This window comes from Phascolarctos cinereus, unplaced genomic scaffold (assembly GCF_003287225.1).
Source record: "Phascolarctos cinereus isolate Bilbo 61053 unplaced genomic scaffold, phaCin_HiC Scaffold_726;HRSCAF=1367, whole genome shotgun sequence".
Lineage (NCBI taxonomy): Eukaryota > Metazoa > Chordata > Mammalia > Diprotodontia > Phascolarctidae > Phascolarctos > Phascolarctos cinereus.
Genome location: NW_027556098.1, coordinates 123,903,122 through 123,975,210, shown reverse-complemented (window position 1 = coordinate 123,975,210; position 72,089 = coordinate 123,903,122).

Here is a 72,089-nt window from a genome sequence, read left to right as displayed (position 1 = left end):
AGACAGTATCTAGCTGCCCTCAATGAGTTCAAATTCCTAGCCCTGAACAAAGTATATCCTAGGGTATGGAAATAGCTGACTGACAGATATGACTGCTGAAACCCTAGCATAGTCTTCAAAAAATTTAGGAGTGTGGCAGAGGAGCTGTACACCTGGAGAAGAGTTAATTTTCAAAGTAGGGAATGGAGTGGGATCAACCAACTATATGACAAGTAAGTTCAGTTCCCGTTTTTGAAAACCTTCTAGAACCCATTATTAATGGTATGGTTTGTGAACCCTTAGAACTTGAAGCTGTCATCACAAAGAACCAGCATGTCTTCATCCAAATCCAGTCATGCCAGACCATCCTCATTTCTTTTTTTGACTTGGCTCTTAGACCAGTGGGTCAAAGGAATGCCATAGACATAGAACAAACAGACACAGAACAAACAGCTAGATTTAAGCAAGTATCTCAGGCTATCCATGTGAATATGAAGGACAGATGTGGACTAGACAATACAATGGTTAGGTGAACTTGGAAATGATTGAATGACTGAACCTAAACATATTCATAAATAGCTAAATGTTATCCCAGAGGGTAGTCTCTGGTAGAGTGGTCCACAGTCCTGTCCTTGGATCTGTAATGGTCAAAATGTTTATTAATACCTTGGATGAAAACATAGAAGGCATGCTTGTCAAATGTGTAGTTCTCATGAAGCTAGGAGGGATAGCTAATCCACTGGATGCAAGAGGATCTAAAGAAATCTTGGCAACTTAGAATAATTGACTAAACTGAAAAAAAAAAGCACAATAGGCTTAAATATAAAGATCTATATGTGGTTAAAGAATCAACTTCAGATGTGTAGGATGGGAGAGAAGTGGCTATATAACAGTTTATGTGAAAAATGTCTGGGTGTTTTAGTGGCCTGAAGGCTCAAAATGTCAAAAATTAATATGACAGCCCCCAAAAGCTAATGCAGGGGCCGTGGATGAAGTGCTGGGCCTGAAGTCAGGAAGACCCATCTTTCTGAGTTCAAATCTGGCCTCAGACACTTAGTAGCTGTGTGACCCTGTGCAAGTCACCTAACCCTGTTTGCCTCAGTTTCCTCATCTGCAAAATGAGCTGGAGAAGGAAATGGCAAACCACTCTAGTATCTTTGCCAAGAAAACCTTCAATGAGATCATGAAGAGTCAGACATGACTGAACAAGTAAAAACAAACAAAAGAAAATGTTATCCGTTGAGAAAAGTGTAGCATCCAGATCACAGGATGTTATAGCTTTTCTGTATTTTGCCCTTGTCAGACCATATGTGGAATGTTGTCTTCATTTCTGGGTGCCATGTTTTATGAAGGGCATGGAGGAGTTTTTGACATGTCCAAAAGAGGGCAATAGTAGAGACGCACTTGTGGACCCTTCTACCCTCATGTCTGCAAAAGAAGTAGAGGGAAATTTTTTCTCATATGATTTTCTCTGGATAAAAATTTCATACAATTTAATAGGATGATAATACATGCACACAAATAACTACGATATAAAGGAGAATGACATAAGTGCCAGGGAGAGGACCAAGCAAGGTGTACTGAGAAATTTGGATCCCTTTCAGCTAGCGGAATAGAAGTACTAGGGAAGGCTTTATATAGGATGTGGGCGCTCAAATTAGACCTTGAAGGAAGTGAGGAACACCAACAGATTGAGACAGAGGTAAGGGAGGTAGTCTTTCCAGGTACAGTGAATAGTGTGAGCTTGGACATTAGAAAGGGCAGGACAATAATGGGCACTAGAGGATAGTCCAGTTTGGTTGGAATGTCAACTATGTTAAGGAGAGTAGTGTAAGTGTGAAAAGGGATGTTAGAGACATTGTGGAGGGCCTTGGCAGTCAAGTTCAAGAGTTTCTGCTTTATTCTGTAGGCAATAAAGAACTCAGAAGGTTTTTAAGGATAACAATGTGATAGAAGACCTACATTAGAAAGGTATTCAGGCAACCCCATAAGAGATGAATTATGGAGAGAATAGAATAGAAATAGGAAGCCAAATTAGAAAGCTATAACAATAGTCTAGGCATGAAACACGAATTTGAACACGGATGGTCATAATGAGAATGAAAACGAGGGGATGGATATGAGAGAGTGTGCAAGTAAAATCAATAGAACTTGAGAACTGACTGGATATATAGGGTGAAGAAGAGGGAAGAGATAGCAGTAACATTAACAGAAAAAGAAAAGTTAGGAAGAGGGACAGATTTTGGGTAGAAGAAATGAGTTCACTTTTGTACATGTTAGGTTTGTGATAATTGTGGGATAGGTGGGTAGAGCCATCTTGTAGGTAGCTGGAAATATGAAACTGGAGTTTGGGGTAAAGTTTGAGAGTATATTGTAAACATCTGGGAGTCATCCACATAAAGGTGATGAGTTAGGACAGTGTGGTACAGTGGATAGAGTACTGGACTTGGATTCAGGTTTAAACCTACCTCTCTTTGTTCAAAGTTACACGATACTAAGAAAGTCAATCACTCTCTGCCTCAGTTTTTTCATCTCTGAGTTAAGAATTTGTACTTGATGGTTTCTAAAGCCCTTTCAACTCTAAATCTCTGATCCTATGTTCCTATGATGCCAAGGGAGTAGATAACATGATCAAAACCTTTTAATGGTTCCATAACTCTTCCCACATTCTTTGCCTTTCTTTCAATGCCCTCCATAACTTTCTTCTACTTGATTATGTTCTCACTATTCCTCACCTTCTGCCATTCTATAGACAGGTGGTCTTTTTATGTACCCACACTGATTCTAATTAGGTACTATGATTCATATTGTTTCCCTCATCTGTAATGCTTTCCCTTCCCTGCCATGTTGATCCAAATCCTATCCTTCCAAAATGGCCCAGCTCAAGCCCCATTCCTCTATGAAATTTTTCTAGATTACCCCACCCCTCACTGACCTCTTCTCCTCTGAACTCTCCTATAGTAAGCATTTTGGACAACATAATCTGCCATACATATGATTTATTTTTCACTATTGTTCTGTATGCCTATTCTCCTTAACTACACTCTAAGCTTCTTGAAAGGATGACCACGTATTTCCATAGTTCCCACAGAGTTGAGTACATAGTAAATGCTCATAGTAAATTCTCATTGACTCTTTGGGCTCAATGAGGTAACATGATATAAAGTGCTCTAGCTACAGTTATTAATAATTCATCAGTGAGACCGTGCAGCCAGGTGTAGTGGAAGGGGTGCCATTTTTGGAGTCAGAGAACATGGGTTCAAATCATATCTTTTACCTCAATACCTACATGACTGTAAGCAAGCTATTAGCTATTTCCCAAATTTAACATTCCATCTCAGTGCCCCAGATGACTGTCAAAGGCTATGTTATAGTGAAGTTGCTGATATGCATTGGTGAGTGGAGTTTCCACACTGGAAGTTCTCCACACTGATGATATCACATATCTGAATGTTGAATTCTGTCATCTGTACCTTCAATTCTATACCACCTATAGTAAGCTCATTACTATAACAAGAAAGAAGAGTGGTACAAAGTATATGACTATCACTATGGATGACCACAAGTAGGGTACATGATACGAGACAGCTATGTGTTTAGTCAGAGTCCCACAAAAGATACCTAAGACCTCAGATGGTGACAGCAAAGACTGGAAGCTATCACAGAATGATAGAACTGGAAGAGATCTTAAAGATTGTCTAGCACAATCCTTCCATTTTATGGATGAGAAAACTAAGACCTAGAAAATGACTCACTCAGTTCTTCTGATGCCCAGCCTAGTGCTCATTTGGTTCAATTCATTTTATTTTAACAAAGGCATTGTGCTAGTCATTCTTTGGAATATACTGCTCTGTCTTTCTTTTTCTTTCTTTTTTTTTTTTACTGTCACACCTACCCTGAAAACAGTGAAGCAAAAATGGCCCACGTTTGACTTCTTGAGATCATCACTCCCTTGTGAGATCCTCCAGTTATCCTTGTTGTCATCATCATTGGCATCTTCACCAAATGATGATGTCATCATCACCATCCTCTTCTGCAGAGCCCTCCTTCCCCAAATTGCTTTTGATCTTTCTTCCAATGCATTTACTTTCAATAAACCTCAAGGGAACTGATGTTAGCTGAAGCTATTGCTAAGATTCTTGTTTCCTTTATTTAAGCTTTGCTTTAAGAAAAAGCTGGCTTAGATTCCTCAAACAGCCTGTTTCTTAAGAAGGACGTTTCTATAAAGGGCTACCTTTTCTTTTGAATGTAGAATATTTTTAAATAGACAGAACACATCAAAACTCTTTTAAAACAAGAACACGGTTTTCCAACTGTGACACTTTCCAGTCAGCTGAATTCTCTATCCCATATCTTGACATTCCTTTCATACCCCTGGCAGTCAGCTTCCTTTCCAAAGAACACAGAATCTTAACTTGTCTTTTACTTCAATAGAAAATAGATTCCCTATCTTCCCTGTCGTCTCCCTCCCTACCATTTCACACAGAATTTGAAGGTAAATAGGTGGGTGGGTGGGTAGTTCTCTTGGATAGTGGCATGAATCTCAGGAAAGAAGAACAAATCGGATTCGATAACATATTGATTTCAATGCCTTTCCATTTTAGATGTTACGTGGCAGGTTTATCAAGTCTGTGATGCCTTTTGAAAAGGAATCTGGCCACTTTTTAGAACAACAAAGACTAGCTCTTCCAGGCCTATTGCTTTGATTCTAATCCATGTGGAAGTCAATGAAACTGTTTTATGTAATCAGGACAACATGAAAAGGAGGCCTCACACCCAGCATCTGAATTCAGCAGTCAAGCCAATTTGAGGATTTAAGAAGTAAGGGAGAATATTAAAAAAAAATTGTACCACATTAAAATTAATAGGTCAAGTGTCACTTAAGCTTCTTTGTGGTTATAAATTTAACACTTTGGAAAACACATAAGTATAAAACAATTTAGTGGCAAAAGGGGCCTCTCTGCTCAGATGGCCAATAAAGGTGACTTCCATGACTAGAACAATGTTTTTTTTTTTTTTGCTGCCTATATTTGATCACTATAAGGATATGAACCTGGGAATTTCTGTTTCTGGACTCTTGAAGATGTAGAGTGGCATAGGAGGATTTTGGACTTCCCATCTTCTTATCGCTATCCTAACACAGTCCCCAGATCAGCCGATGGCAATGTCTCTATCAGGAGCCAAGGAGAGACTAGATGAGATGAGGAAAACAGATTCAAGGATCTATAAAAAGTCCAGCAGAAAAGCTATACCATACCTAAGGGCAACTCAAGTATGACTCCAGCAAAGTGATTTCCAAAATTACCTCTTGCCGCATATTATAGTTTCTAAGCTTGAGTCCACTTTCCCTTGGACTCTATAGATTTGTGAGGAAGTGTGACATAGACCTTTGGGAGATAATTTATATCAATTGTGTCAGGTATAATACCTCAACAAATATTCCTTTCTTGTGTTTTTCATGACTTGGCCTGTAGGTTACTATGTCAAATTGCTTGCCTTCTCAATGGTGGGGGGAGAGGTGGGAGGGAGAGAATTTGGAAGTTGAAATTTGAAAAAAAAAAGAATGTTTAAATTGTTTTTACATGTAATTAGGAAAAATAAAATGTTAAATAAGAAAAAAAGAAGTAATATCCTTTTCTATAAGCCAATTGTCTGGATGACAAATTGACAAAAAAAAACCCCCAATAACAAAAACCAAACAAACCCATAATCATGGCAGTAAGCACACTAGTGGAGACTCCAACCAATAGCATTAGAAAAACACCCCTAATACTTTAAGGCCTAGCCCTAATGCTTTGAGGGGAAATTATAGCCACCCTCTGAGGACTTGACTTATCAAGAGGAGTGGGAGCTTGTATAGTTTCCCTCAGAGTAAGTGCTATACTTATAATAATGCTTTATAAGCTGCAGCATAGTAGACATGATCAGAGGGGTACTGGGAAAATCAGCCCTGCCTAAAAAAAAATCTCTTTCACTGGCCTGTTCTTAAACTTGAAATACCATATTCACTCCTTGGGGCAAAGATGATGTTTCCTGTTAAAATGCAAATACTCTTGAGGAGGGCAACATATCAAGTTATTATCGGTTAGCAACATTTTATGTAAATTAGTTTGGCCATTTCCAAGGTGATAATTCTCCAAGACTAGGATTTACTTGAGGGGAAGAGGATATAGAGGTCCAGATCATAAAGCGCTGTCTTTAGGGGGCTGATTTGACTGAGGGACTGTAGGCAGCAAGGGGTCAAAAGTGCCCAAAAAGAATGGTGAAGAGTCCAAGCTAAATTTAACCTGCTTCATAATTTTGTCTAAGTGTTGCCATGTCTGTGGGTCTCTGAATGATGGCAATGGTAATGCAAATCAAAGCTTTGGGGTACAGATAACTTTGGAGTATAGATATTCGATATCCTAACATACAGTTATGGGGTTGGAGGGTCTGATATAGGAATGCAGACAGGATAATTTGTAATTCAAGTATAGACATTCCAGCAGTCATGATTGATGCTAGGCAAGAACAGGCAAAGATAAGGATCTAACAATCCTTGCAGCCCAATGCTAACAGAAAAGTTTAGAGACAGGTTTGTTGTTCAGGATACTACTGACAAACTGCTGGAATGGTTGAAAGCTGGTACTTACAGCACAGTGAAGATATAGACAAACCGGAGATTCCAAAATCTTGTGTGAATCAGAATGTTCTTGTTCTCTTCTCTGCCTGGCTCTCCTTCCCTCATTGCTGACATTTTGGATTTTAGGCTTGTTGGTTTTTTTTCCATAAGATTTAAAACTGGAAGAGACCTGAGAGTTCACATAGTTTAACTCTTTCATTTTACCAGTGAAGAAGCTGAGACTGAGAAAGTGGGAAATGACTTGCCTTCAGACTTCCTCTCTGTTCTCATTTGTCAATTTACATCACTGTTGTTCTCCTCTTCTCTGGTGAAGATATGTGATCCTGGACAAATTATTTCACTTCACTCAGCTTCAGTTGCTTCATCTGTAAAATGGGAATAATAATAGCTCCTACCTGCCAAGGTTGCTGTGAAGATAAATAAGTTAACAAATGAAAAGTGCTTTAAAGCTATATTATATAAATGCCAACTTATTACTATCTATGACTTTGAAACTTGCTATCTTGGGAAATTTTCCCTCACTTTCAAGGGATTAGAGACTCAGGTAACTTCAATATATAATTTCCTAATTATATGTCAGGATATATATTTAGGACTTACACTAATATGCTTATGTTATATTTACCACATCTGTGACTCTGGGGCTGGTTATCTCAGTTTGTTATAGCAGTGTGCTAGTGAAGTAAAGGCCATGGATTCCATTGCTGTTTGGGACAGTTAGTTTCTTCTTGCTATCAAGTCATTGGTTGGACCTGTGGACTCTTTCCTACAGGTGTAAAAAATGTATCATTGGTTACAAAGTTGGTGGAAAAAATGTAGATGGATCAGCACAAATCTGTCACCACCATTAGATAAAACAGCTCAAAATTCTTGATCTACTAATGGGTTGAATGAAGGAAAAATGTGAAAAAAAATGCATTTATTAAGTACTTGCTTTATACAAAACTGCTGAGCATAAAGGATATAGGTAAAAAATTAAGACAGTCTCTACTCTTAGAAGAGCTCACAATGGTGGAGACAACACAGATGGAAAGTTTCAGCTTCATTGGATGGAAAGATCTCATGGTCCTTAGGGTATAGGGAAAAAGCAGATGGCAAATCTTCTTTAATGTCATTTCCACTGATAAAACCACATCATGGTTGGAAGCATCATCTCCTATTCGGAGGGTGGTGGTGTACCTATCCTAATGTGTCTTTTTTAGACTTTGAGCCCCTCAAGAACAGGGATTGCTTTGAAGTTATCATTTACAATCTTCTCCTAACTTCGAATACTTTACCATCCACCTGGTCATCAGAATTAAGTTATGAAAACATATTCATGATCTTTCATAGCGACTCAAGCAGTGTGGTGTAATGGAAAGAGTTGAGATCTAGGTTTGATTCAATTTAATTCCACTCAACTCAGCAAATATTTAAGCCTCTCCTATGTATTACCTTGCATCAACTAATGAGCGTCTACTATGTACTAACTAATGCTATTTATGAGGCAATGTGCTAGTCTCTGGGGTTGAAGAGACATGTTAAGAAGCCCCTGTCCTCATGGAGTTTCTATTCTATTGGGGGAATATCAGCATATACCAAGAGAATAAATGTGAAGGATATACAAAACATTATAATGTGTTTTCAGAGGGAAGAGAATGTGTCAGGAAAGGTCTGGTATAAAAAGTGGGGCCCAAGCTGTATTTTGAAGGAATTTAGGGATTCTGCAAGGCAGTGATGAAGAGGGAGTGCATTCCAGACATGGGAAATCACTCTTGCCAAACTTGGAGGGAAGATATAGGACGTTATGTTCAGGGAATGGCTACCAGGCTGGCTTGATCAGAATAGAGGACGTGGGGAGCAGGGTAGAATGAAATAAGACTGCAAAGGTAAATGGAAGATTATAACTTAAATGTCAGGCTGATGAGGAAGCCATCAAATATGTTTGAGAAAGAGGGTTGATATGATCAGAACTATGTTTTAGGAATGTCAATTTAGCATGCATATGGAAGATAGGCTATTTTTTTTTTAAGAATAACTACCCATGTGACTTTGGGCAAAGACATTTTAATGATCCCATCACAGTTTTCTTAGTTAACACCTCTATGCCTCGGTTGACTATTCATTGGAATGGGATGCTGTGGCTGAAAAACTCATTGCCTGGTGGCTAATTCTCTGAGGATGAGACTCCCTGGACTTAGCTAGGCTGATCCTTGGATGACAGACATACATTCACTGGACCATACTCAAAGCTTTCTTAGCTTGGTGGTTCCTAGAAGTACTTGTACTCTATGGGCATGGACTTTGAGAACCTAAGATCACTTCCATGTTGTAATGAGACAAGAGAGTAGATAGAACTCCAGTTGAAGATTCATAAACATGATCAAAATAAAACAAGACAGGATCTATATGAGGAACAAATTACCAGGAAATGATCTTTCTGAGATACCACCACCACCACTACCACTACCACCACCACCACCAGTAGTAGTACTACTTCTAACATTTATATATCACTTTAAGGTTTGCAAAGTGCTTTAAATATATCACTTCATATGATCCTCACAACAATCCTGGGAGATATTATTATTATGCTTATTTTACAGATTAGGAAACTGAGGCACACAGAGATTAAGTAACTTGCCTAGGGTTACACAGCTAGAAAGTTTCTGAGGTAAGATTTGAATTCAAGTCTTCTTGACTGCAAGTGCTGGACTTTATCCCCTTCATTACCTATGAGATACGTGTGTTCCCACCTGAAAGCAGGTAGATGAAATACATGACCTAGCATGTGAATACAGTACTAGATTTGAAGTCATGAAAAGCTGAATTTAAGTCCTTCCTCTGACACTTACTAGCTGTGTTAATATGGATGAATTGCTTAATCTCTGTAAACCTCAGTTCCTTTTGCAAAATGAAGGGGTTGAAATAAAATGACCTCTGAAGTTCCTTTTGTAAAAAATTTTTGAAATTCATTTTAATTTAACATTTAAATATTTAAAAACTTAGCATTTATTTTTAACATTTTTTAACAAATTCTCTCCCTCCGTTTTGTTCTTGCCCCACCCATTGAGAAGGCAAGCAATATGATAACAATTACATGTGAAAACTCATGCAAAACATATTTACGTTAGCCTTGTTGCAAAAAAAGACATAGAACAAGAAAAATAAGGTAACAAAAATATGCTTCAATCTGCACAATTCATGAGTTCTCTCTTTGGAGGTGGACAGCATTTTTCATCATGGGTCCTTTGGAATTGTCTTGGATCATTGTCTTGATCAGAGTAGCTAAGTCTTTCATAATTGATCATCCTTATAATATGGCTATTACTGCATACAATGTTCTCCTGGCTCTACTCACTTCACTCTGCAACATTTCATATGTCTTCCCAGGTTTTTCTGAAACTATCTTGCTTGTCATTTTTTTTTTGTAGCACAGTAGTATTCCACTATAATCACATACCATAACTTGTTCAGCCTTTCTCCAATTGATGAGAATCCCTCAATTTCCAATTCTTTGTCACCACAAAAAGAGGTGCTATAAATATTTATATGAATAAGCCTTTCCCCCTTTTCCTTCATCTCTTTGAGATATAGACTTATCAGTGGTATCACAGAGTCAAAGGGTATGCATAGTTTTATAACCCTCTGGCTGTAGTTCCAAATTGTTCTCCAGAATCGTTGGACTAGCTTACACTCCAAAAAAACTACTAGTTTCCCAATTTTTCCACATCCCCTCCAGTATTTGCCATTTTCTTTTCCTGTCATGTTAGCCAATTTGATAGGTGTGAAGTGGTATCTCAGAGTTGCTTTAATTTGCATTTCTCTACTCAATAGTGATGTAGAGCATTTTTTCATGTGACTATTGATAGCTTTGACATCTTCTTTAGAAAACTGCCTGTTCATAGCCTTTGACCATTAATCAATTAAGGAATGGCTCTTTTTATAAACTTGGCTCACTTCCCTATATATTTGAGAAATGAAGCCTTTATTAGAGAAATTTGCTGTATAATTTCTCTCTCTCTCTTTCTCTCTCTCTCTCTCTCTCTCTCTCTCTCTCTCTTTTTGCCAGTTCCATGTTTTCCTTCTAATTTTAACTGCATTACTTTCATTTGTGCAAAGCCTTTTTAACTTCAGGTAATCAAAACTTTCAATTTTACTTCCCACAATTTTCTATTATCTCTTGTTTGGTCATCAACTCTTCCCTTATCCACAGATCTGACAGGTACATTTTTTCATGCTCCTCTAATTTACTGGTGATATCACTCTCTGTTTTCCATCTTGACTTTATCATGGTATATGGTGGCAGATATTAGTCTATGCTGAGTTTCTTCCAAATTGCTTTGAAGTTTTCCCATCAACTTTTGCCAAATGGTGAGTTTTTACCCCCAAAACTTGGATCTTTGGGTTTATAAAATACTAAATTACTACAGCCATTTATTACTGTGTTTTATGCACCTAATTTATCCCACTGATCCATCACTCTATTTCTTAGCCAGTACCAGATTGTTTATATGATTTACTGATATGATTAGTTGTAATATAGTTTGAAATCTGATATGACTAGGTTGCCTTCCTTCATTTTTTTCATTGATTCCCTTCATATTCTCGACCAGATGAATTTTTTTTTCTAACTCTATGAAGTACTTATTTGGAAGTTTGATCGGTATGGTAGTGAATAAAGTAACTTAGGTAGAATTGTCATTTTATTATGTTGTCTCAGCTCACCCATGAGCAGTTAATATTCTCCAGTTGTTTACAGGTATCTTTATTTGTGTGAAAAGTGTTTTGTAATTGTGTTCATATAGCCCTTGAGTTTGTCTAGGCAGGTGTGACATCCAACTATTTTGTTTTGTTTGCAGTTATGTTAAATGAAATTTCTATCTTTTCCTTTTGTGTTTTGTTGGTAGTGTTTAGAAATGCTGATGACTTATGTGGGTTTACTTTATGTTTTGCAACCTTGCTAAAGTTGTTAATTTCAACTAGTTTTTTTAGTTGACTCTCCAGGGTTCTCTAAGCATACCATCATATAGTCTGTAAAGAGCAATGGTTTTGTTTCCTCATTGCCTATTTTTATTCCTTCATTTCTTTTTCTTGTTTTATTGCTATAGCTGTCATTTCTAATGCAATATTGAATAATAGTGGTGATAACAGACATCCTTGATTCATCTCTGATATTATTGCGAAAGCTTTGCGTTTATCTCCATTACAGACAGTGCTTGCTCTTGGTTTTAGATAGATTCTACTTAACATTTTATGAAAGTCTCCATTGAATCCTATGCTTTCTAGTGTTTTTAAGAAGAATGAGTGTTTCATTTTGTCAAAAAAGTTTTTCTGTATCTATTGATATACTCATATGATTTTGTTGTTTTTATTTTTCATATGGTCAATTATACTTTTATTATGGTCAATTATACTTTTCCTGGTATTGCACCATAGTATTGGGATTAACTGTCCCTTAAATGTTTGGTAAAATTCGCTTGTAAATCCATCTTGGTAGCTCATTTATGGCCTGTCCAATTATTTTTCTAAGTTAGGGTTACTTAATGATCTATTTCCTCTTCTGTTAGTCTGTTAATATTTTTGTAAATATTCATCCATTTCACTTAGATTGTCATTTTTACTGGCATATAATTGGACAAAATTATTCATTGTAATTGCTTTAATTTCATCCTCATTGATGATGTATTCATCCTTTTCATTTTTGATATTAGTAATTTGGTTTTGTTCTTTCTTTTTTAAATCAAAATAAGCAATAGCTTGTCTATTTTATTATTTTTTGAACTATAAATCATCTCTAGTTTAATTTTTTTTAAACCTTCAATTTTATTAATCTCACCTTTAGTTTTTCAGGATTTTCATTTTGGGGTTTAATTAAGGATTTTTAATTTGCTCTTTTTCTAGTTTTTTAGTTCCTGCTCAATTCATTGATCTATTTTTTCTCCTTTTTATTGATGTAAGCATTTAGAGATACAAATTTTCCCCTAAGTACTGTTTTGGCTGCTTCCCATAAATTTTACTATGTCATCTCATTTTTGTCATTCTCTTTAATAAAATTATTGTTTCTATGATTTGTTCTTTCTATGATTTGTTCCACTCATCCTTTATGATTAGATTATTTAGTTTCCAATTACTTTTTAGCCTATGCTTCCACTGCCCTTTACTGAATGTAATTTTTTTTGCATTATGGTCTGAAAAGAGTACATTTAATATTTCTGCTTTCCTGCATTTGGTTGTAAATTTTTAATACCCTAATACACAGTCAATTTTGTGAAAGGCAGTTCTGTTTTTTTAAGGTCTTTTTTTCCCCCAGTAAATTTTGTGCCTCTTTTACCAAGCTGTTAATTATTTTCCCATAATTTTCTTCTTGCTCTCATTTTTTAATCTAATTTTTCCTTTACGACTCTTATTTGAGTTTGAAAATAATTTTTTAATCTTACAGGAATTCTTGTTGGGTTTGTGTACAATTCATACTTTTCTTTGAATATTTGCTTGTAAATGTTTTCACTTCATTATCTTCTTTTGAGTTTGTGTATTTTTATTGTTTCCTCATTTTCTAACCAATTTCTTGATTTTGAACTTTATGTTAAGGTTGGGCTCTGTTCTTGGCATGGGTTGAAGAGGGACTCTGTCTCAAGCTTCAGGCTTTCTTCTTTCTTTCTTTTTCTATCTATCTATCTATCTATCTATCTTTCTTTCTTTCTTTCTTTCTTTCTTTCTTTCTTTCTTTCTTTCTTTCTGTCTGTCTGTCTGTCTGTCTGTCTGTCTTTCTTTCTTTCTTTCTTTCTTTCTTTCTTTCTTTCTTTCTTTCTTTCTTTTTCTTTCTTCACTGCTATTTTCAAAAGTAGTTCTTGTGGTTTGGAAGTTTTCTGTGTTTCCAAAGTGGTGTGCTGGGGAGAGGTGTGGTCACTGTCTTTCTGTTCTGCATTCTGATCCTTACCCAGAAATGGCCCTTGATTCCTTGGGATTGCAATTGATACTGCTCCTCAAGAACCCTGCTCCCTTGGGATCAGAAATGATATTGCTCCTCAGGGCCCCTGTTCCCTCTTAACTTCTCCCTCTTGTTTGAAAGTACTCCTCTCTGACCTTGAACCGTGGCTCATAAGTACACATATATATAATGCAGCTGCTAAAAAGCATCCTGCCCTGTGTACAGTGCTAGCACAGGGTCCCCTGTAATCTCTTTCTGATCAGTTGCCAGGTCCCCTTACCATCTCTGACTTGAGAGCTCCTGATGCTGTTGCTGCTTCTGTTGCCAACAACTAGTCCCACTACTGCTGTTTCATCCATGTGGGTTCCAGGCCAGCCTCCATCCCCATATCACAGATCTCTCCTTCTAATCTCCTAAGTTGTCTTAGGCTGTAAGAATGATCTTTTGTTGGCTTTGCCACTCCAGAATTTGATTTGAGGCATACTTTTGAAGTTATTTGGTGGGGAATGTTGGGAGAAGTTGGCTTAGTGCTTCCTCTACTCCATCATTTTCTTTGAGACTTTCTTTAACTCTAACTCTGTGTTCCTAATATCCTGTGATCTCTTAAGGTCCTTTCCTGTCACAAGATTCTGTGACTCAATTTTACTTTGGGGAACCATTATTTCATTGACTTGGATACTTTCCCTATTGATATGGAAAACAACCCCTCTATGAAGTAGCAAGTGGCCTGAGCGTTGATATGGGTGAAAAATTCATCACTCTGTAGCCAGGCTGGTAAGAGCCTCTCTGAATTTGACTAGAAAGCTCCTTGGACTTCAAACATATTGTCATCACCAGGCAGGCCCACACCCTTTCCAACTGTGTTGGACCTGACAGAACTTGTGCTTTGTGGCATAGTCTTTGGGAAAACAGGTCCCCTCCACATCATTATGATGTACCGAAAGAGGACATCAGTAGAGAATGACTAAATGATGAAAATGCTATTTGGAACTTCCCGAGAATTAATCTAATCATCCAAACTAAAATGTTGCTGAATATTGCACCAATAACAATAGCCCTAAGAACCAGAGCCAAGCTTCTATTGCAAACCACCACCAATCAGTTTGCAGCCAATGTCCATGGAAGATCTAGAGACATTTATGAAAAGACAGAAACAGTTTTTACAGAGAACTTTCAGTGAGAGACATGGAAGACAATGTCTTGGCTGTAAGTTTAAAGAACTTTTCTAACAACTACTAGACCTGGCCAATCAGTTGCATTTGGAAGCAGCGAGTGCTTCATCATTTTAAGTCAAGTTGAGCCTGAATAATCATTTACTTGATGTGCTATAGAAAGTTTTCCTGCATGGGGTGGAAGACTGGACTCAAAGAACTCTGAGCTTCCATTCAGCTTTACAATTCTATAATTCTGACCCCAATGCCTACCATCCACTGGTCTCCTATGTGATTTCATATTGTATAATCTGTGATGACCACATATCTAGTCCTGAAAACATCATTTGAATTGACTATATGAACTGGAGCAAGGATAAGGTGACTTCAATAACTTTTGAAAAGAGCTGTCAAAAATTTAGCTGGGAAGGTGAGTCTACGGATAAAGGCACCCATGGTAAGATGCTTGTGAGGCTCAGGTAGTCCAATGGCCTTGACTGTGGTACTGCAATGCTATCATTCCAGAGACACAGAAGATCCTGCCAGTCTTCAGCTGAGATCTGGCAACTTGAGAGATCACTTGTAAAGCATAAGCTGATGACTTATAACCATGATGTCAGCCTCATGTCACAGATATGTAGCCAAGAGCGGAAGTAATGAAATGGATGAGCCCAGGAAGATGGCAAGAGATCAGGCATTTGGTTACCTCATCTTTGTCTAGAGAGCAGTAGCTGCTGTCGATTTCATATATACAGTACCCAGAACACCTTAAGTCAGCCTGTACTGATGAGGTAGGGGGACAGATAAGCTGTTCTGCAAGATTGGTTCTGGCAAGGTACCTCATCTCTACCACTGTGTGTCATCAAGCAGAGAACCCACACCTTCAGGTTACCCAAGCTGGCATCATCAGTCCCCTGAGTAGCATCCCATAGCTGGTAAGACTGTACCATGGACACATCATTCATTGCTCTTTTGACATCTATGACTTTGGTACTGTGAATGCCTGAGGCAGCCTTTTTGATGTTGGGAGCAGATGTCCAACACAGAATTACCAAACCCTCATGGAGCAGAATTGGAAGGAGGCCCTGGTTGATATTTCCACTTATAGTTTGGTCCACTGCAGAATATATCATTCAAAGCTGTTGTCAGCGACAGGGCTAAGGTTAGGGAACCGCCTAGCTCTCCTCTTCACCTCACATAAGGCAGAAGCACCATGGAGAGTTGTGAGGTACACAAATTCTTTTCTGATTTTGCTCAGGACTCTTGGGGGAGGGCTGTAAACCTGAGCAGAATTCTTACACTTGCTAAATAATTTTGCAAAATGAAGACTAGAATTGAGAAATCCATATTGCCCCAGTGAGCCTCCTCCCTTGATTGCCAACCCAATTCAGAGTTTCAACTTTACTTTTTGGAGGAGCTCTGCCAGTGGCACCAGATGTGGTGCCTGGAGGGGTAAAAGCAAGTAAACATTTTGGAATTTAGCATAGAACCTGAGGGACTGATACCTCACTCCTTCCAGCTCCCGCTTGGTCCTGCTCTGAGTATTTTATGTGAGCTGATGGCCTATGGGTGCTACCAGAATCCCACCTTTTCTTTCTCCTCTGACCATCCCAATGAGAACAAGGTAGCTAAAGTATATTCATTTTGTTCTTGGGCTGGGAGCTGCAAATGACTCATATGTGGTATTGATAGCAACCTTGTAATGAATTCATTAGAACCTATATGTTTAAGGATATTTCAATTCCAACTTTCTTCACATCTATGATAATAACAACCACAATAATGCTAGCTAACATTTATACGATGCTGTATAGTTTATGAGACATTTTCCTTACAACAGTCTTGCAATTACAGCTATTAGTCCCATTTGGCAGATGAAGAATCTCAATTTCAATGAAGTTCAGGGTCCTGTTGCTAGTAAATGGAACCTCAGTGGTACCCATGGCTGCATACTCATGCTCATGCAAAGAAGCATGGGGCTAGTTGGCTAATAATTTATAATAACAACAACAACTATGATAATGATGATGATGACAACATTTATATAATGCTTGAAGGTTTGCAAAGTACTTTATACATGTAACAAGAAGTTGGTGGATCCTTATGTCAGCTGGTGGACAGAATTCTTTGGTGTTTATCTATGTGAGCCCCTGGAGACTGTGACTGAAAGGTTAGCCTCTATCTGATCCTAAGAAAGGGAAGAGATGTCTCAAGAGAAGGGTGATAACTGAGGGAGTACAGCTGGAATGAGGAAGAGAACTGGAAGCAAGATTGTTAGAAGAGATTACATGAGACAGAGGAAAGATAAGGGAGGGGGACAAGTAGGTTGGAGGAGGAGGGAGTCACAAGACTGCTGTTAAATTGTGCTGCCACTGACCCTGCTACTGCTGCCATGATCATGAGTCACTTGGCAGGGCAGAAAATGCTGAGATGCTAAGAAAAAGACTGTAGCAGCCAAAATATGTAGAAGCCACTCACAAAAGATACAGTGTGGCTGGAGCCATTCATGCCTCTGAGATCAGAACTGGAGAATATGTTAGTTCCTGCACTGTACCTCACTCTGACTCTCATCTCTTCTTGAAAAGAGAGAAACAAGCATTTATTAAGTGCCTATGGTACCAGGTGCTGTGCTAAGTAAGCATTTTACAAATATTATCTCATTATCTCCCAAACCTAGGAGATAGGTGCTCTTAGTATCTCCATTTTGCAGATGAGGAAACTGAGGCAAATAGAGGTTAAATGATTTGGCCAGGGTCACACATCTAGTAAGTATCTGAGGTCACATTTGAACTCAGGTTTTCTTAACTCCAGTTCCAGTGCTCTATCTACTGTGCCACCTATTTGCCTCTCTCAAGTGAAAAAAGTCTGTTTCCCAAACTCTGCTTCTTAAGAATTTTGCTTTTTCTGAGTTAAAATCATTAACCATTATAAGATTCAGGACAATGTTACTGATCTGTATGTGTATTCTTGCACAGATGCTGATTAAGGCAAAATTAAGTCAAAGTCAAGACAACAAATATTTATTAAGTGCTTACTATATGATACACACTGGGCTAAGTGCTGGGCTGCAAAGAAATGACAAAACAATCCTTGTTCTCAAGGAGCTCACAATCTAATAGACCTCTTCATGTCCCCATTTTGGGTTTTCTTGGCACTCCAGTATCTAACTGGAGTGATTTGTCTTTTCCTTCTCCAGCTCCTTTCACAGATGAGGAAACTGAGGCAAATGGGGTTAAGTGACTTGTCAGGGTCACACAACTAGTAAGCATCTGAGGTCAGATTTGAACTCAGAAAGTGGAGCCTTCCTGACTTTGGGCTGGGCACCTTGCTACCTAGATGCTCCTATGTACAGAATAACTTAACGGTAATCTCAGAGGGAAGACATTAGCATTAAGACTCCTTGAAGATGAGATTTTATCTGAGACTTGATGAAAGCCAAAGAACTAGGATATGAAAATGAAGAGGTTACTGGGGAAAGTCGATGAAAATATGCAGTTAGGGGCAGCTAGATGGCACAGTGGATAGAGCACCAGCCCTGGAGGCAGGAGGACCTGAGTTGAAATTCAGCCTCAAACACATGATACTCACTAGCTGTGTGACCCTGGGCAAGTCACTTAACCCTATTGCCCAGCCAAAAAAAAAAGCAGTGATGTCTGGGAAAGTGAATGTTAATCTATGTCAATCTTTGGACAGGAAGAGATACCTGAGCTGTTGATCTGAACCAGCCATGTTGCCAGTTGTCCTGACTTTTGTCTTGCCACTGGACTTCAACGATTGGAGGAGAGTGAGGCTGAGGACTTTTCGTATCTCTGCCTCACTTAAATCCAATTCACTGGCAAGTCAAGACATCACCCAACATGTCATTGGTCCTCTTTGAAAAAGAAGGATGAACAACAGTGCCATTATCAAGGAAGCAATCATAAATGAAACCTCACTTCTTTTTAGACCAAATCTTATCTGAAAGAGTAGCTCTTATATGCTCCTTGTCATCATCCTTACATATATTAGGGATTGTAAGAACCTTCACGTGATGGTTCTGCTGTTTTCCCCCCCCCCCACCCCCACTCCTAAGTTTTGGATGTCTCCTTAGGGAGGTGGGAGCAATGGGAGATTCTCCCAATTGCTTCACTTAAGGGGAGGCCAGATAACAAAAGACATTTTCACTGTCTTTGTAGCTCCAATGGAAGACAACATTTTGACTGAAATTCTAAAAGGGTACTTTTCCCAGCTTCCCCATTAGATGGTGGGGGGCTTGGAATTGTTAGGGCTTTAACTCAGCGTTCCTTTTACTTCTCTCCTTTGATGGAAGATGGAAATCAGGTACTTGGGTTCAAATGCTAGCTCTGTTTGCATTGTGTGACCCTGGGCAAATCCCTGAACTTTTCTAGGTCTGTTTACTTTTTTATATGTAAAATGAAAGACTTAGTCTATGTGATTGCTAAGATTTTTTCCAGCTCAAATCCTATGATTCTTAATGGTTTTTTTTTGAATGCCTCCTAGGGAACCCCACTGTAAGAGGAATGGGGGTATGCAGCTTTATATTTCTCTTGCGTTTCAGAGGGTTAACATCCAGGCCTGGGGTGAAGCAAATGAAATAGTGAAGATGCAGCAAAGTCTTGTCATACTTTCACCAAAGTCACTTTGCCTCTTCACTCATATGGCTCCTAGATGCCCATCTAGGTCTTTATTTTGGCTTCAGCATGGACTTATTTTATACCTGGCTATGCCTAAGTAGTGGAATGAACTTGGGGATGGTCAAGTTCACCTCACAGCCACACGAAAATTAGCAAGCAGTTTGCCAACAGCACTAATGTGAGACCCAGCAAAAACTCAGATCCAAGTGAAAAGTACTAACTCTATAAGGTAAAGTCAAATAGAATGCAGTAGTTGATTGTCTAACACTAAATATTTCTTTTTTTTTCTTGTAAGCTAATTGTTACTTTAACATATTTATAGGTCCTTATCATCCTCCCAATTAGTCATCAATTAACTAAGACCTATCTCTTTTGTTGATTTCTCATAAATCGATCTTCCTATTTCCCTAATTATTTGGCTGTTTTTCTTTTGAGCTGCCTTCTATGAACAGAGCTTCCTGGCACTAAAATTTATAGTCCTCCATTATCCCTAGGAGGCTTTCACTTCCCCTTTTCTTCTTTTCCTCTGAATCCAATAAAACCTTTCATGGTAGTTTCGTGAGACTGATTAGAGGCGATCTGACAAGTAGGAAACCACATTAGACGAAGTGCTTCAGAGTTAAAGTTATACTCCTTCCCAGTCACCAGCCTTTGAAACAGTCTTAAGTCTGGGTGAACACAAGGAGGATTTCATTGCATTTGGCTTAGTTTGCATTTTCTAACTTGCCTCATTGTGTTATTTTCTCTTCATATTCATATCTACTTAAGGTTCATTTGCATTCACTTGCTGTCCTTGGTGATGAGAGTAACACCTCCCAAATTAGCATCATTTGCAAGTTTCATTTACATGCTGTTTACTCTCTCTCTTTCAGATCATTAATAAAGATGACCCCAGTCCCACTCCACCTCCCCCAAACTCAATCCATTTCCATTTGTTATCACCCTTTGTTTACAGACTTGGAGCCAGTTTTAAATTCATGTGACAGTGCTCCTTTCTAAACCAATTTGAATTAATATTGCGTGTAAAATTTCATGCCACTATATCAAATGCTTTTCTTATATCCACATACATTACATCCCCAGCTCTCTCGCCTCCTACTCATTTCAAATTCCTATTAGAAAGCTTTGAAGTTTGTCTAGCGGTTAGTTCTTGAAAAACCATACAGTTTATTGATTGTGGCTCCGTTCTCCTCTGGACTTACTAATGTTTTCCTCTTAATATTTGTTATTCTGTGAATGACTGATGTTATTTAATGTAGTGATTTGGGGATCCCTTTGCGTCCTTGTATGAAAATTAATAGCATGCTTCTTTCTTTCCCCTATCTTCTTATTTTCTGTTGCCTTTTAGTATTCCTAAATGTACTCCCTAGTGGGATATGTCATTTTAGCCAGATTCCTTACATTCTAGGATAAATGTAATATGGATGTAATGATGCGATGGCTCCAAGTATTCTAAATATTTCTTCCTATTACTTCTATTCCTTTCACAAATCTGTTTAAACTGCAAACCAATCTCATGAAAAGATTAAGTGTCCCTTACTTACATATTTGTCCAATGAATGAAAAACATTTATTGTCATCAATGAACTTTTCCAGCCTTTGAACATTTTCCTGTCCTTGCAATGACACATCAGATGGCAGTGAGGAGTAAAGACATCAGGGATCGCAAGACACATCATATGTTCTGTTTTTAATTCAATTCTTAACTTCCTGTAATGTAATTTATTATGTTCCTGGTCCTCATCTTTTTCAGGCCCCAAAGCTTGGAATTGGACAGTTGGCATGACTTTTTGGGCTAAAATAGTGGCTAACTCTGTTTTGTAAAAACCATGGATGCCGTGGTAGGCCAATTAACACCAATTGAAATTTACAAGGGAAATAAAGTGGATTAAGCTTTGGTTTTACTTCATTGGGCCCACATTAAAATGTGAGAGAGATGGAAAAAAATGTCTGATTCTCCTAGTGCCTCACCTCTTGAAAGTTCAAATAGGTTTTTTTTTCTAAATATCATTCCATTTTAACTGCATAAGATCCCTATGAAGTGGGCAGATATTGGGTATTATGGTTATTAATTATTATTATTTTACTTTAAAGATGAGAAACTGATACATAGGATCATACATTTAGAAGTAAAAGAGAATTTAAAAATTATCTAGCCCAACTCCTTCATTTTACAACTGGAAAAAACTGAGGCCCAAGGAATTACGTTACTTGCATAAGGTCACATAAGCACTAACTGTCAGAGTCAGGATTTGAACTCAGGTTCTCTACTTTCAAATTCAGCACTATTTCCATTGAAATATGCTGCTGTATGACTTGCTGACCGTTACATAGTGAGTGGAGGAAACCCATTTGTTTTTATTCACTGTAGGTAAGGAACTGAAAGGCTGAATACCAACTGATATTTTTTAACCAATCCAACAGTACAATGAGCATTTATGAAGCACTTATTATATGCAAAGGTCTGTGCTAGGCACTAAGGGTATAAAGACAAAATGCTAAAAATGGCTTCTGCATTCAATGGGTTTACATTTTGTTGGAGGGAAACAACATATAAGTACATAAACATATACTTAAGTATACAATTACAAGCATAATATATATTATACCTGTAGGCATATAAGTATATAAAAATAATGGGAGGAGAGAGAGAACACACTACCACGTAGGAAAAGCTTCATGTAGGAGATAGTACATGAACTGACCCTTGAAGGAAATGAGGGATTTTAAAAGTTGGGGTAAAGAAGGAGGGGTGGCAGATAATCTATGCAAAAGCCTGGGGGTGAGAGACTGATTGGCCATAGCTTGTGAAACCATCCACTAGATGTCCAGAAGTTTTTTTTTAATAGATTTTGATACAGTATTCATATTGATGAAATCACAGCTCTTTTATTTTGAAGCCTATAAGAAAAGAGAGCTAGTGCTTATTCTAATAAACCATATTTTGCCAGGTGCCTAGAATATCTGTTGTTCACTTTTAGCACTTTGTTTGCTCTTGACAACAGAGCCATAATTTTTGTACAAAATGTTTTCTATTTGCAGTTAATGGTGTTGGATAGGTTTCCTAGTACCTGTTACAGTAATTAGATTGCCTACTTTTGTATAGTTCTTTTGTGATATTTTTTACTCCCCCTTTCAGGATAAATAGGATCTGACTTTTATCCCCAAAGTCTCTCAAAATTGAAAATGTTGATTTATGCAGGTTTTTGGTTTGGTTTGTGTTTGGTTCATCTCTTTGATTAAAGGCTTATCTTGTTCTCTCTGTTGCCAAATCTTTTAAATTTAGGTGAATGAATCCAATTATCAGTTCCAGAATGTTCAGTTCCTACTAAATTCCTATTATTCTATTTCCAAGAGCTACAGTTTCTGATTATTTATTTTTTTTTATTCAGTATGTTCCTAGCCATTCCATGTTTCTGACCAGCAAGAGGTTTGACAAAATCTTATGTTACATCCTTGGGGAAGAATTGAAAAAGTGTGAGAATTAAAATGCAGTCAGATTTGTAACACAGAATCAAATCATTACATTGATAGCTGACGAAGGAGTCATACTTAAAGAGTGTTGATTATTGGAGTGATGTGAATCTGGAAGGTATTCTTTAGTCACATGAGCTGGGCTCCAGACTGGACCCTGTCCTGTTAAACATTTTGATCAAGGACCTTGAATGGAGACACAGAAGACACGAATAGGAAGGTTGGAGATACTATTCCTTTTCTCTCTAGGTATTTGAGATACTGTTCTCCTAGTTTTCCTTTTACCTGTCTTCCTGCCAGCCTCACTCATAGTGTCCTTTGCTGGATTTTCATTTAGATTGTACCCACTAACCTTGGGTGTCCCTGAGGGCTCTGTCATGGGCCTTCTTCTCTACTGTCTCTGTACTATGGTAATCTTGCCACTCCCATGGATTCAGTTATTATCTACAGAGATATATTTATACAACATTTACCTTTCACTTGATCTCCAGTCTCACATTCCCAACAGCCTGTTGGACGTCTTGCACTGGATATCTCATGGACATCTTAAGTTCAATGTGTCTAAAACTGAGTTCATTATCTTTCTTCCCAAGGCCTTCCTTCTTCCTGATTTTCCTATTTCTGTAGAGGCCACCACTATTCTGCTAGTCACCAGACTAGCAACCTAGTGTCACCCTTGACTCTTCATTCTCTCTCCCATATCCACTCTGTTGCTAAATACTTTTACAACGTCTTGGGTATTTGTTCCCTTCTCTCCTCTGACACCATTACCACCTTGGTGCAGGTCTTCATTATCTGACACCTGGACTATTGCAATAGCCTATTAGTCAGTCTCCCTGACTCTAGTCTCTTCCCACTCCAGTCTATCCTCCACTCAACTATTAAGATGATCTTCCAGGGGCAGCTAGGTGGTGCAGTGGATAGAGCACCAGCCTTGAAGTCAGGAGAAGCTGAGTTCAAATCTGGCCTCAGACCAAATACTTGACACTAGCTGTGTGACCCTGGGCAAGTCACTTAACCCCAATTGCCTAAAAAAAAAGATGATCTTCCTCAAATGCAGGTATGACCATGTCACCCTTCTACATAATAAGCTTCTGTGACTCTCTATTACCTTCGAGATCAAATATAAATTCCTCTTTTGGCTCTGACAGCCTTTCATAACCTGACCCCACCCTACCTTTCCAGTCTTTGTACTCTTTACACTTTTTGGCTTTGATTAGACTTCTTGCTTTTCCTGGCATGATACCCCATTTTCTGACTGTGGATTTTCACTGGTCACCTCCCATACCTGGTATGGTCTCTCTCTTTTCTGTCCTGTGGTTTGTATGACTTCCTTCAAGTCTCAGCTAAAATTCCACCTTCTGCAAGAAGCCCTTCCTATGCCTCCTCAATCTTAGTGCTTCCCTTCTGAGATTACCCCTAATTTATCCTGGTATATCTTGTTCGGAAATAGTTGTTTGCATATTGACTCCTTCCTTAGACTATAAGCCCCTTGAGGGCATTCTTTTTTTGTCTTTCTTTGTATTCCTAGCACTCAACACAGTGCCTGGCACATAATAAGCATTAATAAATGCTTGATATGACAATGGTTAATAAATCCCAACTTGACATGAAATTAGAAGCTAGAATGTTGGATGAGAGAATCTTGGCTAAAGTACAAAACTAACAAGATTGACTTAAAAAGGGATAAATATAAAGTCCTGTTAGGTTCAGAAAATCAACTATAAAAGTACAGTATTATTGTGTTTTAAGAAATGATGAAACAGACAATTTCAGAGGAAACTAGGAAGACCTCTATGAATTGACACAGAGCAAAATGAGCAGAGCTAGGATACAATAACATTATAGACAAAAATGACTTTGAAAGACTTTATAATTCTAATCAATACAATCACAAACAATGAATCCAAAAGAACGAAGATGAAACATGCCACTCAGTATAGTGCCTGGCACATAGTAGGTATTTAATAAATGTTTGTTGATTGATTTATTACCAGAAATGTGATGAATTTTATTTTATTTTATTTTAATTTTTTAAGGCAATTGGGGTTAAGTGACTTGCCCAGGGTCACACAGCTAGCAAGTGTCAAGTGTTTGTTCTGAGGCCGGATTTGAACTCAGGTACTCCTGACTTCAGTGCCAGTGCAATGTGATGAATTTTAAATGCAGAATGAGATATACATTTTTGGACATGAACTATGTGGAATTTGTTTTGCCAGACTATACATGTCATTTATAGGTCCCTATTTTTAAAAATTTTTTTTGGTTAATGGGGAGAAGGGTTGTATGTTGATGAAATAGACTGTTTAATAGGAGAAAAAAAAGAAACTGATTTTTTTCTTTGGACTTTTGATGCCAATAAGTGTCAGTCTCCATGTTAATTAAAATAAACTTCAATATAAAATATAGGAACGTATGTTCATAGAGAGATGGAAATACTTGTTTCACAGCATGAGTTTTCAATTTATTATTCAGAATTCTCTGTGCATTGAATATGTCATATATATGTTTGTAAATATATTTTAATAAATATATTAATTATACTCATGCACTGTTAAAACAAAACATGAAAATTTAAAAAAACCTCACTTAATAGTGCCTCATTAGAAAAATATTTGGAAGTTTAAATTTTTTGTAAGTGTAAGATGAGCAAATAGTGTTATATATCTGTCAAAAAAGGTGTGATGTAACCTGTGCCCCTTCCTTGCTGTCTTTTAATTATTGTTTTTTTTTTCTGTCCCTTGGAAGATGATAGTTCTGAGGAAGAGGTTGGTAGGGTGATTTCTAATGATACTGGCATATGAGAGGCTAACTTCCTAACCTCTATCATGTGGTGGTCCTGATACTTTTGCTTGTAATGAGGCAAGTGTCCTTTCTTTTTTTTTTTGACTAAGTAAAAGAAGCCATTCTTTGTCTCATTTCTTACCAAGCCTTAATCACTGAATGGGCATTGCCTCAATCAGTTAGATCTGGGAAAGACCTTAGCTTAAGAAGGCCAAGGTCTCTCACTGCATCCTGAGCCATCTTCAGTCATCCTGATCTATAGCTTGCCACTGGACCCAGATGGCTCTGGAGGAGAGAGGGAGGCTGGTGACTTGCACAGCTCTCCCTCACTTCAATCCAAATTCACTTGCAAGTCATGGCCTCACCTTCCTGATGTCATGGTCGTCTTCGAGAATGAAGGATAAACCACAACCACAACAACAATAACTCCACTGGCACTGGTGTGACATGTTTCTGTACAGGAAAGACAAATGCTGCTGCTATGACTATTGCAGGGATATTATCAACAAATGACTGAAATGAGATGAGGAAGGGCAAAGACCATGATCAGCACTGCCTCAGAGTCATGGGAGACCTGAAAGTGAGAAAATTGGAGGCTCGTGCTCCAGAAATTGTCCTGATCCTGGAGCAGAAAAGTAACTGGAACCATGTGAAGATTCAGAGCTGCTGAGACTGACAGCTATTATGTATCTTAATGGACCATTGAGCTTGGAGAGGAGGAGAAACATTTTCATTAGAATCCTTGCTTTCTCTTGTTTCTAGCCCTTGGTCCTAAGAAAATCTTTCCATTATTTCTTTCCACAGGATGGAGTCTGTGTGTGTGATTAGGACTCTGCCTGGCTGAACCTGAAACTCTGAGTTGGCAAACATGAGGAGCTTTAAGAGATGGCTGGAGGTGGATATCTCCAAACAGGAATACACATTCTGTCTCCTTTTCATTTTTTATTATGTATGATAAACTAAGTGATCATAGCATACTGTCTCTGAATTGTGAATATAGGGTCTATGAATTGAGGAAGTAGAGTCCAGACAGGATAGGGATTTATAAGCCTTATTACAGAGAGAAAATTTTATCCTGTGCTTTTTGGAGTAACATTACATTTTACCTCCTACATTAATTTTGAATTTGGCCAGGAGAAGGTAATCCAAACCTCTTGGTGCCATCATGGAAATATGGTTTAGTGATAGGAAGAGCAATAGAAGCATTTGAAGGTCGAGTGACCTCGTATGGCCACTGTCCTCCAAACCATCCAAGTAAAATAACCTAGGTGTTATTTAGGTGACTCCTTGATCTTACTCAACATCCGCATCCAACCTGTTGCCAAATCTCCTTGATTCTGCTTCTGCCACAGTTTTCATAGATCTTCTTTTCTCTTTTGACATAATTGCCACACTGCTGCAGGGCCTCATCACTTCATGCCTGGACTATTACAATAGCCTTCTGGAATATCTTTCTGCCTTAAGTCTCTCCCCATTTCAGTTCATTCTCCACCCAGCTGCCAAAGTGATCTTCTAAAAAGCAGGTCTAGGGGCAGTTAGGTGATGCAGTGGATAGAGCACAGGCCCTGGAGTTAGGAGGACCTGAGCTCAGATCTGACCTCAGACACTTAACACTTATTAGCTCTGTGTGACCTTGGGCAAGTCACTTAACCCTATTGCCTAAAACCCTTCCCCCTCAAAAAAAAAAAAGAGCAGGTCTGATCATATCATCCCCATTCATTAAACTCGAGTATCTCCTTATTACTTCTAGGATCAAATCAAAATCCTCCATTAAATTTTACTTACCTCTTTTCTACCTTTCCAGTTTCATTATATTTCAGTCTCCTTCTATGTACTGTATAAGCTAGCCACTCATTCTTCTTTGCTGTTCCCTTCACAAGACATTCCATCTTCTGACTGTGCATTTTCACTAGCTATCTCCTGTGCCTACAATATGCTCCCTCTTCTTCCTCTCTGGCTCCTGGCCTCCCTGCCTCCTTTCAAAGCTCAGCTCAAATCTCACCTTCTGCAAAAGGCTTTTCCCAGTTTCCCTCCATGCTAGTGCTTTCCCTCAGAGATTATGTCCTTTTTGCACTACATGTATCTTGTATATACATAGTCATTCGCATGTTGTTTCCTTGATTAGAATGTAAGTTCTTTGAGGGCAGGAAGATAGTCCTTTGTAGTCATATAATTCAAGGGCTCCATGTGGAGGATAAGGTTGACAAGTGTAACAGTAATTTTAGGCTTCACAAATAGAATGAGAGTATTCAGGATAAAGGAGCTAATAGTTCCATTCTATTCATAGCTAGGGTCCTGAAGTATTGCTTTTAGCTGTGAGTATTACATTTTCAGAGGGACATTTACAAAATGGAGCTCATATAGAGAAGGATGGTCAGGATGGTGAAGATACTTAAAACCATGTCATGTGAGCAGTGGTTGAATAAATTGGAGATATTTAGACTTAATAGTCACATGAGGATCAAACTTATTCTATACAACTGCAGAGGGTGTAACTAGGGTAAATGGGTATATAGTTGTAGGGTATATAGTTTTTATTTTAGTATCAGGAAGAACTTTTTGGCAAAAATGTCTTGACAACATGAAGAAATTTGGAAATAGATCCAGTCCTTAAATCTTACACCAGGATTTCCATTTCTTTTCTTTTCTTTTCTTTTCTTTTCTTTTCTTTTCTTTTCTTTTCTTTTCTTTTCTTTGGTTAGGCAGTGGGGTTAAGTGACTTGCCCAGGGTCACACAGCTAGAAAGTGTTAAGTGTCTGAGGCTGGATTTGAACTCAGGTCCTCCTGAATCCAGGGCTGGTGCTCTATCCACTGCGCCACATAGCTGCCCCTAGGATTTCCATTTCATATAAGAAAGAACTTTCTATCATTTGGAGCTGGCCATAAGTGGAATGGGACGCTTTTAGAGGTGGTGGGCCCTCCCTTTGTTCTATATCTTCAAGTCTGGGCCAGATGATTGCTTGTTGACAATGATGTAGAGGAATTCTTGAGAGGCTGGAGGTTGGTGATGATATATTCTGAATTGCTTCCCAAACATAAGATTCTATCATTTTAAATTGCTCCTAATACTCAGAATGATGAAGAAGGTAGGAATCCCAGGCGTTTGTGAAATTCTCACGAAGAAATGCTTTTCTTGATAGGTTGACAAGCTTTTAGGTGAGGGGATGACATATATCTCTATGGTCCTCTTCTCTCATGTCTTCACCAATGGATCTTTGAGGTATCTTCCAGCTGGGGTTCTATAATCCTATGCTACCATTGCCCAATTCAATTAACTCCAACTACTCTTACCCCCAACCTCTCATTGAACTGCTGTCACTATTAATATAATAAACTTGTAAGACTAAACCCCCAGGGTGACTCTGTAAGACAGAAGACATTGGTATAGGCAGCAGGGAGTCAATGGTAAGATGAGGTTTTTACCTATTTTTTTTTTTGAATGGATTATAATTTGGACAAGAGCAAGACTAAAGCTTATATTTGCTCTGTCTATGAAAAAGAGGCTTGGGAAATAAATCAATAGTATAAATACTATTAGGAAAGGTGTGTTTACCTGTTTAAGAGAAAAAAATTCAAGTACTTTAGAAGTTGACATTTACACACTGATGAACAGAGGCCAGCATTGTTTAGAATGGCATTTTAATTGGGGTTCAGGGAGGACTAGTACCTGCAGTGTGAGGGCTTGCTAAACGCGTCTTAGGGCTGCTTATCCACCTTTGGTGTCTACCTGGCACTCAACTCTCACTTGTGACTCCAAGAAGCTGTAGCATGCTCAGCAGTACCAGCTTGGCAGATGGGCTAAACCCAGTTGAGATAACTGAAGTGCCAGAATCCTGTCAGTGAGTTAGGTAAATATCTACCCCAAGCACGTGAAGACTTCCCCCGGTAGAATGAGCGAATGAAAACAATATATTCCAATGGGACTATAAAGCGACTAAAGCAGGCACTGTGGAGTGCTTATAGCTTGGTCAGACTTCAAAGATACCAAAGTCATCCCTGCATCCCAGGCCATCACCAGTTATCTTGACTTCTGTCTTGTCATTGGACTTGGATGACTCTGGAAGAGAGTGTGAAGCTGAAGACTTTATGCAATTCTGCCTCACTTAAATCTAGTTCACTTGATATTCAAGCCATCACCCTATGATGTCGTCAGTCCTCTTTGAAATGGACAAACAACAATTTTAAAAGTAAAGTACAGATCACTCTTATCTAGTTATGAAATCAGAGCACAGCTTAGTTAACAAATCTACATCATTTGAAAGTGTTTTTGCCACATAATTCAGATCATCCTTATAATATGAAATGGGAAGGGACCTTAGAAATTGTCTAGTACAGAAGTATCAAACATGTGGTCCATGGGCCATGTTGTCTGCAACACTGCCATATGGCCCAAACCAGATGAAAATGTAATTGAGAAATAGGGAACAAAATAAATAAAAATATGATAGAACAGAAATAATGTTAATATATAGTTATCTAAGTCAACATGTGCTTTTCCAATATGTGGCCTGTAGGGATCCTTATATATGATTTAAAGGCCCCCATTTCTTTTTGAGTTTGACATCACTGATCTAGTACAAGCCCCTCATTTTATAGATGTAGAAATGGAAGTTGAAAAAGGTAAAGTGAGTTGCCTAGGATCACATACTTAGTAAACATCAGAGTAAAGATTAAAATTTAGGTTTTCTTGACTTTAAATCCCCAGCTTTATCTACTTTGCCATTATACTACCTGCATTATTAGGGTTGATATGAGAGAAAGTGCCTTATAAACCTGAAAGTGTTCTATTAATGTGCTAGATCCTGCCCTCTGGATTGGTGAACACTTGACTGGGATGACAATTTCTCTAGGGGTCCCTAACTAGGATATTCACTTCACTCCACCTCTAGTCAATTGCCTTGCTCCCTTTCCCCAACAGTCCAACTTCCCTTAAAGTTTTTTCTTCTTTTATTAGATCCTTGAGAGTGGAGACCATCTTGTTATTTTATTTTTTATTTTTTGGTAATCTCTGGCTTAAAGGGTCAATTGTATGGGACCCTCTCCTCACTGGTCCTTGGAGTGTGGAGTAGGCAGAGCTGGCGAGAGGAGAGGAGAGAAGACAGATCTGGGCTCTTCTGGCTTCCAGCTTTGAGAGAGAATACGTGCCATTTAATCTCTTTTCAAATCCCTGAAAAGCAAAAGAAGACTGGGTAGAAGCTGACATGTAGAAGATATGCTGAAAGTCTCTATCACGGCCTTATCCTCAGCTTGCTACACTAGAGACTTCAAGAATTTTCCTTTCGGTGAGATGTGAGACTCAGTTTCTCTCTTTCTCTCTCTCTCTTTTTTTCTCTCTCTCTCCTCCCCTTACCCCCCACACTGAGTTTTCTCATTCCAAACAGAAGAGTTCACTCACTATGTATTATAAGGTATTTATTCTCCTATGTATACTTTGTTTGACTTCTGTTTTGCTATCAACTTGGATAAATGGGCTTATTTGTTATTTGTTATGTGTGCTCCTTGTGGAATTGGCATCTGGTAGAAAGGGAGTCAAGCCGTGGATATTTAGCTTGGGGCCCTCCTTTCCCATTAAGGGATAGCAATCAGGAACGTAGTTTGAATGTAAACATTACTTCCCTTAGACTAGCAGTATTTAAGGGAGCAGATAGATATAATTCTAGCCTGGTACCCTTCTCTTTGAAGAGAGTAGAGTGGTCAACCTCTGGCCCCAAACTCCTGCTTCCCTTTGAAGCAGAAATCAAAGTTTCCTTTGGAGAAAGGTGGAGAGAGGAGATGCTAGAAATACCTATTCTTGCTTCCTTGCAAGCCAAATCTAAACAGACGCATGTAGACATACATAAGCTACATGGGCAAAAACAAAACCATATCTATACACACCAACCCCTTACATTTTATTTTTTGTATTTGCTATCCTCAGTGTTTAGTACAACACCTGGCACATATTAAGCACTTAATAAATGCTCACTCTTTCATCTTCTGGCTCTCCCCTTCTCTACCCCCCTTCCTGCCTCTCTCCTCTCTCTGTAACTATCTTAATAAGTGTTTCATTTATCTATATACAAATGTATATATGTATACCTATACACATATATGTATATCATTAAATAATATTTCTAGACAGATGATTTGGCCTACATATGTATATGTTTATGTACACATTTAGGTGTATCTCTTCATATTCTTATATTCCCTCCCTCTCTCCCTCTCTCTCTCTCTCTCTCTCTCTCTCTCTCTCTCTCTCTCTCTCTCTCTCTCTCTCTCTCTCTCTCTCTCTTTCTCTATCTTTTCCCCCATCTACTTGAACTTGTAGATATACCATATTCCTAGGGAGAAAATGCATGGGTGACTCTACTACTAATGACATGTAGTGTTGAAGCCTAGTTAACTAGTATTTTTCACCTTTATTTCCCCATTTTCTATAGCACTTTGGTTTCTGTTCCCTTTTTATGCAGTGCCCACATCCTCCATCCTGCAGGCTTTTATCTGTATTACTGAAGAGGGAAACAGAATGCTATGCTCCCCACCAGCAAGCTCTCAGCCAGCCTTGTACATTATGTAGTCTACTATAATGTTGCCAAGGAGGAAATTATTAAAAGGATGAGGCTGATTTTGTAATTCACACCTGGAAAGCAAATTTGATGGAGCTTGCACGGATCTTTAATGAAATCATATTGTTTAAAAAGTTTCCAGAGAAATTCATCATTAATTGATTTCTAAACTGTGGGGGGGAGGGAGAAATCTGAGAGAGATGAGATATTAGTTTAACTCCGGTTTGATGACTTCCCAAAATACTTTTTCCCCCTTTGTTTCCTTTCCCTCCATAGAAAATCAATAGGAATCTCCCAAATCAGCATGGAAAATAAAACTAAAACCATAAGTAATATTTACATAAAATCTCCCATATTGAATAGTAATACATTTTCTTTATGGTTCATTTTCCTAGGTCCTGCTGCTAAGCCATGATGAAAGCCATGGGATGCCATTACTTGAGGCTGCAAAGAGTGTGCAGCCCAATTCTCCTTTTGTAAACTCGGCAGGAAGCAGAGCAAGAACCCACTGGCAGAAGGTGGGTGTTCCACTTAGTGGTGGTCTAGTACTGTTGATATGTCTGAGCCCCAGGTGTTTCAAAAACATGTCACTGCCTTGTCATCTTCTTGTTAAGGAAGCCCATACTTCTCATGATTTTAGAGGATGCAAGTGTTGACATGAGGAATCGCCCATGAATGTTGAAAAAGGGCCTTGTATTGAAATGGCCTTTTTTCTCTCTGGTTTTGACCTGGTAAGTATATTGCCATTGAAGATCCCCTGAAAACCTAGTATTTTGTCTGGGATGCCCTCTCATTTTTCCTTTCTGCCCTACTACCCCCATCATTGCCTAGTGTACACATGCTGTTCCCCTCCTCCCATGGTGACAGTCTCACTCAGGGCTGCCATTTTTAAATAATGCTCCAAAATTATATTCTCTTTTCTACCCAAATTAAAACTCTTGCTTCCTCGGTGTCCTGAGTGGTAGGGGGGGTGCCCTTAATAAGCTAACTTATACCAAGGTATTCATGACTGATAACAGATTAAATGTATTTCTTCTTCAGGTGGCTATTTTAAAAATTTGATTTAATATGGCAAGCATTTATTGCGGATTTATATAATGATAAAAAGGATGTGTTGCTGGTCTTAAGCAATTTAAAATCTAGTAGTAGAGAAAGAGACATGTACAAAGAGCTGTGGCTAGTGATGGGCAAGATGGACTTCTGTCTAGGATATGACATTTAGAAGGCTACAGTGAGGGGCAGTTTTCAATATAATATTTTTTAAAAATGAGATTGTTGTTAATGTCAAAATATTTTGCTTCCCATGACATAGAAATACTCATTTCGTCATGTGAAGTTGATTCTATTTCAGGAAAGTGTCTGGTTCCTGTAACACAGGGAGCTGACTTTTCAAACCTTACCTATCATACAGAGTCACGTAATCTCAGAGTTAGAAGAAGCTTCACGGAATATCTAGTAGGGGTTCTTAACCTCTTTTGTATCATAGACCTCTTTGGCAGTGTGGGGAAGTCTGGGGTCTCCCACCAACCTCATCAGCTTTGTGTACATGATTTCTTTGTTTTTGTATGTCATCTTTCCTCATATTAGTGGAATAAGTATTCCTAAATGGAAATATCCAGGGGAATCACCCTTCTTCTACCTGGCCTTGTAGGAGGTAATTCAAAGTAGTCTTGATTCATTTGAAGCCCCAAAGGAAAGGGAGTGATGTAAGGGTGGGCAGCTTCTTTGGCATGCCCACTAGATTCTGGCTCAGCAAGCCTTAAGGCATCAGATCTTTCAGTTATGCAGCCAGTGAGACTTTTTGTCATCATACAATATAAGCCCCTCTAGGAACTGTCTCATCAAGATGCCACATGACGGAGTACAAAGACACAGGGAATCAATGCATGTTCTGTGGACCTCATGAAGGAGGATGAAGCAAGAATGCTCCCTTTGTAACAAATATGATCTAGAACAAGGTTTTTAACCTAGGGTCTGAAACCTTGTTTTTAAAAATAATTTAACTGTATTTCAATGTAATTGGTTTCATTTGTAATCTTATGTATTTTATTTCAAGCATCTAAAAACATTCTCTTGAGAAAGAACCCAAAGGCTTTACCAGACTGCCAGAGGGATTGCCATGATACAAAAAGAGTTAAGGAAGGAAGGAAAGAAACATTTAATAAGCATCTACCATGTGCCAGGCACTGTGCTAAGTATATTACAAACATTATCTCATTTAATCCTCACAACAGCTCTGGGAAGAATACATTCTTATTTCCACTTTTACCTCAGTTGAGGAAACTCAGGCAGCCAGGGGTTAAATGATTTGCTCAGGGTTATATAGGTAGCATGTAAGGCTAGATTTGAATTCAAGTCTTCCTGACTCCAGAGAACACATGACAAATTCATTTTGGAAGCACTTTTCTCCCCTTTGAGGAGTTATCCACTGAGTCACCTAGCTGCCTCTAGAACTCCCTTCTAGAATTTTACTAGGAGTTCTAGTAAAATTCACTGGCATAGAGATTTTAGACTCCATTCTCTTTCCCTTTTTGAAAACTGATACATTACTTACCATTTTCCAATCGTGTAACATCTCTCATGTTTTCTACAATCTTTCAGAGGTCAGGGACAGGGGCTCAGCAGTACTCTCAGTTCACTATTCAAAGACATTTTGGTCTTGGTGACTTGACCTTATCAAGGTGAGCTAGATCCTCTCTTACTATCTCCTACACTCATGCTCGGGGTAGCAATTTCAGAGAAGCCATGTTTTTTCTCTGTCCTTTCCAAGCCACAGATCTTTCTCCTTGGCAGATTAAACAGAAGCAAAATAAAGCTTGAGCAGCTATACTCTTTCTCTGTCATCTGCTGTCATCATCCCATTCACCCTGAGCAATGGTTCTATCCCTTCTTTGAATCTTTGAAAGAACGTCTTTTCCATAACACAGCTAAAAAAATCAAACCAAAAAACAAGTTGTTGTTTTTTTTGTCCTTAGTTTTTTTTTTTTTCACCAGCCTTAGCTCGTTTCAAGTTAGGCACTTCTAACACCCCTTTTACAGGATTATTTCACTATTTTGTATTCACCTTTATTTACTTGTCTTCGCTTCCATCTTCTGTTGGTTGATGAGTTCTCTGTGCATTCATATCAGTCTTTTTTTTTCTCCTGTCAGAATGGTTTCACTTTGCATCTTCAAGATTTCATTCTTGAGATCTTTCTGTCCTTTGCGGGCTGACTTCACTGGTAGAAATTTTATCCTTGAAATTCTACCCATTTTTCCTCTGTACTTCATCTAACCTGCTTTCCCAAAATCTAACACGCACATCAAGAGTATGGTTGGCTTTCTGTTTCTTCTTTTTCATAAATTCCAGATGGAATACATTTATCTCTGAGATCTCCCATCTTTTCAGTGCTAAAAACCAGTTCCTCCTTTTTGGATGAGAATCAGATCCAGAAGTGTGAAATAATCTTCAAGGTAAGTCAAGAAATTATTAGTTGTTTTGTTTTGTTTGTCTGGGACAGGGAAAGTTCTCCAGCAGGTTGTCCAAGGTCATTGAAGTCTACTATCTGTATTGTGCCTTCATGCCGTACTATTATTGAACCCTGTGACTCTTTCCTCTCTCTGTCCAGGTGGCCTGTAGTATCCTTTGATGATAATGCTCTATTTATATCTCTATTCATTTTCACCCGAATGCTTTTTACCATTCTTTAACTCTATCTCTCCATGTGAATCCTCCATTTTACAAGAAGGGATTTCTTCATTTTGAGAAAGAGTCCAGATCAGCCATTCCTCTACGATTCTCCTGGCTTTGTCACCATGCCTTATTTGGCTTTTCCCTCTAACCCTGTGCCCCCTTCTACCTTTGGTGCCATTTTCACTATGCTTTCATGCAGGTACCAATTGCCCAGCTTTTAACCCCTTTTTATGTGTTGTTTCCCCCCCCCATTATAATATAAAGTCCCAGAGGGCAGAAACTATCTTTCATTTTGCTTATATTTATATCCCCAGAGCCTAGCATGTTGCCTGGCATATAATAAGTACATAATGAATGCTTTTTGATTTGTCTTGACTTGAATCTATCTTCTTAATATGTACTGATACTCTCCGTAAATGCTTTGTCCTGGTTCTACATGTACATAATTAACTATAACGTAAAGTAGAAGGTGAAAGTTCATTGCTATTTAGAACATTCTGTTTGAGGACCAAAAGGACTCTGTGTTCTCTATAAATAAGGCTGTATATCACAAGTTTCCTTTGGAACTAGGCTTATACTTTTCAGTCCTTAGCTAGTGGGAAAAGAATGCTTTAATAGATGCACTCTTCCTTCTCTCCTTGCCCACAAAAAACATACATATACACAGATCTCTTTGAAAGGCAAGGAAAAACATTCATATAAAATAGAGGGCTAAAATTTGTTTTCGCTATTTTAGTGTAATATAAACATGAAAATCTACCAAAAACAGTTCATATGGATGAGAAATTTACTTTTTGTATTTTAAATATCAAGCCAAGCACACATGGATTATATTGAAGTGTACATGCTTTGATCCAGCTTCCAAAGGTAATGTCTCAGAATAATAGTTAATTCCACCTCCAGACTCAAGACTGTAGATGCCTTGCCATGTGGCTTGTGGGTTCTGGCCGGCATGTGTGACACATTCCACCTTTCAGGCCAAGGGTTCTTTACTTGGGGTCCATGAACTTAAAAATTTTTTTTTTGATAACCACATTTCGACATAATTGGTTTCCACTGTAATCCTCTGTATTTTGTGCATTTAAAAACATTATTCCAAGAAGGGGTCCATAGGTTTCACCAAATTGCCAAAGGGATCAATGACACAAAAACGGTTAAGAGCTCTTGCTCTAGGCTGATACTCCTGAAAAAGGGGTGGTGTGTGCTTCTAGACTCATGCTGGCAGGCAAGGAGAATGAATACATAAGTGGCATAGCTTACCCTGAAAATAAGAGGGGAGATGTTATCAAGAAGGAAAAAAAAAAAGAAGAGAAGGCATCCTGAATCTGTATCTCACTTGGTTCCAAAAGAGCTGCTTCTGAACAAGGGTACACAGTCAGAAGAAGTGATACAAGGACATTCTTAAGGTCTCTCTTCAGAATTTTGGAATTGATTGTGTGACATAGGAGACACTGGCCTAGGACCTCCCAGCATGGTGGGCCTTCATCAGAGAAGGTGCTGCATTCTATGAGAAAAGCAAAATTGAAGTAGTTCAAAAGAAATGCAAGATGTGCAAATTTAGAGAATCCACTCCAAATGTTTATATGGACTATTTGTGCCCGACCCGTGGCAGAGCATTCTGAGTTCATATTAGTCTGATCAGCCACGGTCAGATGTGTTGTAACTTGCTTCTAGCATAGTGATGTCATCTTGATCGTCTTCGAGAATGTAGGACAACGCCCGAGAGGAAAAGGAAAGGATAGGTCTGTCTGTCTTTTATCTTGACTGTTTCAACTAATTCCTGTTTGTCACAAAGCTTACACTGGTCCTTGTCCCTGACTCTGTGTATGGCCCATGATCTCTATCATCCTGTCATTAACTTTAGTCTAAAGGTCACTTGTGAGAACTGTGAGAAGATAGCCAGGGAAGCCACATCCCTCCTTGGATATCTTGTATATTGTGGATACATTTGGTACCTTCCATAGTGGCAGGGCATGGGGTTAGGGTCAGTTTTACAGCCAAGATGAACCTTTGATGGTAATCCTACTCAAATACAACTTGGGCTGAATTTCCGATATATCAATAGTTTGGTACTCCACTCTATTCCTCTAATGAATAAACTCTTACCTACTTTGTATCACGGATCCCTTTGAAGAATAATCTTTTTAAATGCACACAATAAAATCCACCAATTACAAAAGAATCATATTGAAATACAGTTGTCAAAATTAAAAAAAAAAGATAGTGGTGCCCAGGCTAAGAACCCCTGCTATAAAGATATAATTGAAAGCCTAAATATATCACACCCCCATCACTGTGAAGCTTATTCTTGCCTCTGTCATTCTGGAGTTTTGGTATAGGCATTAGGGAGCGAGTACAAGAGCCACAGACTGTGACCAGTAGGTTACCAAAGTAACTTATTCATGTGGAGTGGTGGAAAAAAAAAATTGGGTCTGGAGTCAGATGCTAGTGTCAAAGCCTTGCTCTGATACTTACAGCTTGTGTGATCTTAGTCTCTTAACCAACCTGGGCCTCAGCTTCCCCATCTGTAAAATGAGAGGGATGGGTGAGATGGCTTCTGAGGTCCCTTCCAGCTCTGGCTCTATGCTCCTATTGTAGTATGTATTTGTGGTTCACATAGGTTATGTGTGTCCACTTGGGACTGTCTACATGTGTTTTGAATGGGAGGCATGAATAGATATATTTTAAACGATGATATCAAACTCAAATAGAAATAGGGGCTACTAAACCATTCATAAGGCTCACTGTGAGCTACATATTGACTTAGAAAGCCACATATTTATATTACCCATGTTTTATTTTATTTTTATTTACTTTGTTAAATATTTCCCAATTACCTTTTAACGTGCTCTGGGCCACACTTGGGAATCTTGTGGGCCCTGTGTTTGACATCTCTCTGCTTTAGTTTCCTACATTCATCTTATATGCTACCTACATCCTCAGTTACCCAGTTTGCAGAATGACAAGTCATGGAAACTGACACCCTATTCATTATAGGACCCTGAAGGATGAAGAATGTGATTAGCTGGTTCTTCTCTCAACCAAGAGCTACTAAACTCCAAGCTCTTGCTTCCTTTCCCCCCAATGATATGGATATAATAATAGTAATATAATAATAATAATATAATTATTATTAGTAGTATAATTATAAGCATAGTACCTACTATATGTGAGGCTCTGTGCTAAGCACTTTACAAATATTGTCTTGTTTGATCCTCCCTACAACCCTGGGTGGTAAATCATTATTATCCTTATTTTATGGCTGATTGTGACTTGCCCAGGGTCACTCAGTAAGTGTCTGAGCCTGGATGTGAACTCAGGTCTTCCCAACTCCAGTCCCAGTACTCTATCTATTGTGCCACCAGTCTGTCTATTTAGTTTTTTAGTAAAGGCATGTCTGTGATGACTAGACTATTTAACATTGCCTAGCAGCCTTTTTATCTGATGCTTTTCCCTCTTACTCTAAGCATTTGAGAAAGCACCAGCCGGAATACTGTTCTCCATTCAAGACCCAGTTCAGAAGTTTGAACAACATTGGGTTCAAATCCAATTTTTGATGCTTTGTACTTTTGTGACCTTGGACAAGTCACTTAACTTTAGTTGTTTAGGCAGTTAGGTGAATTAATAAATTAATAAGCATTTATTAAGTACCTACTACATTCTGAGTGCTGTGCTAAGCTCTGGGAATACATAAGGCAAAAGATAGTCTCTGTCTTCTAGGAGCTCACAATTTAATGGATTTGGGTAGGTGGCATGGTGGATAGAGTATGCTGGGAGAGGAGTCAGGAAGACCTCAGTTCAAACTGGCCTCAGCCACTTCATAGCTATGTGATTCTGAGTGATTTCATGTAATCTCTGCCTGCTTTTGGTTTCTCCCCTGAAAAGGGTGATAATAATAGCTTCTGAGTTTCTGAGGTAGTTTCTGAGGAGATAATGTTTGTAAAGTGCTTAGTGCAATGCTTGGCACACAGTAGGCACTAAATCCTTCTTCTTTCCTTCTTTGCTTCTCCTTGATCTGTATAGTGAGGGGTTTGGCCTAAATGTGAGTGATATTGCCAAGCAGAATTGACAGAATTGTGCAAAAGACTAGAATGAGGGGTAAGGTGAAGGTAGAATCAAAGATGATTCTGAGGTTTTGTGTCTGAACTCCTTTCTAGCTCTGAATCTTTGATCCCATGGTCCTGTATTGGACAGTCTGATGTTCCATGCCAGCAATCACAGTTCAAGTAAGTGACCTTCATTCCATTCATTTCAGTAATATTTATTAAGCACTTACTATATTGCAGCCATTGTGCTAAGTTATAGAGATATAAAGATGAAAAACAACCTGGTCCCTGACCTCAAGGAATTTTCAATCTAATAGGAGGTATATGAAATATATGCAAATAGCTATGATAAGGGACAGTGTGATAAAGGCAAGGTCAAGATAAAATTCTGTAAGAAATTTGAGGAAGAGAGAGAAAGAGAGAGAGAGAGAGAGAGAGAGAGAGAGAGAGAGAGAGAGAGAGAGAGAGAGAGAGAGAGAGAGAGAGTTAATTTTGTCACTGGGGAATCAGGAAGACTCCATGGAATGGGTGCACTGGATCAGAGCTTTAAAAGACTAGAATTTCAACAGGTGGAGATCATTGCTGTGCTCCCCTTTCAATATTCTGTGATTCAGTCACACTGGCCTTTTCACACATGACACTCCATCTCCCATCTCCCTGTCTTTGTCTGGAATGCATTTCCTGCTCAGTTCTGCCTCACAGAATTCCTCTCTTCTTTCAAGGTACCTCTCATGAAGTCTTTCCGTGCCATCCCTTCCAAGCTAACTTGTATCAACTACTTTTTATATATTTGTATTTATTCACTTTGTATTTATGATGTGTACATATATGTATGTAATATAATATACATACATGTATATATTTTATTGTATATTATATCATATATCATATTATACACATACATACATATTCCCCCCCCCATACATACTCCTTTAGAGTAGGATTTATTTCATTCTTTGCATTTCCCCAGCACCTAGCACACACAATAGGTGCCAAGTAAAAGCTTGTTGCTTGATAAGGAGGGAGTGTGAAATAGGCATGGGGAACAGCCCACACAAATACTCCGAGTCAAAAGAGGGCAGATCAAGACTGAGAATAGCTGGTTAGGCCTTTTGGCTAGAATGTGAAAGCACAAAAGAGACTAAAACAAAATAAAGTGGAAAGGTAGATTAGAACCAAGTTGTGTGGTCTTTAAATACTAGGCAGAATGTATATTTTATCCTATAGGCAATAGGAAGCCACTGAAGTTTTGTGAGCATAGGAGCCATGCAGTCAGACCTGTGTCTTAGGAAGTTATTGGAGAGGGTAAAAACCGAAGGAGGGGGAAGTCAGTTAGGAAGCTATGACAGTAATCCAGGTGAGAGGTAATTAAAATTAACTAGAGTGATGTGGGTGGAATGAGAGGAGGGAATAAATGTGAGTGATATTGCCAAAGTAATATTGATCAGATTTGACAAGTGACTGGTCGTAGGGGTGAGGAGATATCAATCAAAGATGATTCCAAAGTTTTGAGTCTGAGTGACTGAGAGGACTGAGGTACCAGTAACAGAAAAGAGGAAGTTGGAATGAGTGAGAAGTATCATTAGGGAAAATAAAGAGTTTTAGACATATTGAGGTTGAGGTAACAGCAGAACACCTAGTTTAATAGATTTGGAATCAGAAACACATGAATTCAGATCCTATCTCAGTCATGTACCAGCTGTATGACCCTGGATGAATCAATTAATCTCTCCCAACCTTAGTTTCTTCATCCATAAAGTTGGGATAACAATGAAACTCCTCTCATTGCCTGTTACCTCCTATTTTTTTTTCTCTTTGGAGGCAACTGGGGTTAGGTGACTTGCCTGGGGTCAAACAGTTAGTAAGTATCTGAGGCTGGATTTGAACTCAGGTCCTCCTGACTCTGGGGCTGGTGCTCTAGCCACCAAGCTGTCCTCCTCCCTTTTTGGAGACAATCAGGATTAATACTGGCCACCTGTCTTAATGGGTTTTTGTCAGGGGAAGTCAACAAGCATTTATCAAGCATTTACTGTGTCCCAGTGATATAACAAAAGGCAAAGACAACTAACCAGCCAAACAGTCCGGATTCTTAAGGAGCTCCCAGCTTAATAACAGAGACAAACATGTGCAAACAATACATAGAAAGGGTAGATTGGAGAGAATCAATAACAATAGGCACACTTATTAAGGGGGATCGGGAAAGACTTCTTGCAGAATGTGAGATTTTATCTGGGATGTAAAGGAAGTCAGGTAATCCAGGAGATAAAGATGAGGAGGGAAAGCACTCCAGGCATGGGAGATATCCAGAGAAAATGCACAGGATCAGGAGACAGAGTGTGTTGGGGGAGAAAGAACAAGGATGTCAGTGGCACTAGATCAAAGTATATATAGAGGGGCTTAAGGTGTAAGAAAACTGGAAATTTAGGAAGGGGCCAGATTAAGAAGGGCTTTACATGTCCTTGGAGGAATTCATACTTGATCTTGAAGTTGACAGGGAGCCATTGGAGGTTATTGAGCAGGGGGGAGTCATATTGTTAGATTTGTGCTCTACGAAGATTGTTTGACAGCTGTGAAGGTCAAATGAGGCAACATATGTGAAGTGCCTTGTAAGCTTTGACACCCTAAGTGATAGCTATTGTCATCATCATTATCATCATCATCATCAATTATCATCATTATCATCATCATCATCATCATCATCATCATCATCATCATTCTTAGTGAGGAGGCAGTTGTAAGTTAATATTGGCACTAGAGGGAAAAACCAAGGTTTGAATCCATTGTATGGGGGTAATAATTGAAGTCTTGGGACTGGAGGAGGTTTTCAAGGGAGACGATATTGTTGTTTATCCTTTGTTTTCAAAGAGGATCAATGACATCATGAAGGGATGTCTTGACTTGCTTGTGAATTGGATTTAAGTGAGGCAGAGTTGTGCAAAGTCATTAGCCTCACTCTCTCTTTCAGGGTCATTGAAAGTCCAGGGGCAGGACATATGTAAGTCAAGATGACTGGTGTGGCCCAAGATGCAGAGAAAGATCTTGACCTTTTTAAGCTAAGCTCTTTCTCAGGTCTTAGTTTGTCTGAGGAAACACCATTCAATGATTAAAGGTTAGAACTGAGACCAAAGATGGCCTCATTTGCCATCACAAAAGAATCAGTTTGGGAGGGGAAGACCCTTAGCGTTTCTGGTTAGAACAGAAAACAATGGCTGTTTTACACTTACTCTGAACCATCAAAACCCCAAAAATGAGCAAGTGAGGCTTGGGGTGGGATCTATTATTGGCCAGTCTTCCAGTCATCACAGTCCAGTGGCAGGACAAAAGTCAAGATGACTGGTGATGGCCTGGAATGCAGTGAATGACTTGTTGTGGGGGAAGAGAAAGAGCATCAGAAAGAAAGCAATGCCAGCGAAGGAGACTAAGATGTGATAAGGTCTTTTCATAATGATTCTTACATTATTGCCTGCAGCCTAGTTTCCTGTGCCTCACTTGGCCCAAATCCTTATTTTGTAGGGGGCATGCTTAGATGGTGTTGCTTTTTGCTGCAAGTATCTGTTCCTTGTAGGTATTCTCCGCTCAGGGTTCCCACATCTTTGCTATTTTCAGGTCCTTCCCATAAGCCCCTGGTTGTATATACTAACTCAATACATACATGCTAAAGAAACAAAAAGCTTTCCATAATGACCAAGGATTTCAGTTACACGTATTGGCTTAGTCCTGAACCTAGAGCGCTTTCACTAATAGTGTAAGAATAATCAAAGAAGTAAATGAAGAGATTTCTTATGGATTTGACCTGTTCCACTTAGGAGCATTGGGCAGAAGCTGGAAAGAAGCCCATTTAGGCTCAAACTAAAGACACTTTTCCTCATAATAGGAGCTGTCCAAAAATGCCATGGGCTTGCTTACGACATAGTGGGCTCCCCTCACTTCAGGGAAGGTTGGTTGATCACTTACTTGTCAGGAATATGGTAGAAGGGTATTTTGGTCAGGTATCAATTGGAATAGATTAGAGAGGCTGCTTGTTGAATTGGAAAGAATACTGTTAGTCAATCACCCAGTCAATAAACATTTATTAAGTGCCTATTATGTGCCTGACACTGTGCTAAGTGCTGGGGATACAAAAAAGGGCTAAAGATATCACCTGCTCTCAAGAAGCTTACAGTCTAATGGGTGAGACAAAAACCAAAAAATATATACAAACAAGCAATGTACTGGAAAAATTTGTTGTTCAGTTGTGTCTTACTCTTCATGATTCCATTTGGGGTTTTCTGGGCAAAGATGCTGGAGTGGTTTTCTATTTCCTTCTCTGGCTCATTTTACAGATGAGGAAACTGAGGCAGGCAAGGTTGACTTTCCTGGGGTCACACAGCTAGTAAGTGTTTGTGGCCAGATATGAACTCATGAAGGTGAGTCTTCTTGACTCCAGGCCCAGCTCTATCCACTTCACCATCTCACTGCTTGAATAGAGAATAAATAGGAAATAATTTAAAAAGGAAAAGCGCTAGAAATAAAAGGAGTTGGAAAAGGCTTTCTTCAGAATATGGGATGAGAAGGAAGCCAATAGATGATGAGGGAGAGCATTCTGGGCATGGAAGGCAGCCAGAGAAAACGTTGGGAGGCAAGAGATTGGAGTGCCTTGTTCATAGAACAGCCAGGCCAGCGTCATTGTATTGAAGATCATGTGGTGGGGAGTACAGTGTAAGAAGTCTGGGAAGGTAGACTCAATTTGGAGTCCGAAGATCTGGGTTCAAATTTCAACTCTCTACTCACTATGGTATTTAGTCTCTATTCCCTCATCTATAAAAAAAAGGTATTGAATTAGATGATCACGATAGAACCTTCCAGTTCTAAGTCTACGCTTCTATGGAGTAATCTCCCATATCCCTTGAACTCTGAAATTCTATGAGTTTGTAGTTCTCCAAAAAAGGATGTAAATTTCAGAATAATTGTGTGTCTAATCATAAAGTAAGTTTCTGAGGTTGAGTGCATAAAGAAAATATTCTATTGAATACATTGATCTTATCTGATGAATTCACTTCCCAACTCTAATTCCAGCCAGGTGCAAATTCAATTCACCTGCAATGAGCCTGGTGGTGGGGCATCTTCTGCCTTCAGCTGATGTGACATTATATGATAGGAAGAACATCGTTTCATAGCATCCTTTGTGTTTTAACCACAGGGCAGAATGACCCAGCTGAGGCAGCAGCCTGATGAGATTTCAGAGGCATCGGATGATGTTTATGGGAGAGATGGCTAAAGAACTGAATTGAGGAGAGAGATAATTAAGGCAGTTACATAATACAATTGAATGTTAGTGAAGAATGGATTAAATATGGGGGGGAGGGGCTAGTACCATGAAGAATCTGTGACTTTTACTTCAGTTTAAAACAGATGTAGAGGGTTTACAGCACAGCAATAGAAATGATTTGTAGAACTACCAAATAGGACCAGTAAAGATGGGTGAAAGGGATTTTTATCTCTTAACCTGATTGAGAGAAGGGTGAAGGGTGGCTTAATAGTAGTTTTCAGATATAAGGAGGATGGTGACTCGATCTTCAGTAATCCTGTTGAAGAACTTATAAAAGGATTGTGGTTGAATTGCTGAGTGTGTGTGTCACACACACACACACACACACACACACACACACACACACATGAGTTTAGATTAGTTCTTAGGAAAAATCTCCCAGCTGTAAGATTTCTTGAATCTAGTGATTAAGTGAGGCTATAGATTCTCCAGAGACCTTTAAAAACAGAAACAACAACAAACTCCTACCTGTTACTATCCAGTTGTCCAATAGAAGATGAACAACTGATCCCAGGAATCGCTGAGTGGCAGAAAAATGGAGGGCTGAAAGTGAATAGAGATATCAGCAATGAAGAGGTGAGAGTACACCTCAATAAGCAGCAAAAATCAATGAAGTATAAACAGAGGGTTTCCTCCCTTCAGTAATTTCACTGTTTATTTTCCTTCTAGTCCTGAACCCCTCCTTACCCCCCAGCTCTTTTCTTCCCTCTAGGTGCTGGGGCCAAGCACTTTCTCCAGCCAACATGGCCTCAATGGTGGTGCCATCAGGCTGGACACCCTTAATCCCAAGCCTCTAAAGTCTCATGGTCAGAAGTCTCTCACCACATCTATCCAAGCTAACTCTGATCGTGTAACCTAGTGTCAGAACACAAGGAAACTAATGTGCCTGACTTAAAAAGAAATGTTTTCATCAAATTCTTAATCTAAGGCTCCTCATCAAAGGTATAATTATTTCCCAGATTGATACTGAATTTTATGTAATTGTCTCAGTGATGACTCTTTCCATTATTTTCCTCTTCAATCCTTTAGTTCTTTCTCATATTATCAAATGATGGCATTTGAGGCATCATGAAATGCCTCATAGGAGACTTTGTAACCTCTGGAGAAATAATAGTCAAAGTGAGACTCTAGGGATTAATTAATTAATCAGTAGTAATTTATTAAGCCCTTAATGGGTAGCTAGGTAGCACAATGAATAAAGCACTGCAATCAGGAAGACTTGAGTTCAAATCTGGCCTCAGACACTAGCTGTGTGATCCTGGGCAAGTCACTTAACCCTGCTTACCTCAGTTTCCTGATCTGTAAAATGAACTGGAGAAGGAAATAGCAAACTACTCCAGTCTCTTTGCCAAGAAAATCCCAAAAGGGGTCATGAAGAGTCACAACTGAAATGACAGAACAAGAAAAGCCCTTATTATGTGCTTAAGGCACTGTTCTAAGTATTGGGTATTCAAATACAAAAAGGGAAATAGTTCCTGCCCTTGAGGAACTTACTTTCTAATAGGAAGAACTATATATATATATATATATATATATATATACACATACATATATATGTATATATATATATACATACATACACACACACATATATATACACACATTTATATATACATATATACACATACATATATACATATATACACATACATATATACATATATATACACACATATACATATACATATACACAGACATATATACATACACACACACACATACACACACACACAGGTATATGCAAAATGAATACAAAGAAACCTTTGAGTCTGGGCACAAGGATCTAACAGTTTGGCAGAGGGAGGAATCACGCAGGGCCTTCTTGAGAAGATAGTGCTGGAGCTGAGTCTTAAAGAAAACAAGGGAAATAGAAAGCTTTCCAGTCATAGAAAGCTAGGCAGTTAGTGAAGTGGATAGAGAGCTGGGCCCGGAGTCAGGAAGTTTTGTTGTTGTCCTTCTGTCATTTCTGCTGTGTCCGACTCTTTGTGACCCTATTTGGGGTTTAAGATACTGAAATGGTTTGCCATTTCCTTTTCCAGCTCATTTTACAGATGAAGAAACTGAGGCAAACAGGATTATATGACTTGCCTGAGGCCAGATTTGAACCAGGTCTCTGTGACCCAGGAAGACCTGAATCCAAATCAGGCCTCAGATAATTACTAGCTGTGAGCCTCTGGGCAAGTCACTTAAGCTCCCACCTGCCTCTGTTTCCTCAATTATAAAAAGGGGATAATAGCATCTACCTCCCAGGGTTGTTATGAGGATCAAATGAGATAATTGTTAACAAAAAAATGTGCTTAGCACAGTGCCTGGTACTATGAATGTTTATTTTCCCCTCCCTCCTCAAGGGTGACTAACAATACATACTTCTAGAGATGGGAAATTGAGCAGCATTTGTGAGGAACAGGAAATAGCTGAATATGGTTGGATCACAAATTGAGTAGAGGGAGGTAAGGTATAAGAAAACTAGAAAGTTAGGAAGGGACTAGGTGTGAAAAAAAAATTTGGATGCCTAACAGAGAACTTTGTATTTGATCCTAGACTAATAGTGGGCCACTGGAGTTGATGGAATTTAGGGGTGACATGGTTAGGCTTGTCTTTTAAGAAAATCAGGTTAGATTAGATGCAGGGAGACCAATTAGGAGGCAATTGCAATCATCTGGATGAGAGGGGACGTGGAGCTAAAACAAGGTGGTGTCTATCTGAATACTAAGAAGGGGCACACCTAAGAGATGTTGTTAAGAAGGAAATAGCAAGATTGGGGAACTGATTGGATATGTGGGGTGAGAGTTCCCAACCAAGGTTGGGAACCTACATATCTGCAAGGATGGTGGTACTCTTGTCAGTAATAGGGAAGCTTAGAAGAGGGATGGTATGGGAGAGGAAGATGAATTTTGTTTGGGGAGGGTGGAGTTTTAGATGCCTCACTTGGTGATGTGGAGATTGGGAAAGAGACTGGGGATGGTTCAAAGGGAGGAGGGGGAGATGGAATAGGAAAGAAAGTCTTTTCTTACACACTCCCTGCTCAGATTCCAAAGAAGACACATGCACAAAGTGCTCCTGAACCTGAACTTCTTAATTTCTTAATGATTTCTTTTATGGCTCAAAGACCATGACTCAAACACTTGACATACTAGCTGTGTGACCCTGGGTAAGTCACTTAACCCCAACTGCCTAAAAATAAAAAAAAATTAAAATTAAAAAAATCAAAGACCATGACTGATTCTCCTTGAAGGTGTAATGTTCCTGTGTAATGTTCAGTTGCTTTTACCCAAAGACCAAGGGGCTATAATGCTCTCAAATTCATTACAGAACTTATTTACTACACTTGTGGTAGAGCATTGTGCTCTAAGATATGATACTATTGTGCTATAAGAAATGATGAGGGAATGGTTTAAAAAAATCAAACTTGGAAGACTTCTATGATCTGAGGCAAAGTGAAGTGAGCAGAACCAGGAGAATATACTACACAGTAACAGCGATATTATATGATGGTCAACTGTGAAAGATTTAGATAATCTATCAATGCAATGATCCAAGACAATTCCAAAGGACTCATTTTGAAAAGTGCTATCAACCTTCAGAGAGAGAATTGATGAATTGAGTGCAGATCGAAGCATATTGTTTTTTACTTTTTTAAAAAAAATTTTCTGCAACATGGCTGATATGGAAGTATGTTTTACATGACTTCACACATTAAAAGAAAAGAAAGAAAGAGCAATGGACTCTGATGAAATCTGAAACTTGCTAATGGAGTCATGTTGACTGAGCTGGTTTCTCTTTGAGTCTCAGTTTCCTAATCTCTAAAACAGGGATAATATTTTTTTGCCCAATTCACTGAGTTATTGTGAGGTTCAAATGACATAATTTATATAAAAGTATTTTTTAGAAATATGAGGTACTATTATTGTTAATATTACTTTTATTACTATTATTATTAAAAAATTGGTGTGATTTCTATAAAAAGAAAGTGATGGAGAAAATGGTAATCAATGAATATTAAACTTAAAAAAGAAAAGAACTTATTAACACGTTGTTGTAGGAGTCATGGTCATGGGCCTTCTGTGATTATTTTCACCCAGTGGAGGGGAGAGGAACTCCCTCCCTTATATTAATGATCACTAGGAATGGCAGATCCCAAATCCTCCCAGCTGGTGATTGTTCTTAGGGAAGCCAAGAGGATCCCAGGAATGGATCCTGTAGACTTTGTATATGTATAGGGCTGTCTATGATGTGTAGCAGATGATATTTGCACTATCTAACACAGAAGCTATTATGAAAGCTGTCTTCTTTTGTTAGATTCTCCCGTGTGTGACACATACGTACACATATACATACATATGTACATACATACATACATACACACACATCACTTCCTTACTTCTAATTTTGTTGGTGTACACTAAAACCTGATGGCTAATTGTGTCTTCTGCTAGCATATTCTAATGATATAAATGAGTAAAGACTTACAAGTCCAGAGCTTAAAAACAGATCATTCAGAAAGTGATTAAGAATCCTAATATGAATGAAGTTCTGCCCTCACAGCAATGTTATATATTATATGTATGCTTTTTGTTCATTCTTTTCAGTCATGTCCAAATCTTCATTTGGGGTTTTCTTGGCAAAGATAGTGTAGTGGTTTGCCATTGCCTTTGACAGATGAGAAAACTGAGACATACAGAGTTAAGTGATTTGCCCAGGGCAACACATCTAGTAAGTGTCTGAGGCCAGATCTGATCTTAGGAAGATGTCTTAGACTTCAGTCCTGGCACTTTACCCACAGTACCACCTAGCTGCCCCATATATATGCTGGTCACTACTAAGAGACACAATATATCTATGATACTAAACAAAGGATCTACATCTTAGGGAAGATATGGCATCAGAGTTACATTTTGGGGTAGGCTAATACCTACTTGGGCTATCTTTACAAGACTGTGATACTAGAACATAGAATGTTAGAGTTAATAGGCTCTTTACTAATGCCCATTGGTAACAAGTAGTTTTCTCAAGGCCACACAGCTCTTTAATGTCAGAACCCTGGTCTCCTGACTCAGTGTAGTTCTTTCTCTGTTGTACTATGAGGCTTTGCAATGTTATGATGGAGCCCAGGTCTAGGTAGTGATATATAGAGAAATTGTTTATTTGGGGGAACTGAGAAAGGAAAAGTCCTGGTTCTCCCAGCCCCTTGGGCATCATGGTATGGTAAGAAGGCATTCAATATCAAAAGACCTGGCTTTGAATCCCGGCTCTGATCCTTCCTAGATATGTGACCTTAGGCAAATCACTTTTCCTTTCTGGGCCTCACTTTCCTCATCTGTAAAATAGGGATAACTTACCTAACACATAGGGTTGTTATGAAGAGTCATAAAACTTAAAGACAGGAATGTAGGCTTATTAGTGTGAAGGCTTTGCTTCTGCTAATCTTGAATTGCTCCTTTTCCTACAGGTCTTTCTTAAGCTACATGTGTAGAATTAGAGGTTGTTTTTGTCTAGAACTATTGGAGGGTCATGTTGACTGAATCTACAAATCGAATTGGGCATTTGATTGATTTTTTTCCTCTCACTGAATTAACTGGCTAAAATGATGGAAATAAGTTGCTTTTTGGAAATAGTTATGATAATACTAACAGCAAATGTGATTTATGACTATAAAGTATTATGACTAATATTTCAGCAAAGATACTAGAAATTATCTGTTCAAATGGGTACCTCCTTCAAAGCAGTCACCTGGGAGGCTGTGATCTTATTTCAAAGGATGCTGCTAATATCCCAGACATTTTGGGAACTCCTCACTTGGAATTGTCTTTAGCCTTGGGTAACATTCTTTTTAATATAATACCTGGTAGGGAGAAATCTTTATCCTTTGAGGATGGATTTAATCTTTTGAAATAAGGCAAAATTATTGACAGCCAAAACCAGTAAAGGAAGTTGATCAGATTGAATAATACAGTTTGGATAAAAAAATCCAACAAGCATTTATTGAGTACCTATTATACGTAAAAAACTGAGGACACAAAGGCAAAAACAAAGCAGTTCCTGCCCTCAAGGAATTTATATTCTACCAAAAAAAAAAAAAGGTAAGGATTGACAATAAAACAGGGAGACAATTTCTTTTGGTGACTCAGTAGATTCTGAAGATAGGCTACTGGCTTGAAAAATGTGTTCAGTTTGACATTTGGAGATCTTGTTACTTTATAGCAATGCATTAAACTTTGGGTGCTCTGATAGTAGCAAACTGAAGTCTGATGAATGATTGATGGCAACAGATTCACCTTCCCTAAGACAGCAGTCAGCTGGAGGAAGTCTTATGGCAGGATAATGGAGTATAGGTTAATCCAAATTTAATTGTATCGCTATGAGATTGCTCTACTATATCATAGGACCATAGAATGTGAGAGATAAAAGGAACCTTAGAGTATAGTCCAGCAACCCTCATTTGGCAGTTACACAGCTGACCTAGCCACAAAGCCTTGGCAAAGTCCAGATCTGCTTAATCTTGGTCCAATATTTCCTGCTGATGCAGTCTGGGGATGCTGGGAACCCTGAAATGCAAAGGTTATGAGGGTGGGTCTGCCTTGAAAGAATTTGACACTCAAGCCTTTCAGTCAAAAGAACAAATTTAGAAGCAGGTGAGATTCTTAGGTAGTCTGCACAGTTTAATGGGGGTAAGACTGATACTTTTATATAGAAAAAGACTGTGAGAAGATCTGGATGGGACCAGGTGCAGACAATGAAAGGAGCTGTGGTAGGACGACAGTGAAAGGACAGTTAAAACAATTACACTGGGATGGGCTGGATGCTTCAGGGAAACTCCAGAAACTGAGCTGCTGAAATGTGTGAGAAAGTTCAAGGACTGAGGATCTTTTCCTTTTTGGGGTTCAGGTCCCATAACTCCATTACTCCCACACATCATGCTGTCATTTTCAATTGGAATCAAAATATATTCAGTTATACTAAAACGTTTCCCATGCCACCCAGTCTTTCTTGGGCCTAGTCAAACATTTTGTGATGCTGATGCAGCTAGGTGGCACAGTGGATAGAGCACCGACCCTGAAGTCAGGAGGACCTGAATTCAAATTCGGCCTCAGACTAAACACTTGACACTTACTAGCTGTGTGACTCTGGGCAAGTCACTTAACCCCAATTGCCTTAAAAAGATCATTTTGTGATGCCTAAAGGGTTTGTGTCATTATGAAAATTTTAGGCATTCTGTTTGGCATTGGAAGAGGATTTGGAAGACCTGAATTCTCATCTCCTTTTCCTCTCCTAGGTGACCTTGGACAAATGACTTCTTTGCTTTGTGCCTCAGTGTCCTCATCTCTAAAATGAGGTGGTTGAATTAAATGATCACTGAGGTCATTTCTTCTAGCTCTAATGTTCTTTGATTCTGTATTGGCACTATTCCTCCTTTTTCCAGTGCTCTTCTCTTTTGTCTCTGGTATGAAAATCGTTGTTAGTCCCAGTAGCCATTCTTCTTGGGACCATAATTAACCATGACTAGGCCTTGAGGTACTGGGGCACTTCCCTTATCTTTCTCCACTAAACACCCCACATGAAGAGCCTACATTCAGTCTTGGTTGACACTTGTCTCTAAAGAGAGGGGTCAGACTCCTTTGTCTTTTTATTTTCCTCACAGAAGTTCTGAAACTAGGGTTCATGTACTTTTTTTAAGAAAAATAAATATTTTGATGACTATAGTTCAATTTAATTGGCTTCCTTTGTCATCCTACACATTTTATGCATTTAAAAAATTATTCTGAGAAGGGAAACCCCTTCTCAGGTCTTTACCAGACTGCTAAAGGAGTCTGTGACACAAAAAATGTTAAGAACCCTTGTTTGACACAAAAGAAATGCTAAACACAAAAGACACACAACTGTCCACTGACAAAAAAAAATTAAACAAACAACAGTAACTTATTGTTACAATACTCTCCCAGAAAGTTGAGACCTAAACAAACATGAAGCAGGTTTCTGGATTTTTGTACAGAGATTTTCCATTCCACCTCACCTTTGTATTGTCCAGTTTTCTCCATGTTCCTCCAGGTTCCTGGAAAGCCGGGCCAGGGGTTGGGCTCATTGTCATCCTCACCAATAAAAAAACATCTCTTGTTCCAAGTCACCTCTGACTAAGGTACCAGGAGCTCTGAACTGAACTCAGGAGGCTCATGAATGCTGAACTTATGAGGCTCCTTGTGAGGCTGGGAATGTCCATCTCAGAATCACCAATCCACCATCTATACCAAAGAAAGAGATAAAAATTCAAAAAGGCAGCCAGGGACCCATGACCTAAGTTCCATTTCACCAAGCCCAGACCCTGTCTGTCTTGGTGATCATACACAAGGCCATTCTGACAGGCTTGAGGGGAGAGGGGAAAGATCAGCCCTCTTAGCCCCAATACCTCAGAGGAAGCCCAGGGAGAGAGAAGTACTTACCACCTGGGACAAATGAAGGAAAAAATCAAGGTGGCAGCTGTCTCTACCTTTTAACTGACTCAGCACCCTCTACCTTGCCATTGTCACAGGGCCAGGACCAAGGGATCATTTAGGGTTTGCTGTATTGTACCAAGATGCTAACACTTTTTAGCACTGAGGCCGGTGTATTCCAAGAAATGACCAGGGTACAGGCTAAACACTTCATAGAATTTGCTTTAACCAGTACTTATGCATAACTGGATGATCATAGCATTAATCAATCACTAAGTATTTTTTGCACTTATTATGTGCCAGGCACCATCTTAAGAGCTAGAGATTAAAAAAAGAAAAGGAGATATAGTCCCTGCCTTAAAGAGCTTCGATTGTTTCTGAAGAGACAAACATGGGTGCATATAATAGACAGAAAAAATAAATTTAAGAAATGGGAAAGTAGCATCTGAGGGGATCAAGAAAGCATATGAAGAAGGTAGTGCAGGAGCTGAGTCTTGAAGGTTACCAAAGGTTCTAAGTAAGAGATGGAGATGAAGAGCGCATGCATTAGGGATAAGCAGGGTCATAGACTCAGAGCTGTAAACAGTAAAGACACCAAATGACCCCACCAAAACGTGTAACCATGGAGACAACTAAAAGGTAAAGTGAAAAGAGAGGCCAAATTTATCAAAGGTCTTTTAAACCCGAGAGGTGATTTCCTTTTGGCCCTGGTCACTTGGTTTTGTATTAATTTTCACAGCAGAGGTGGGCTGTCTGCAACAAACCTGCTCAAATGTTGATGGGAGGCTGAGAAACAATAGCAGAAACCTGCGTTTCCCAATGGGGCCAGCAATGAATAATGAGAGCCCCTTTACACACACACACACACACACACACACACACACACACACACACACACACACACACTCAATCCTAACCCCCAAAGGTTTTTTGTCTCCTAAAGCCTTATAAAAGACCTTATTAAATGAATCCCTGTTTCTACTGGCAGCTGAGAGCCATTTAAGAAAGACACACAATACAGTGTCAGCATTTGTTACTGTCAACTCCTTCCTTTCACTCCACCTCCTATTTATTGTCTTTTTTTTGGGGAGGGGGCACGTTTTATTCCTTTTCTGCAGGCAGAGTCATTAATCTTTCTCCCAGGCACACTAGCCAACATGGCTCTGACAGCTGAGGTCCTGACTTCCCCAGTGCTGTGGGGGAAAGCAGAGCCTCTCCACAGTCCCGAACACCTCTATGCCTCACCAGTTACAGAACTTTGATTAGAAAAGGAGAAAAGGGAGTGAGGTCATACAGAGAGATGATGGGGGGTAAGGAGAAGCACTCTCATCACAGGTCCCACAAGGAACTCAGAGCTCCATAGAAAAGGTCAACATGCTTTTGAATCATCTGCAGTGCACCCTGACACCAAAATACACTTAGTCTGATGCAGAGTTACTTGATAAAGAGGCTAATGAAGTGGAAATACATCAGCAGAGCTGAACAGGCCATGCTCACTCCGACATGCCATGATGCTACCTCTTGTTACCATGGAGACAGGAAAGGAGTGCTCTCTCTCTCTCTCTCTCTCTCTCTCTCTCTTCTCTCTCTCTCTCTCTCTTTCTCTCTCTCCCTTTTTCCTTTTTTTATTTTTAGAAGGCCTCTTTTCTTAGGAACCTTGACCTTTCACGTTTGCATCCAGAGATAAGGAATTCCATTTCCCCTTATCTGGTCATGGTTGGCTGGGAGGCACTGGCTGATGGGCCTGTGATGTGGGGGAGGAATAGCAAGTGATTCAAATGCCTAAGGTGGAGAGTGGGAGGGGATGGAAAGGAGGAAGGCAGTTAATTAAAGGAGATATTGCAAAGGAGATTGTTTTCTGAATAATTGATTCTATATGCTTCAAGAACATAAATGTAATTAAATGAGGGCATCAAAAAGAGATGAATGAAAAGCAGAAGAATGAAAGAAATAAGATGATGGTTCCAAGTAGTAAAATATGACCTAGATAGTGCCATCTTTTCAAGTATATTGGTTAAGATTACATGTGTATATATGTACATGTATAATATACATGTATGCACAAATGGGTACATCCCACATATGTATATAAATATGTACATGTGTATGTATGCATGTATCCTGCATGCTGTGATTGCCAGTAATTTTGTTTTCAGTGTAGTGAGGAGGTTATATTTTCTCACTATTTGGTTTCAAATATTGGAACATTGTAACCTCTATAGAATCAAAACTGTGAGCGACCTCTCTGATAATGGAGAGATGTATGGTAGGAGAAAGTGGGTTGTAGCCAGTTACTGATGATGTTTGAATAGAAGAAGTAGCAGAAAGGCTATTATTCAGAAAATGTATTTTCAGAAAGGAGGTAGGCTGTTGACAGAGGATAATAGATAGTGCGAGTGTTGTACTGGTACTTATGGAATATTAAAAAAATTTAAATGAAGACCTCTAGTATATTGGGTAGGTCTTTTATGGAAGGTTTATGGTAGGACATAAATCAAAAAAAATCATATGGGATGAGGAAGCATGAATGAGTCTCAGTTTGTACAGTTGGAGGGAATGCTTATAGAACTATTGAAACTTTTAAGAAGTAGGATTACAGATAACAAATCAATCATTCAATCAACAATCATTTATTAAACAGGCTGGGGATACCAACACAAAAATGCAATGATACCTACCCTCACAGAGCTTACATTCTACTAAAGTGTTACAACATGTTCACAGGTAATTATATAGAGGATATATACAAAATAAACACAGAGGGGTTGATTGTGGGTGGGATGATTAATAACCAGGTGTATGAAAGGAATAAAAATTGCTGTTCATACAAATGGCAAGGAAATATGCATAATGGCTATAATTCATCTGTAATATATTGCTAACAATTGCTAATTGGTCATTTCCTGTATGTTTGACTGTTTGTGCTCAGTCTCCTTTGGTACATTTTTATCTGGGTCATGCCCCCTAACCATGGGTATTCCCCAAGGCTCTGTTCAGGGTCCCCTTTTCTTCTCCCTCTAAACTCTTTCCCCTTAGCTTCTATTGTTCAATTATCAAATCTAAATAAGTAATTCCCAGATCTATATTTCCATCCCTAATCTCTCTCCTGATCTCCAGTCTTTGGAACATCTAGAATTAGACGTTCCTCAGGCATTGCAAACTCAACATGTCAGGGACAGAATTCATTATCTTTAGCCGCAAACCCTTCTTTTTCTTGAATTTTCCTTCTACTGAGAGCATGACCATCCTCTCAGTCACCCAGGACCATGATTTGGTGTCAACTTCCACTCCTTCCTCACTTCCGTTCACCCTACATATTCAAATTACTGTCAGCTCTTATTTTTACCTTTATATCTCATATATATGTATATAGGTATGTGTGTGTGTATACATGTGTATATGTGTATATATACATATCTATCTGTCTGTCTGTCTATCTAATCCCTTTCTCTCCACTCCCACACAGGCAACTCATTACCTCTCACTGGACCTTTTGGTTTCTCTTCATGCCTCAAGTATCTCCTCACTCCAATCTATACTCTGACAAAGATTTTCCTGAAGACTAAGTCTGACTACAGTGATGACTCCTTATTACTTCCAGGATCAAATATAAATGCTCTGACATTTTAAAGCTCCTCTTAACCTGACTGCTTTCTATCTTCCCCAGTATTTTTATTCTTTACTATTCTCCGCATACTTTGGGATCCAATTACTTTGTGTATGTGCTCTTCTTTAAATAGGATACTTCATCTCCTGATTCAGCACAGGTTCACTAGCTATTCCCCATGCCTGGAATGCTTTATATCTGGCCCTGTGTTTCCTTCAAGACTAAGCTCTTATCTCACCTTCTATAGGAGGTCTTTACTAGTCCTGCACTGCTACACTCACCCCAAGATTACTCTCCATTTATACTGTATATGTCTTGTGTGTATAAATATTTACACTTCAGAGACAATTTTTTTTGCCTTTTTTTTTTTTTGGTATGCCCAGCACTTAGCTAAACCCTGGAACATAGTAACTGCTTAATAAACACTTGTTTATTGACTATTTACAGAGTGAAAGTTAAACATTTCCCCTATTCTCCTCTCTCCCTGGAATTTTTTAGGTGCCTATACCCAGCCATGTGCTGGGAAATGTTGAACAACCAACTCTCTGGAAAAAAATTTATACATACATATATAGACACCTATGTATATACACAATATAATACATACATGTATGTATATGCATACATGTATCCATATATATGACATACTTTTGAGTTTGATCTTCATTGTTAACATCTCTATCACTTTCTTAAGTCTAGAAAAAAAAAATCAAGCCCTGATTTGTCTGCAGATTTCCAAGGTGTAAATACTCACACTGAAAATTTAATAACTCCAGCTGACTCCAGCACACCCCTGCATATGCCATTCCCAGAACACTTGAACCTTTCTGTCTATTTCAGTTGGCTTTAGCCTGGCTCACTCTCATTCCATCACCCATATCCTCATACATTCCACTATGCTATGTTACACTGTCAGAGTAACTCATTGGCTTTGTTCTGTAGGTATGACACTCCCGGAACTATGCTGATGATTCTGTCCACTCACTTTTTGATTTTTTTAATTAAAGTTTTTTTAATTAATAGATTTTTATTTTCTATATCCTACCCCACTGAGGGGAAAAAAAGAAAAACAAATTCCTTGTAACAAGTATACATAGTCAAACAATGCAAATTTCTTCATTGGTTGTGTTCAAAAACTATATACCTCACTCTGTACTCTGACTCTATCAACTCTCTGTTGGTAGATAAACAACATGCTTCCCCATAGGTCCCCCAAAATCATGAAGAATCATTGAGTTGATCATAGTTTTGTCTATGCAGTGTTGTGATTAATCAACTTACTCTCCTGGTTCTGCTCATTTTATTATTCATCAGTTTATAAAAATCTTCACAATTGTTCATCTTTGTAATATTGATGTTAAAGCACAAATTATTCCTTTGGTTCTGCTCACTTCATTATGCATCAATTCATACAAATTGTTCCATAGCTCTTTGAAACCATTTATTTCCTCATTTCTTTTTAAAAATTCACTTTTGTTTTCAGTTCTGAATTCTCTTCCTTCTATTTCCCCTCCCCCACCCAGTGAGAAAGCAAGAAAAACGAAACCTGTTAATAAATATTTATAGCCAAACAAAACAAATTCCCCACATAAACTATGTCCAATAGTGCCCATCACCTTTCTTATCTCAAGGTGGATTGATTACTCCCAAATCTAGATGTCCAATGCTAGTGTTTCTCCTGAGCACCAGCCCCAAATCACCAACTGCCTATTAAACAATTCAAATTGTATATCCTATAAATATCTCCAGCTCAACATGTCCAAGGCAGAATTAATCTCCACCCCTTCCCCACAAATTACACTTCTCTTCTGAGCCTTAAGAATTCTCTCAGTTACTTAGGATCCCAACTGTGCCATCCTCTGCTCCTCTTTCTCTCTCACCTCACATTATCTAGTCAATTGCCAAATCTTATTGTTTCTATTTCCACATCTTTTGTTTCTGGCTCCTCCTATCCACTTACACCATGTCACTCTACTTCAGTTTCTTATAACTTTTGCTTGCTTAGACAATTGCAATAACTTCCTAACTGGCCTCCTTTCTGTTAAAACAAACAAACAAAAAACCCATACACTTCATTGATCGCCTCTAGACATTTTCTCTGGTTGTCCTCCATGTCTAGAATGCTCTCTCTCCTCACCACCACCTTCTAACTTCCCTGGCTTCCCTCAATTCTCAACTAAAATCCCATCTTTTACAGGAAGTCTTTCGCAACCCCTTAATTCCAGACTTTCTCTCTATTATTTCCTATTTATCCTGTATATAGCTTGTTTGTACGTATTTGTTTGCTTTTTGTCTTCCTCATTAGATTGTGAGCTCCTTGAGGGCAGGGATTGTCTTTTGCCTTTTTTTTGTTTATTGTTTATTGAATGACCAATTGATTGTTCTGTCTGCTTCAAGGCTTTCTCCATTCCAATATATCCTCCACAGAGCAAAGTTATTTTTCCTCAGGCATAGCTCTCCCACCAATAAACTCGTATGACTTGTTATTAACCAGAGAATCAAATATAAACTCCTCTGTTTGGCATTTAAAGCCTTCTAAAACCTGGCCTCAACTTATTTTTCCATTCTTGTTACATATAATTCCCCTTTCATGCACTCTGAGTTCCAGTCATAATGGCCTTCTTATTGTTTCTCACATATGACCTTTTGTTGTCCATCTCTGTGTCTGTGCCCCATGCCTGGAATGCACCCCCTCTCTAGGGAAGGGGAAAATAATAAGCATATATATCACACCTACTATGTGTCAGACATTGTGCTAAATGCTTTTTACAAATATTATCTTATTTGATCCTCAAAAAATCCTTCAAGATAGGTGCCATTATTATTATTCTCATTGTATAGTTGAGGAAAATGATGGAATTGGAAGTTAAGTGACTTGTGCAGGGTCCCATGGCTACTGAGGGAAGCCAGTTTTGAGCTCAGATCTTCCTGATTCCATGTCTAGCCCTCCTTCTGCCATGCCATCAGTTGTCTCTATCTGCTGGAATCCCTGCTTTTCTTTAAAACTCATCTTTCACATGAAACCTTTCTTGATTCCCTAAGTTGTTAGTGGCCCTCCTTCCTCGAACTACCTGGTATTCATTCTGTATATACTGTATATACTCATATTCAGTCCTCTAATGGCATGTAAGCATCTTGAGGACCTTTGTCTTTGGCTGTAACAGTGCCTGGAATGTATGCTTGTTAATTGTTTGACTGTTTGCAAATTTGGCCTGATTATGTTGGCAGTGTGATTCTGAAGGTGAAAGCAGAGAAAGCCATCTGTGTATCCTAAGCATTTTCTTGGGAAAAATAACGGCCTCCAAATCTCTCTGAAACAAGCATGGGGTCATCTGATTTGTCAGTATGTTTAGCATGTCAAGTAATAGTTCAATGGATACTTTTCTGCTTAGAAGCATTTGTAGAATATGTATTGCAGTGGCTTGGAGTCAGGAAGACATAAGTCCAAATCTGGCCTCAGACACTTAATAGTTCTAACTCCAGGCAAGTCATTTAACCTCTGTTTGCCTCAGTTTCCTATAAAATAGCATCTACCTCCCAGGGATGTTGTGGAGATCAAACAAAATTAAATAAGATGATAATTGTAAAAGTGCTTAGCTTAGGTGAGTGGCCATCCCCCCACCCCAGTCCCAGTGCAGCACTAGGAGAATAGTCAGACCTCATTCCCCCACCGCAACCCTGCCCCAGCACCAGGCCTACTGATGGCCCCCATATAGTAGCAGGCTTCCCTATGGGCCAGCAGCAGGCAAGCAGCCAGGTCCTCTGTGGTCCCAGTGCAGTACCAGGCCACCCCTCCCCCCCCACAGGCCCCAGTACAGCATTAGGTGAATGGCCAGACCCCCTTCAGTACCTGCACAATACCAGAGAGCAGCCAGGGCATGGCACAAGAAGTTTGGGACAGTGCCCCCTCCACTCCAGGAGCAGAACTCAACTTTAAAAGTAACAAAATAACCTGGAAAAGATGAACAAGAAAAATCTCCAAACAAACAAACAAAAAAGAACCTGCCCATAAAAAGTTATTATGGTGACAAGGAAGATCAAAACACAAATTCAGAAGAGGACAATAATGTTAATGAGTACAAAGCCTCAAAGAAAAATGAGAATTAGTCTCAGACCTAAAGGAACTCCTAGAAGAGCTCAAAAAGGGCTTTAAAATCAAATGAGAGGTAGAAGAAAAATTGGGAAAAGAAATGAGAATAATTAAAAAAGAATCAACAGCTTGATAAGGGTAGTACAAAAACCGGAAAAAGATGTACAAAAATTTACTGAAGAAAACAACTCCTTAAAAGGTAAAATTGGCCAAATGGAAAATGAAATTAAAAAAAAGCTATCTGAAGAAAATAACTTTTTAAAAATTAGAATTGGACATGTGCAAAGCTAATGACTTGTGTGATATCAAGAATCTATCAAACAAAATCAAAAGAATGAAAAAAAAATAGAAGAAAATGTAAAAGTCCTCATTGGAAAAACAAGCAATCTGGAAAACAGATACAGGAGAGATAATTTGAGAATTATTGGATTACCTCAAAGTCATGATTAAAAAAAAACAGACCTGGATGTCATACTTCAAGAAATTGTCAAAGAAAACTGCCCTGTGATCCTAGAACTAGAGGGTAAAATAGACATTGAAAGAATCCACCAAATTATCTCCTGAAAGAGATCTCAAGATGAAAACCCCCAGGAACATTACAGCCAAATTCCAGAGTTCCCAGGTCAGGGAGAAAATACTGCAAGCAGCCAGAAAGAAACAACTCAAATATCATGGAGCTGCAGTTAGGATTACACAGGATTTAGCAGCTTCTACATTCAAAGGTCAGAAGGCATGGGATATGATATTCCAGAAGACAAAGGCACTAGGACTACAATCAAGAATCACCTACCCAGTGAAACTGAGCATAATCCTTCAGGTAGAAAATGGTCATTTAATGAAATAGAGGACTTTCAAGATGTCTAGATGAAAAGACCAGAGTTGAACAAAAAATTTGATCTTCAAATACAAGACTCAAGAGAAGCATAAAAAGGTGAAAAGGAAAGAGAAAACATAAGGAATTCAAGAAGGCTAAACCATTTGCATCCCTACCTGGGAAAATGATATTTATAACTCTTAAGAATAGTGTAATTTTTACTGCAGTTTAAAGGAGTATGGATAGACAGAGGATGTAGGTAAAAGGTGACTTAGGATGATATAGAAAAAAATAAGGAGTGAGAAAGGGGGTTACTTTGGGAGCAGAAGGAAGAGATAGAACAGGATACATTATCTCACATGAAGAGGCACAGAAGATCTGTTACAATGGAGGGGAAGATGAAGGGGCAGTGGGCATCACTTGAACCTTACTCTCATCAGAATTGGCTCAAAGAGGGAATAACATACACAATCTGCTGGGTATGGAAATCTATCTTACCCTATAGGGAAGGAGGGAAGTGGTTTAAGAAAGGGGGGGGAAGGACTGACAGAAGGGAGAGCAGATTGGAGGAGGTGGTGGTCAGAAGCAAAACTTGGTGAGCAGGGAAAGGTTGAAAGGAGAGACAGAAGGATAAACAGGAGGAAAAATATGATGGAGAGAAAACACAGTTAGTAATCATAACTGTGAAAGTGAATGGGATGAACTCACCCATAAAACAGAAGCAGTTAACAGAGTGGATTAAAACCAGAATCCTACAATATGTTGTTTACAAGAAACATACTTGAAGCAGAGAAACAAACACAGAGTAAAGGTTAGGGACTGGAGCAGAATCTATTATGCTTCAGCTGAAGTGAAAAAGCAGGGGTAGCAATCCTGATCTCAGTCAAGGCAAAAGCAAAAAAAGACCTAATTAAAAGAGATAAGGAAGGAAAGTACATCTTGCTAAAAGGTACCATAGACAATGATGCAATATCAATATTAAATATATATACACCAAGTGGTATAATATCCAAATTCTTAAAGTAGAAGTTAAATGAGTTACACAGGAGCAAATAGACAGTAAAATTATACTGGTGGGGGACCTGAACTTCCCCCTCTCAGAACTAGATACATCTAACCACAAAATAAAGAAGAAAGAAGTAATGGAGATGAATAGAATTCTAGAAAAGTTAGATATGATAGATCTCTGCAGAAAACTGAATAGAGATAGAAAAGAATATACCTTTTTCTCAGTGGTACATGGCACCTACACAAAAATTGACCACATATTAGGGCATAAAAATCCCATAATCAAATGTAGAAAGGCATAAATATTAAATGTATCCTTTTCAGATTATAATGTGATAAAAGTTACATTAAATAAAGGGCAGTGGAAAGAAAAATTAAAAATTAATTGGAAACTAAATAATCTAATTGTAAAGAATGAGTGGGTTAAACAAGAAACTATAGATACAATCGATAATTTCATTAAAGTGAGCAACAATGATGAGACAACATACCAAAATTTATGAGATGCAACCAAAGCAGTACTTTGGGGGAAATTTGTATCTCTAAACTCTTATGTCAATAAAATAGAGTAAAAACAGACAATGAATTGGGCATGAGACTAAAAAAAAAACTATTGAGCTAATAAATTAATCTAGGAGCTGGTATACATACACACACACACACACACATATATGTATATATATGTGATAGATAAGCCATTGGTTATTTTGATTAAAAAAGAAAGGAAAAACAATTACTAGTATCAAAAATGAAAGGGGGAATTCACCACCAGTGAAGAGAAAATTAAACCAATTATTAGGAATTATTTTGCCCAATTATATGCCAAATAAATTTGACTAAGCAAAATTGATGACTATTTAAAAAATATAAATTGCCCAGATTAACAGGAGAGGAAACAGAATACTTAAATAACTGTAACTGAGAAAAAGAAATAGAATAGTCATCAATGAACTTCCTAAGAAAAAATCCCCAGGGCCAGATGGATTCACAAGTAAATTCCATCAATCATTTAAAGAACAATTAGTTCCAATGCTATAGAAACTATTTGGAAAAATAGGTGAAAAAGGAATCCTACCGAATTTCTTTTATGACATAAATATGGTGCTGATACCCAAACCAGGAAGAGCTAAAAGAGAGAAAGAAAACTTTAGAACAATTTCCCTAAGGAAAATTGATGCAAAATTTTTAAATAAAATGCTAGCAAGGAGATCACAGCAATACATTACAAGGATCCTATACTATGACCAGGTGGGATCTACCCCAGGAATGCAAGCCTGGTTCAATATTAGGAAAACTATCAGCATAAATGACCACAACAATAACAAAACCAACAGAAGTCATATGATTATCTCAAATAGATGTAGAAAAGGCCTTTGACAAAATGCAGCACCTATTCCTATTTTTAAAAAAAACCCCTAGAAAACACAGGAATAAATGGAACCTTCCTTAAAATGATAAGCAATATCTATCAGCAAACATTATATGTAATGAGGATAAGCTAGAAGCCTTCCCAGTAAGATCAAGAGTAAAGCAAGAATGCCCATTATCAGTGCTATTATTCAATATTGTACTAGAAATGTTGGTTATAACAATAAGAGAAGAAAAATAAATTGAAGTAATTATAATAAGCAATGAGAAACCAAAACTATCACCATTGGCAGATGATGTGATAATATACTTAGAGAACCCTAGAGAATCAACTAAAAACTAGTTGAAATAATTAACAACTTTAGCAAAGTTTCAGAATACAAAATAAACCCACACAAATCATCAGCATTTCTATATATAACCAATAGAGCCTAGCAGCAAGAGATAGAGAAAATCCATTTAAATAACTGTATACAATATAAAATACTTGGGAGTCTACCAAGACAAACCCAAGAACTATATGAACACAATTACAAAACATTTTTCACACAAAGTCAGATCCAAGCAACTGACAAAATATCTGTTGCTCATGAAAGGCTGAACCAGTATAATAAAAATGACAATTCTACCTAAATTAATTTGCTTATTCAATGCCATTCCAATCAAATACCAAAAATTATTTTATACTACTAGAAAAAATAATAAAAAAATTCATCTGGAAGAACAAAAGGTCAAGAATACCAAAGGAATTATGAAAAAGTGTGAAGAAAGGTGAACTAGCCATACCAGATCTCAAACTTTATTGTAAAGTGGTAATCATCAAACTATCTGGTATTGGCTAAGAAATAGGCTGGTGAATCAGTGGAATAGATTAGTTATACATGACAAATTAGTTAATGACCATAGTAATCTAGTGTTTGATAGACCCAAAGACCCCAGCTTTTTGGACAAGAACTTTCTCTTTGACAAAAACTCTTGGGAACACTGGAAAAGTATGGCAAAAACTAGGTATAGCCCAACATTTTACACTGTATACCAAGATAAGGTCAGAATAGGTACATGATTCATACATAAAAGGTGATACATGAGCAAATTAGGAGAGCAAGGAATAGTTTACCTGCTAGATCTATGGAGGAGGAAAGAATTTATGGCCAAATAAGAGATAGAGAGCATTACAAAATATAAAATGGATAATTTTGATTACATCAAATTGAAGAAAATTTTGCTAAACAAAACCAATGTAATTAAGATTAAAAGGAGAGCAGAAAGCTGGGAAACAATTTTTACAGCAACTATCTCTGATAAAGTTTTCATTCCTCAAATGTATACAGAACTGAGTCAAATTTATAAGAATACAAGTCATTCCCCAATTGATAAATGTCCAAAGGAAATGATCAGGCAGTTTTCAGATGAAGAAATCAAAGCTATTTATAGTCATATAAAAATGCTCTAAATCATTATTGATCAAAGAAATGCAAATCAAAATAGTTCTGAGGTACCACCTCACAACTATCAGATTGGGCATTATGACAGAAAAGGTATATGATAAATGTTTAGGGAATGTGGGGAAAATTGGAACACTAATGCACTGTTGGTGGAGTTGTGAACTGATCTAACCATTCTGGAGAGCAATTTTGAACTATGCCCAAAGGGAAATCAAACTGTGCACACCCTTTGATCCAGCAATACTACTACTAGGTCTGTATCAGAAAGAGATTAAAAAAAGGGGGTGAGATAAAGGACCTACTTGTACAAAAATATTTATAGCAGTTCTTTTTGTCGTGGCAAAGATAGTGCCTGATATAATGTAAGTACTATATAGCATTCCCTTCCCTTCCTTTTTGGCAGAGAATAATAATGATTATGATAATAGGTAGTACTTATATGGAGCTTTAATGTTTGCAAAGCGTTGTGCGTATATTATCTTATGTAGTCCTCCCAACAGCCCTATAATGTAGGTGATATTCTTCTCATGTTACAGATAAGTAAAATGGGATTGAGAGTGACCATATTAATAGATGTGTAAATAATAATAGGCGACCAGAGACCATAGCTAGGGAGTCCCTGAAACAGGATTTGCATTCAGGTTTTTTCTGAGTCCAGGTCCAACACTCTCTATTGAGTCAATTCATGTTGGTAGCGGCCTCGACAGTTGGGGAGGGAGACAGGATTTTCCTTTCCTCTCCATTTTTACAAGAGATAGTGCTATTTTCTGTACATCTCAAAGGGAAGAACAGAAGAAAGTGATTCAAATGCTGTTATGAACAGCTGTAGGACTTGGAGTCAAAGGACCTGGGTTTGTACCTGGCTCTGTTACTTCCCTGTGTGATCTGGGGTAAATCTGGTAGGGAGGCAATGATGTAGTGGAGAGAGCACTGGGTTTGGGGTCAGAGGATGTCGACTTATCTCCTGCCTGGATGCTTCTTACTTTCCTCATCAGTAAAACCAGAGGATTGGGCCAGATAATCTTTGAGGTCCCTTCCAGCTCTAAATCTATGATCTTAAAGGTGCTGTAAAAGCAATTCAGAAAAATAGAAAGCAAGGATAACAGCCTCTGGGTTAGACTTGGCCACTTATTCCATGACTTCCAGCAAGATACAATTTCTCCTGGCTTCTGCTTCCCTACTGATTAAATTTTTTTGGGGGGTGGTGGTGGCCAAGTGACTTGCCCAGGATCACACAGCTGGTAAGTGTGAAGTGTCTGAGGCTGGATTTGAATTCAGGTCCTCCTGACTACAGGGCTGGTGCCCTATCCACTGCACCACCTACCTGTCCCCCTGCCATTGATTAAATTCAGCAAATTTCATTCAACAGACTTATGCAATGTCTCTGATGTGCAATTGCTCTGTTCTGGGGCAGGGAGGATGCGAATGTATAGGATATGATTCCTGCTCTCTAAGTGCTTATGTTCTAGTAAGAGAGATAGGCATATGTACAAATAACCATGAGGCAGAGACAAGCGCTATGTAAGTGGCAGCTATAATAAATGATAAGGGAGTTAAGTGGAAATAATACCTGCCTTTATCTCTAAAGAATATTCTATAGCATGTAAAATGGCAGCTATGATAGTCTTTGAGTGCCTGTGAAGGAAGGCAGTATTTCATTTAAATTATTATCTTCTTTTATTCTGGCAGATTTTTTTTAGTGAAAGTTTTTACAGAGATGTTTTACAGGTGCATAAAATCATTAAAATATTTACAATAAAATCATAGGTTCAGTTCCCACAAAGGATCACTGCTAAACATACCCCTTAGATTCACCTGGCATCATGCATTGTACTGGAAATGGGAATAAGGAGCTGCCATTCAGACAACTGTTTCCAAAGGAACCCTACCAGGAGTGCAGAGACAGAGCTTTGAGGAATGGAAAGACTTTTGCAAAGACTGAATAGAGGGACTCGATAGATTCCTCCCAGCCCAATTTTTGGTAATTATGATTTACTCCTTGTCATAACCACTTAACACTCCAGGAAGAATAAATTGTCTCCAAGTAGAGGATGGTAGCAGCGATTCCGCTATTATAGATAATAATTTTGTTTGCTGTTTATGCCGCATGTGCTTATTTGGATGTTTTTATCACCAGTGCTATTATTTCAACTATTTTAATTAATGGTACTTTGTTGTGATCATGCCCTGAGGCTTCTTAAGCAAAATAAGCTATTAAAAAAACAAAACAAAGAAGTTGATGACTGAAAATAAAAGAAAAGGCATTTAAAAAAATTATTCTGTTTCTGAGATGTTCTGTGCTTGAAAAATACACTCAATTGCTTGCTACAAGCAAGAACAAATCCTCACTCAGAGAACAGCATGCCATTCAATGCCTGCTATCTGCCCTTCCTGTTGTCCTCCATCTATTTCAGTTGCTAACTGAAACAACAAACAAACAAAATAACCTAAGAATGTCATCCAAACAGATGGGAATAGAAGAAGAGGGCAAAATAAAGGAATCTAGGGCATAGCGAATCAAAGAAATGTTAGAGCTAGAAGGGATCAGAATGAGCCATTCTAGTCCAACTACAGCTCCTTTATTTCATGGAAACTGAGGTCTAGAGAGAGCATGACTTTGTTGAATGTCATGTAACGAGTTAAAGACAAAACCAGGATTAGAACTTAGATCTCCTAATTCCTTGACTTGCCACTAGTCTATAGATACTGCTACTTATTCTTTAAGCCTCTGATAAATCTGCAATTTCATTGATGTTAGTCCTCCCTCCAATACCCAGATTCCAACTGTTCTGCAATTTTTCATCCTGTCCCACTCTTGTCCATGTCCTTCTATATAGGGTTCTGAGAGGGTTCACCCAATGTGATGGGGACCTTCCTCTGGATCTCTTGATATTATATTGGTTCCAATTAAACACATGAGCTATCACTCATTGTTAAATGACTTGTCTCCCTCATTTTCTAATAATTTGTTTTGTAATATTTTGATATGACTTGGGTATAATTCTTTCTTAACAATATCTTGAAGTCTGTCTACCACAAGTCTATCACTTTTTGTGTGAAATGCAATTTGAATTCTTTGGAGACTATGGTAATTCATGTTCCAAAAACATACAGCTCCTCCAGAAGAATATGCATATTAAAAATGGAGCTTTGTTTCTGGGAGAGGTTTAGGGTCATTAAAAGCTCCATACAATTTCCCCAATGCAATCCAGCCCATCCTCTCCCTTTTATAAAATTTCTGGTCTCAGTTCATTGTCCATTTGATGTGTCTATCCAGGACATTATAGTGATGAACCAGCTCTATGGGCTATCCGTTCACCTGACTATCAGTCTGGATAATAGGCACTCTCTATCTTTTTGGTTTCTACCCTGGGAATAGTTAAGCTGAACTCTTTTGAGTAATTATGGATCAGAAATACAGTAGAAGGCTGTTAAATGTACGGGGGCTTGATACAGTAGCACAATGTTATCTACAAGCAGGAACATCTGGACAACCTTACCATCTAGAAGAAATGTTCCGTTCAGATTTTGCCCTGGAGAAACTCCATGACAGCAGTAAACATCTTTGATAAGCATCTGTTTTCTTGTTTTATACTTCTCTTAATATTAATAATCAGAGGATTATGGAACTCATTTATTTCTGCTGAATCTTTCAAGGAATACATATGATTTTAACATATTCATGAGAAACACTTTGTTGGAGGACAGCCTTTAAGGCATTGCTTTGTCCTACAAATAAAACTTCTTTTTATAGTTAATAAGCAAGAAAATGGGAACTTTTAGACTCTGTACTTTCCAGTTGATTGTGTGACCATAAAGAAATGGTCTTTTTGCAGAATATAGTTTTCAAAAGCCTGTCTGTTATGTTCTTGTAGCTTCACCAAACTTGATAGCAACATGTAAATAACTTATCTCTTAAAGAATTTATAGATATGAAAATACTTACATGCATTGATTTCTATTTTTTCCAACAGTCTTTCTTCAATACTAATAATGTCCATGTTCCCGCCCCCACCCCGTCATTTGGTATCTTTTCCTCTTTTGGACAAATTGACAGTCATTTTCTTACACCGTTAAACCTGTGTTGCTTGTAGAACAGAGCTCCCTTTTGCATACTTGGTCTAGTTCAAATGTTTTTGACTTTGTTTTCTTTCCTGCCATTTCCATTTTAGCATCTAAGACAGGGACTGATTTTAATGTCCAAATATGGTGGTTTCACTGTCATTGATTGAAATAACAATTTATTATAGTAATCTTAATAGCTATTTTCCATTTTTTTGGTTCATTGTCTTCCTTCTAGTTTCATCTTTAACAATCTCAGGAAGATCTGGCTCATTTGAGGGCTTTTTTGGGCCAAATTTTCCATTTATTTGTTTTTCTCTCCACTATTTCTGTTTTATGAGACAGTAGTGCTTATAATTTTGTATCCTCCTCCTTTGTACGATATTTAAAATAAGTTTATGTTGGGGCTATCCTTGGCTTCCATAGTTTGTTGGCTCAGACAACATCTAGGCTTCAGGATTCCTTATTATGATGACTGAATTATGCTGGTTAAACTTCCTTAGAGGAAGATGCTAATCTGTGTTGTTTCTGATCTTTTATCAATTTATCATTTTTGGCACGACTACTATAGACCAGGTTATAGTTTTAAATGGCATCAGATCTTTTCATTTTTATTCTTCCTTCTAATTAGTTAATTATTTTGATCTTTTTGCTCTAGAAAGTCAACAATGGTCTGAATATAAATTGATATATGATTTGGAAATGACTCCCACATCAGTAACTAGTCATTTCTTGTCTCCTAAGCAATAATCAGTTTCTTTTTTTGTGATGTTATTCAGTGATTGCCATGTGTACTGTCTTCTAACTCTCTAAATGTATTCATAATTCAGGGTGTCCCAAAAGCCTTTGTGCAGTTTTAAACTTTTATAGGCATGAATCTTCTGGGTAGTTTGTGAGAGCCTTTGTCTTCTTTCATTTCTTGCTCCTGAGCTGCATTTTCCAACATTTTCACTGTACTACCTATGGCTTTTGCAATAAGGTCACAATGTATTAAAGTATATGTTGATCTATTGGGGGGGGATGGTTACCATCAAGTTCCTCATAGAATTTCCCCTTCTCATCCTCTGCAACAGATTTAAGTTGCAATTCTCTCACTGCAATAGAAGATGCCCATTTTCCTTTGGAATGCTACTTCTTCCTTCCTTTGGATGTATTATAAAACCCTTTTTACCAATTACAAGGAAGATCTATGAACCATTGTTTCATTTAGCTGGAACAGTCTTTTACCTTCTCTTTTCGCTTGTAATAAGAATCTCCAGATTGATATGATTCAGTTCCTTCCACAGTACATATTCTCATTGGGCACTGGGCAAGGATCTTACATGTAGAGTAACAACATTAAGGCTTACATTTATAGTTAGTCTAAAAACCATGCGATACTTAGGACCTTCAGTCCCCCTTTCTGTCATTCTATCACTGTCACTACAGAAGCAGAAAGAGCCTAAGAGCCATTTTGTATTTTCCTTTCTTTCATGGGTTGTCATGGCCATAGGATTCATAGCTAAATAGTTATGAATGGTGATAAGATTCTTAGTACTTAGCTAGGATGGTCCTTGGAAAGCTGGTTTCCAGTTGGTCACTGTCAAAGTCTTCCTAATGTGGTAGAATTTTCCTGAATACAGTCTTGAGGAACCCAGAACTACCTCTATTTTAATGAGGCATCGGAATAGGACTTCATGTTAAGCATCTCCTCATTGGTACTAAAAATGTTTTCTCATTAATATTATTATGACCATAATGATCAGTGTTTATTATTGTGCCTTACCAGTATGATGAATTTTATTCAGAAAATACAGAAGACATGGTCCTTGATACTTCATAACTTTTGATATAACTACCACATATTGGTTTTAGATGAGAAGGAATGAGACTGGATTTTTGAGATGGATCTATGTAAGCCTATGGATATCCCCAAGACTCAAGCAAGGTGTTCTTTTCTGGTAGTGATAATAAAGGGCTGGGGAATATTAGAATGGGGTATTGAGATAATGTACTGATGAGGCTACTTTGAATTTATGAGGTGTTTACTGCCCTAATTTGAATATTCTTTTTGCTTTTCTCTTCTTGCTCCCTCCTGGGTAGGTTGGCTAATTAGAGACCTTGTCAGAATAGGGATAGGGACATAGAAAAGAGGAGAAAT